Source organism: Galleria mellonella, unplaced genomic scaffold (assembly GCF_026898425.1).
Source record: "Galleria mellonella isolate WM207_F2 unplaced genomic scaffold, CSIRO_AGI_GalMel_v1 utg56, whole genome shotgun sequence".
In the NCBI taxonomy this organism is placed as follows: Eukaryota; Metazoa; Arthropoda; class Insecta; order Lepidoptera; family Pyralidae; genus Galleria; species Galleria mellonella.
This window is the reverse complement of record NW_026442117.1, coordinates 3700955-3773043: the sequence shown is the minus strand read 5'-3', so window position 1 is coordinate 3773043 and position 72089 is coordinate 3700955. Positions and strand designations below refer to the sequence as shown.

At 31.9% G+C, this 72089-nt stretch overlaps 2 protein-coding genes across 2 annotated transcripts; both read right to left on the bottom strand.

The window, feature by feature from the left end:
- Positions 1-9101: 9101 nt before the first annotated feature.
- Positions 9102-12059, bottom strand: LOC113513819 (zinc finger protein 277). The gene is made up of 2 exons (XM_026897801.3): positions 11697-12059; positions 9102-11294 (listed from the first exon to the last, which is right to left on the bottom strand). The coding sequence occupies exons 1-2, from the start codon at positions 11944-11946 to the stop codon at positions 10234-10236; spliced, it is 1311 nt and encodes a 436-aa protein (XP_026753602.2). The 5' UTR covers positions 11947-12059; the 3' UTR covers positions 9102-10233.
- Positions 12060-13208: 1149 nt separating this feature from the next.
- LOC113513315 (protein NDNF-like) lies at positions 13209-59478 on the bottom strand. The gene is made up of 13 exons (XM_031908970.2): positions 58836-59478; positions 37039-37212; positions 35628-35740; positions 34979-35067; positions 33532-33650; positions 24849-25156; positions 23284-23375; positions 20663-20821; positions 19897-20008; positions 19088-19257; positions 18158-18306; positions 17023-17130; positions 13209-15956 (listed from the first exon to the last, which is right to left on the bottom strand). Exons 1-13 carry the CDS (start codon positions 59015-59017, stop codon positions 15812-15814), a joined length of 1920 nt encoding a protein of 639 aa, XP_031764830.2. The 5' UTR covers positions 59018-59478; the 3' UTR covers positions 13209-15811.
- Positions 59479-72089: the final 12611 nt, after the last annotated feature.

The following is a 72089-nucleotide window of genomic DNA, read 5'->3' as shown; positions in this document are numbered from 1 at the left end:
TGTTACCCTTCTATCAAATTTTTCACCATAAATTTGATTGTATTGCTATAACGCATGGGGGGGGGGGGTGGTATCATGGGCGAAACAGTATACTCTGTTATATCCATAGTACTGCTCATGTCTATAGGCGACGGTTACCACCTTCCATCAGGTGGACCGTCAGCTTGTTTGCCATTCTAAGTTGTATAAAAAAATGCCAGTATCAGTCTGATTTCGGTTTGGTCAAATGTTACTACGTTTGAAACAATGTGTGTATTCACACCACTAGTGTGTATCAAACTAGAACTGTTTCTACTAAACATACCGAGAATGAACGGATTGAAACCGACACTACACTGTGGATCCGGATATCATTATTATATCAACCAAACAAACAAATGGAACAAAGTCTCATAAGTGGGAGGGGGGAGTTGTTACCAGTAGTTGCCACGCGGTTAGCAACCGCAGTTAAACATTGGTGACATTTAAAGAGAGCGCTGCTGTTCATCTCTCAACCATTAAGTTTCCTTAGTCGTCTATGACGACACTAACGAGAAGGGAAGGGGCTCGTCTATTTTATGCCGGGACCACACGGCGATCCGGATGTAGCCTTACTAAAAGAATATTTGTAAAGTCTAAAATAAATGCAACGAACCGTACCTAAATAAAATGGTTAGGGGGAAAGGGATTGTTAGTAATGGAGACTGAGAATCCCATTGCTAGCAATATACCCAACTAGGTCGACCTCCTCGCGGTTCTCCCTGGAGACTATCATGGTTAATTCCTAATGAATTCATCATGATGGGCTAACTGGCCTGTTTTCATTCTCATCTATCACCCTTCACTGGTGCTCCGCCAGCTTATCCCGTTAGCCCAGGCGGGGTTACCATACCATTTTCACCCATTAAAAAAATAAAATGGTTAGCATATCAATGAAATGTTTAATAGACAACATCGAAAAAATATTTCTGATGGATATTTTACATAATTTTGACTTGATAGTTATATTATAAACTCCAGTAAGGCTTTACTTTGCCCTAAATTCATAAAGAGAGACATTTTAATAAAAAAAAATTGGCTTTTGTTATTTGAAGATCACTAAACCACTAAATTTCGTCGCATAGAATGGGCTACCCTTTACTTTTCAATGAGTGTCGTAAGACGCGACTAAGGGAGGGCGAGGGATGGGCAGCATCGTCTCTCTTTAAACATCTCCTAACTAACTCCGGTTACTAACCCGTCTGCCAAACCTGGCAACTACTGACTAAACTTCCTTTATGGGAAAGGCTTATGTTTCGCAGGGGACAGTTAACGGCTGAAATAATAATAATAAATAATAATAAACTACTGAACTAAAAGAAACCTACAAGAGTAACTAAAAATAATTGTATTTACGTTGACTTTCTTCTTAATCTCAAGTGATATTCACTTTAAGTATTGTGCTTGAAGTAATGCGATTGTTACGTCTGCAAGACGATAATCGCTTTGAACTGCCTCCAGAAGAATGAGGTGTCAATTCCAGGGTATTGTTTTTTTTTATATTTGTTACATCATAACTCCTTGAGTCGTAAGCCGATTTGGAAAATTATTTTCTTGTACTAAAAGAAAATACTTACAAATTAGTTCGTAGTATAGAAATTTTATAAAAATCTATTCAGAAGTTTAGTTTTTAAATCAATATATGTTAACTAGTTTTACTACAGTAGAAGTCGGTACAACTGTCAGAATACGACCACAATTAAAATTAATACTTTTTGTTAAAGGTTAAAAAAAGCAATGCATAGAAACTATTTGATACAGAAAACTAATATTAATTAATTGTATAATCATAACAACTACAATTTGCACCTGTTTACATAAATTTAACGATGTAATGGGCAAATAAACAGAATACGCAACCGACAGTAAACAATGGCCCAGGAGTGTATAATTAAAGTAAGCATGAAACGACCCTGACACGTGCATTTCATTTGCCGCATCAACATAGTATAGTAATATTTAATATATATATTAAAATATTATGGAGAGGAAAGATTTGATTTTTTGTTTGTGTTAAATAAGCACAGAAACTTCGAAACCGATTTTAATTTTTTTTTTTTCATAAAAATCTACATTTATTTATTTAGGTACAGCAACAATAATACAATTCATATTACATTGACTATAATAAGCTTTATAACTAAGTAATTGTTTTAAAATTGTACACCGTTAATTGCTACGCACAGCGTTAGCTTAGACTAGTTTCAATATTATATACAATAACAATAGAAAATGAGAACAATTATATATTAAATTCAGACACTTCTTTTACCGTTTTAAGAAAGGAATTTAAACTGTGAGCAAAAATGTCCAATTCGTTACAATTATTGTACAGTCTGCACATGCGGAACAGAGGATCATTAAAAGTTCATCACCGTGTAATCGTCGTATCAGCTGTTAACTGCCCACGGGAAGGGGATAAAATGGGCCACCCCGGGGGGAAGGGATTGTTAGTAATGGAGTTTGACAGCCCCATTGCTAGCAATATGCCCTATTAGATCGACCTCTACGTGGTTCCCCCTGGAAACCATCGTGAAAAATTCTCGTTGAATTCGTCACGATGGGCCAACTGACCTGCTTCATCCTCACCTATCATTCTTCGCTGGTGCTCCGCCAGCGTATCCCGATAGCGCAGGCGGGGTTACTATTCCATTATCACCCATAAAAAAAAATGGGCCACCCCTTCCTTTCCCCTAGGTAACGCAAGAGGCAACTATGGGAACTTTATGCTCGAGGGGTGCGCAGCAGCGTCCCTTTTAAATAATCTTCAAAGCCTAACTGCTGGCAAAATTCCCCGATAAGGGGAGGCTTATGTTCAACAATGGATAGTTAAGGGTGGTATGATGATGATGATGAAGTCCCTACAATTTATTCCGCAGAAAAACGGCGACTGTAATAATAATTACATTTTGTTCCACATACAACAAAATGTAATTAAAAACACCAATATAAATCGGAGCATAACCATTTACTTTGATTTGAAAACCCAAACTGTTGAAACGATTTTAATAAAATTTATGTCAAATTATATTAATCAAAGTAAAATATTTGAATTTAGAAAGTAAAATCCCGGGATTTCCTGTCAACTCATGGGGACACGGTTTCCCTTGGAAACCATCGTGGCTAATTTCTTGTGAATTAATCCTAATATTTTGCAATTTTTGTGGGTTAAATTCCTGTAATTTACAGGAATTTTACCCTCAATTAATTTATAAATAAATCAATAAAAATATTGTTTTTAATTTCTTTTAATTTGATTTTTTATCGTAGTTTTCCGTTCCCATTATATCATGGCCTGACATGGCCTGGCAAAATGTGTGAAAATAAAGCGTTTTAAATAAGATTATTTGCACACGTGGGCACATTAAATTTATTTATAGCAATTATTTTCAATGAATCGTCGTTGAGAAATATTATACAATGTTTAACAAACAAACAAACACTTGACACGTATGTTTAAATGTGTAATAATTAATCTACATACGCTATAAAGGCTTGAACTGCAGTACATTAGCACCGCACATTTGTAACACGAAACGGTGTATCAACGTTTTCACACGAAAGGCATGTATTTTATCTACGATAAATCTGATAGAAGGGTAAATGGTTTGTAATTAAAATATTCCCTAATTGTAGGGTAAAAGTAGTCAAAAACAGATTGGATCTACAATAATTATAGAGTGGCCAATGAAACTGAATATTTCCCTAAAAAATATAGATTGATATAATTAAAGATTCTTTTCCACAATAAAAAAAAACTTCAATAGTGGCATAACCTCCGCTATTATTGAACTCAACTACGAATCAATTTTGATAAAATGTCTATGAACCAATCTGTAAGTATTAGTATACCTTTCAGATAAAACAAAGTATTTTCCATATCGGTTTTAGAACTAACGAAGTTATGAGGTAGCAATCATAAAAAAAACCGAATTGAAAACTTCCTTTTTTTTGAAGTTGGTTAAAAATGCAAATAATTCCGTATAAATAACACTTTACTTTTAGTAACTCTTCTAAATTCATATAACTTGTTCAAGTATTTAATGTCGGTTAGCTAAAAATATATCCATCGAATAGTTCCTACGACGTCTGTCTGTTTTGTCTGAGACCGTACTCAAATATTCAATTTGTACGAAAAGGGATAAACAATATAGGTTTCTTTTTATAGTAACTCAGTACATTTATTTTAGTATATATCTTATATAAGATACTTAGTTCTTTAACGTACTAGCGACCCGCCGAATTTCACACGGTTTTTTGGAAATAAAATACATTCCATATATTAATATTTATTTATTCAATAACAATTGTATTGTATTGTATAATTTTTATTGTACACGAATTAATAACAATTTACTTAAATGTACTTAATTTAATAACAATCGTACAATTGTGTGTTGAAAGAAGTTATAATCTACACTAATATTGTAAAGAGGAAAGATTTGTATTTTTGTGTTATGTATGTTTGTAATGAATAAACCCAAAAACTACTTTGCCGATTTAAAAAATTCTTTCATCATTAGAAAGCTACATTCAGCCCGAGTAACATAAGCTATATATTTATTGCTAGAAAAGATTAGGGATCCTTACTAAAACTTTAGTAACGTAAATCAAGGTGTAAAAAAATGCTATAAAATATCTTTCGTCGCGTGCGCTGCGGAAACTAATGATGACAGAACAAAAGTATGTTCTACAATATTGAAGAAAATATTAATAATTACAAAAAACTTTACAATACTACATGTCCAACTATTATCGTTATGTCACAATAACCACTTTTTAAAATGTTTTAAAAATGTCCACCCGTGCGAAGCTACGGAGATGGGCCGCTAATATTTTATAAAAAAAATAATAATGAAATGAACAACAAGTTTAATTAGAAACATTTGAATAGCTTATAATTCAATTAAATTACTTTTTAAACGTATTATTATTAAATTCGTCCAAAATATAAAAACCTCCTTTCAGCGAAATAGCTCTAAGATTAATTTTAAAGGTATTGAAACTGTCAGTGCTTTCCTTATCCGTGAGTAACTTGTCGAATAATCTAATTGACTGGTACAAAGCACAATATTTTGCATTTCAACGTCTAGGATATAACGTATTCATTGCATTTTTCTCCTTATATTAAATCTGGTCTCTCCTTCCTCTTTATTTTACATACAAATTTAGATTTCTCCATACGTCAATTCTAAACAAATGTCTAAACCAAAATTATCTCTTCTTAACCTAGTATTTTAATTAGGGGGAAAGGGGCGAACTACCATTCCCATTGCTAGCAATATACTCTGTCAAATCGACCTCCATGTGGTCCCCTCCCTGGAAACCATCATGCTAAATTCTATGTGTATTCATCACGATGGACTAACTGACCTGCCTTTTCATGCTCACTTATTATCATAATATATATGTTTTTTTTTTTAATATTTGTTAATTTGATTCACTTATAATCCTATTTACTGATATTACTCACAACTCAGGTTACATGTACATTTCTATAACTAATAACGCAACTTTTAAAATATTTGTAGTCTAGTGTTATTTAATTCATTATAATGTTAAAGTAAATGCTGTGAATACCTTTAATAAGCATGTGCATTAATATTGTATTATATTTAATTTTTATTATATGTGTTATAATGCAATATGCTGTTGGTATTTTTTTTTTAAATAAATAAATAAATTATTGTTTTAAAATTGTAAAGTACATCGTAGATGTAAGATACACTGTCCCTAGAGTCATTGTGTGGCTTGCACAGAATAACAGCGCTGTGGCAGTAAATAGGTTTCATCAGGGTCCGTAACGCGCGCGTAATATCTGCATATTGCGCCTGCAATACCAGGGTTTTTTTTACAACACATGGGGCAAATGAGCATGCGGCTCACCTGATGGTAAGTGACTACCGCCGCCCATGATCACCCACAACACCAGCGGCATTGCAGGTGTGCTGCCGGCCTTTTAAAAAGAAATATACTCTTTTCTTGAAGGTTATGTTGTCGTATCGGTTCGAAAATACTGCTGCTGGAAGTTGATTCTAAAGAATGGTTGTGCGTGGAAGAAAGTGCCTTTAAAAAACGCACGGTGGAAGACCGCTACTCATCCAAATTATTGGGATGAAACTTTAGTTTGTAGCGGGTTGTACGGTGGTGAAAATCAGCAGTAGGTATCAATCCAAACAATTCCTCAGAACACTTCCCATGATAAATTCGGTAGAAGATGCACAGAGATGCAACATCTCTGCGCAGTTTCAGTGGGTCAAGTCGGACAGTAAAGCGTTGACTATCAGGTATTGCAGGCGTTCATAGACTACGGTAACCGCTTACCATCTAAGCTGTAAGCTTGTTTGCCACCTCAGTGGTATAAAAAAAAACTGCTATAGCATAACGCTGAATGCTGGCCACGTTGGCAACTAATTGTTACAAATTAATATTTATATTTTTATCTTTTTTGTTTTGTATATGCAACTAGTTGTCAAAAAAGTTTTTCTTTCTTTCTTTTTTACCTTATAGCAGTTTATGGGGAGGCCTGTTCAGCAGTGGAAAATAAACGGATAATTGAATATTTTAATCGTATCGTATGTAGGTACGTATTATAAAAATCTTATACGCATTTATTATAATGTATTCTCAGATTTCATTATTTTATACAGTCTTTTGAGGCTGTCATTTACCGAACGTCAATCTTAAACCCTTATCCAAAAATGTTAGAAGTCGAAAATCAACGGTAACAAAAAATGTTTTTTTGTTATACATACCTACCTATTATTGTATTATTTACATACTTATACCTTATAACATTTTAAGTAGACGACATCTGTACATAGGATATATTTAAGAAAAAAACTATATGTGGGTTTTTAATAAGAGCAGTGGAAGCCTAAAGCTACATTTTTAGAACCTTCGTCTGTTTGTACACGTACACAGTCCTACTACTTGTAAATGCTAAAGTTTATGAGGGATATATGTTTGTACTCTTGTCACGCAGAAACTACTGAACCAATTTTAATGAAATTTGGTATATAAATAGATTGTATCCTAACTTAAAACATAGAATATTTTATTTATTTTTTTATTATATCAGCCATTAACTGTCTACTGTTGTACATAAGCCTCCCTCCTATTAGAGTAATTTTGCCAGTAGTTGCTTTGTTTGGCAGGCGGTTTGACAATCGCAGTTAGGTTTTAGTGATATTTTAAGAGGAACGCTGCTGCCCATCCCTCGACTAATAAATTCCCTTAGTCGCCTCTTACAACATCCACGGGAAAGTAAGGGGTGGCCCATTCTATGCCGGGGGCCACATGCCAGTTCATATAAAGATTCACATGAAAATGAATGAAGTTAGAGACGTAATAGAGGCCGCTGGCATTGTTTTCTCTGCTTATCTCGCGAGGGATTCGACGTGAAGATGGCTAGATGTACCTACAACTTCAGCTCTCAAGAAATGTAAGGCTGTTTATTTTTAGCGTAACAAAGAAGGATTGTCAATTTGTCATTTCAGCATGGTAATTACGAGAGCCCTTGGGGAACGCTGCGATCGAGCGCTCTATTACGATTTATGCCAATATTCTTAGATACGTTTTAGGGTTCCGTAGAAAAATATTATGTGGTGGGCACGTAGCTTCGTATAAATTAGGTCCTGGTTTCAGTTCCCAGTCGAGCTAATTTGAGAAACGAACTTTTCTGTTTTAGCTCAGGTTTGGGTATTATGAGTTATGCCCCAAAATGATCGTCGCCTGATTCCAAGCGATTGGTGGGTGTGGCATTTAACATTATCATCATCAATGGTTCTCGCGGTCTACAATTAAAAAGATTTCAATAAAATTTTACATATTACATACGGGATTAGGCGTGGACAATGTATAGCAATATCTATATACTGGTCCAATAGATAGATAGATAGATACTCTTTATTGTTTCCTCCAAAAGATTACAATAGTAAACTTATTATAAATATAAATAATTACTAGAAATAATCACAATGAGAAAACAATGGGCGAGCTTATCGCTAACAGCGATCTCTTCCAGGCAACCTTTAGATGGAGAGGAGTAATTATAAAAATTTGGTGGGAGGCACGATGAAAAATTTTGTTAGTTCTAAATATGGGAGATGTGCTACGTAATTCATAAAATAACGAATATGTTAATAGTCTGTTATTCAAAAAAGTATATTGAATATCAGACTTTTAACATGTTCGTAAATAGATATCCGACCGATATGGGCGATGACCTTTTTTCCGCCATAAATACCAAGTGGAACCCAATATATATTTCGTGTAGACAAGGACCTACACGAATGTTTTCTCAAACATGCTTGGAAATGTGAACATTATTTTGACAAATAAACAAATATAGGGGGAGAATATAGGGGAATAGGAGTTACTAATGGGGATTAGCAATCCATTGGTAGCAATAAATCCCATCAGGTTGACCTCTACGCCTTTCCCCCTGGAAACCGATTGATTTGATATTGAATTTGTCACAATGGGCTAACTGATCCGCTCCATCCTCACCTGTCATTCCTCACTGGTGCCCTGCCAGTGTATTCTGATGGCGCGAGCAGGGTTACCACTTCATTATCATCCATTAAATAAAAAACTATAAATCTAATATTTTATAATGAATTAATGTCTTCATGACACTCGTTTCAGTATGGAGAGAATTCTTAATACTGAGGTTTAGCAACCTCGTTGTAGCTATTGCTTATATCTTGAACTTTAAAGGACTCGTAATCGGTGAGCGTGTATGAATAGATTGATGAATGTGGAGGAAGTGAAAGAGGTTGGCTTGAATCGGTACATTTGGTGTTCCAGGGGGTGGGTTTTCTAGTAATTACCACTCTTGGCAGGCGGGTTGGCAACCGAAATTAGGCTTTGGTGATGTTTTATTAGGGACGCTAATGCCAATCCTTCAATCATAAAATCCTTTAGTCGCCTTTTATATTAGGCATTTTTAGGTCGGCAAGGGGGGGATGTCCACTTCACAATTGTCTGCTTTTAACTATGTGATAAGACATTGTCCATAATATAGTTTTTTTAAGAGGCCAAACCAAGTAAATAATATTAAATATGCTATAATAAAAAAATAAAAAATCAATATATTTTTCAATTTGTTAATAATTACATTTGACTTCTTTATTTCTGCAATAATTTCAGTAAAACATATGATTACATATACATGTAAACGAAAAATATTGTATAATAATGTAATAAAATATATTTACAATTACAATTTCTTACACTCGTAAATATTATTCTGTACCTATCTAGAATTAAATTTTGTTCCACAAACAAAAATGACTTAAATTATGGCGGAGTTTTATTTAAAAACTAAATTACTCAACCGATTTTCATAAGATTCTCATTAGACCAATTTGCAAGTACATCTTTTCAGACAATAAGAATTTTCCAAAAACAATTTACAATTGACGAATTTATGAAGTAACAAACATAAAAAAGAAATACAACCAAATTGATTGAAAGCGAAAGAGGCTTGTTTGAATCAAACCATTTGACGTTCCATTGTTTCTGCCTACCCTAATGGGAGACAGGCATAACAGATATGAATGTATGTATGAGAACCTGCTTATTTTTAAAGTCTGTTGAAAAGCAGAGGCACTGTGAGCAACCAGTGTTTCCTGCCTTGACTCTGAAGGTGTATTATAGTATGAGAACAGCCTTTCAATATTAAACTATAAGCTGTCATTATAAGCAAAAAAATCTCTTTTTTTAAATTTATAAACTACTAGTTTTTGTCTATTACTTCACATGTGTCGATTTCAGAAGTAGGAATAGCAATTTAATTGACCATTTCTAGATAGTGAATTAAGATAAAACATACACCAAATTCTAAATTAAATAATAATTCTGGCTTCTATTGCCCTCATTAAGTTTTCTTAAATATTTCCTATATACAGAAAACATCTACCTACAATTTTATTATATTAATAAGATTTATAAATAAAAGACTCAATTATTAAACCTAATTGGGTAATCAGAGACATTTATCAGCTATTGCAGAGTAATCTTTTAATCTGAGTAATTTTACCATACTATAACTAATAAAAAATATGCAATAAAATAAAAGACTTATGGAAGAGAACTTGGTACCAAATTAATCTCACTTATAAAGATGAATTTAATGACGAAAATTTCCACGAAGAATAAACAATATTCAGCATCAACATACTAAAACTGTAAATATTTACTTGCAATAATTCAATCATTTAATACAGCAAGAGCCATTTCTTTTGAGATGCTATCTGACATACTATTCCTTTTATTCACCTCTTGTTCATCACTCGACCACCAACTTTCATCATCATCTTGAATAAAACACAAAAATAGATCATCTTCGTATGTGGGAAAGTAATATTCCGGTTGGTCCCACTTCTCTCTAACTAGCGTACAATGTCTCATATCTTTCATATGTTTCTGTAGATTTTTTAAATCATCAAACTTAGTATCACAAGAGAAACATTGTTGTAAATGTATTTGACGCCTAATATAGTTTACAATTTTTATTTTATGATAAAAATCTAAACCATTTGTCACATCCGTAAATGAAAATTCATGTTGTTGCATCATATGATTTAAAACATTTTCGTATTCCATCTCTGTATGCTGACAAAGTAGACACGTAATCAGTGGGCCATTTTCTTCAGTCCATTCTGACCATTCTGGATCACTATCCTCATTAGAATCTACTTCGCAATCTCTCTTAATTTTTTGTGTAGTTCGATTTTGATTCTTATTGCTACAGAGTTTCTGGTTGGTTTTAGATTGTGCTGTATCACCTACGTAATTGACTAGAAAATATCTATCATACTCTTTATTGTCTGGATTTATTCTTTTGTGACCTTTTTTACGCATGTGCTCTTTTAATATGGTACGGTCCTTAAATAATCCCTCGCAAAATATACAATGCAGGTTTTCTAATTTTTGAGCAATTGTGTTGATTAATTCATCAATAAATATTAAATTATCTGGTTTGGCAATATGAAAATTGTGTTTTTCATATAAATGGTTTAAGTAAGCTGCCCTAGTGGTTGTAGATATGAAACGGCAAAACAAACACTCTCTAACATAATTTTTATCTTCTCGTTCAAACTGGTGTCTCTGTAGGAGCTTTTCCAATCTAGTTTGCTGTAAATTCATACGTAATTCTTTATCTTCTGGCAAAACATCACTTAATAAATAATATTCCTCATTTTTAGACTTTGTCCCATCTGGCTTATTATCTAGAAGCATTGTTGTACAAAAATATGGTAGACTTTGATCTGAAAACAAAAATCATATAGGTATAATTTTTTTCATATTCTATGTTATTTAAAATTTAAATGTAAAGATATCACTAAAAGAAAAAGAAAGGAAATAATAAGATTTGTGCACTGCAGTGTCATTTTATGACGTTTTCATAGACTTGATTATAATAAGTTACCCCCTTTCTTTAGTCTATTGTTATTACTGTTAGTAATATTGCTAAAAATAATAGTACCTAATACATAAGTTAATAATAACATACTCTAATTCTTTAAAAAAAAATTACTACATGAATTACTAAACATTGACATTCTTTTTTCTTAAAAACACAACATTCCTTTAACACGAATTATATTGAAGTCCTAGTTATTTACTGAGTAACTCTACTAATTTTCATAAGTAGTTTGTTAATAACTAACCTCTAAATCTCAGTCTCCAGTATTTAAGATATCCATTCAAATCCGCTATTTGGTTGACATCGGCTATCACAAGTCGGTGTTCCATGAATAAATGAGTAAGTAATTGCTTCTCACAAGCTGGTAAAATGAAAATTTCTTCACATAATATACAAGAACAATCAATATGTTCGTCGCTCTTGAAAATAGTTGGAAATTCACTTTTTTGATGTAATGTAAGCGGACCAAAGTATTCTTTTTCGTTTGTAGACATATTCTAAATTAATATTTAAGAATAGTTATATTTTTGAACTCTAAAAATAAATCAAGAAAATATAGTGAACAATAATCCAATACAGTGAAAAAGAGAGATATTCAAAACAGTTGTCTGTCAATGTACTGTCAAACTGACAGTTTTGTCAAATAAGGCATTGTCAGGTAGTTTTAGGTCATAGATTAAAAATAATATGTTTTTTTGCGTATTAATTTTACACGAATGTACATTAACGTATTTAACATTATTTCACAAAAAGGGGCCTCGGCTTTTTTAAAAAAGGCTCACATATTCTCTAAGACATATTTTTACGACAGTTTGCTCGCATTCTGCAATGGACACTAGAGGATTCTGGTGGACCCGGTCCACTTGTTCCCTGTCTAAATATGGTTTTATACAATATATTCTCAAAGATATAACTTTCTTGTAAAAAATATATATATTGTTAGATAATATTTTTAATGTATGGTTATTCTCATACAATTTACCTTTAGCTAAAAGCTAATATAATATTTCTTTATATGGGTAAATCTATTCTATACTTATAATAAATCTGTAGAAAGGTCAATTCTGTACATGAAATATATTTCCAAAATAACTATCAGGGGGTGATTAGTGATCGACACTGATGCCAAAAATAAAATCAGTAAAAATTTTGTCTGTCTATCTGTCTGTATATTCGTTATAGGAACAAAAACTACTCGACGGATTTTAACGACACTTGATACAATTATTCTTTTTACTCCTGGGCAGGTTATAGTACTTTTTATCACGCTATGATCAATAGGAGCAGAGCAGTGAAGGAAATGTTAAAAATGTCCACACGTGCGACGCCGGGTCGGGCCGTTAGTAAAAAATAAAATAAAAATTATGTATGGACTCATAAATATTCAGTGGCTTTTAATAGGTATGAATGGTACATTCCATGCGAATTTTTTTAATGGGTAATAAAATGGTAACTCCGATTGCATTATCGGTATACACTGGTGGAATACCAGTGAGAAATTATAGACTATTATGAAATTATAGAGTATTAAAATGCCTTAATAATATCATGAGATCTAAACCAAGGCGAATTTTAGTAGAGCGAGGGTCCGATACGTAGATAAGTGCCTACAAATTATTATTATTATTAATAGATAAGCGTTAATAGTTTTAAATAAATATTTTGGATTTTAATAGATAGAGGAATGAGGAAATAATTACCCCAAGTTGAGTATGTATAAGTATATATTTCTTATTAGATATATTTACAGCGCATTTACTTATGTTTCTAATTCTAATCTTATAACATAAATTACAAACAATTTCAATTTTCATTCTATCTCATATATAACACACTATAATTATATTATTACGTGAATTTACTGGGTACAGAGGAATAACACCTGAGTCCTCAGGAATGGCAACGCATGGGGGGTATCATGAGCGAAACAATATACTCTGTTATATCCATGGTACCGCTCATGTCTATAGGCGGCCGTTACTACTTTCCATCAGGTGGACCGTCAGCTTGTTTGCCAATCTGTTGTATAAAAAAAATCTAACAATGTAGGAAAATGGTAATGTGTTCGGGAGACATTTTTGTAATATATACCTAGTCATAGGCAATATTTTATTAACAATTAGCTCCTCTCCCTCGTCCGCTGTTGTTGAGAATTTTTACATTTTCCATTTTCATCATACACAAAAGATTGTGATGTAGCCTAACCGATGGCAGCTTTACATCCCCTTTAAATTACGAAGCGTAACAATAAGGCTAGACTTAAGTGGTTTTCCAGTCATAGTACAGTATATCAAAATATTAAAAAAATCAAGACTTTTATCGTAAAAATATGAAAAAATCAAATTATTAAACGGATTATTGGCACAAAAGTATTTTGTGTCAGCTTTTTATAAAATGATAGTGTACATTGACTGAACCAGTTAGTATTCCAAGCATTTCATCTCCTTTAAAAAAATAAGTGGTTAAAAATAAAGCTGGGATTCGATTTTGTTATCCCCGAAAGGCGCTCACGCGTTCTGCTGATTGAGTCTTCTTTGTTATTACCATATCATGATGTATAGAGAAATTGATTAGTAAATATGCTTAAATTGAACTCAATGATATTTTTAAAATAATAATTTGGAATCCTACAAGTAGTAGGTACCTATTCTAATAAATAATAATAATTATAGTATAGTAAAATCTAGAAATAGGGATCAATGACAATGTTGTACTATCGAAGGTACGCATCACTAGCTGAACAACGCAAAGGTGAATAGTTTTTTTTTTATTATTATCAAGTGACTTCAAAAGAAGGCAAGTTTCAATTCGCATAATTTAGATACAATTCATATAAAATTTTAATAATGAATCTTCTTATCACAAAAAAAAGGGTGACGGGAATCAGCTATTAACGTTGTCGACTTGCCATTGGATATAAATCTCAATCATACTGCCTCCCCTCCGCCCCTCCTATGTAAGATCGACCAATCGATTATGATAATTCTTGTTGTAATTAGCTAATAAACAAGAGGGAAAGCCCATTGACATGGGGGAAGGGATTGTTAATCAAGTTGACTTTCTGTGATCCCTCTGAAAATCATCACACTGAAGTGTATTCTAGGTATATTCATCACGATAGGCCATAGAACTGCCCTTTTAGTCTCGCTTATCATCCCCCACTGGAGCTCTGTCAGCATATACGGTTAACGCAGGGTATTATTCCATTATCATCCATTAAAAAAATAAGATTTTTTTATTTTTTTTTTTCATCATATTAATTTTGTTCTATTAAATAAATAAACTCGGATGAAATGATTAAAAACCGTCGGTTATTTTAAAAGAAGTCGTAGCAGACGGAAAATCTTATTTAATTATTAATATTTAATTATAAGAACTTAATACTATTTACAACAAAAAAAAACATAGATATGTAATAGATAGATGATTAGGAACATAGGATTAGGTACAAATGTATCTTAAAAAAAAATATTCCCACAGCTCTAATTTTTAGACGGGGAAGTCAGTGGCATTTTGTCGTAATTTATATGTATACATAATGTCTATTTTAAATATGATACAAAATCATTAAATGCAATTTATTAAAATAAATAATTAATAAGTACAATAACTAAGAGGCATGGAACCTTTATAATAATTAAGAAAATAAACGTTCAGTACAATTCATATAATTTATCATCTGTTCATCAATTTATTTACCGATTTTTTTACATAAATAATATTTAAATCTCATTGGGTCAGTTATAAAAATATAAGATACTAGGCGACGTTTCCAGTAAACAACTTTACAAAACCATAAACAACGACACCTGCACAGTAGGTACTTATCCAATTATGAAATTTTGTATATAAAATTGTACAGCACATGTCAACTGGCACAAAAATTAAAGATTGTACGAGTACCTACTATTCTTAATCTATAAATTAAAAATATTCACACATATATCTCATAAATTAGATAAGGATCATTTTTAACTGAAATAGTGTAATAGTGGCCAGTGTCTTTAATCTTAATAAAAAAAATATAAGTAATTATTGAATAAGCATAGCGAGATATTTCGTTTGCAAATTAAAACAACAATTCGGAAAGTTATTTAGAATATTCGTAGTAATTCATTTGAGGTAGGCATATCCTTATTAAAGTTTTAATTTTAAATAATATTATCATAGATTAAGAATAGTATCTGGCATTCTCTACGAACACTATACAGGAATATGGGATAATTCTACAAATAGAATTTTTACGTGGCCAGTAAGGTTATTAGAGCTTTCGAAATATCCACACTTTTTTAATTAGGTTTATGGAAAGCCCCATGTTTGTAATACATATCTGCCTCTGGTGTCGATACACAATATATATTATCGTTCCTCTTTACATGATATATTTGTGTTTACATATAAAACATTATAGGGCACTGTGCTACCTCTGCTCGCTGCGGTGACCTGTACTGCATATTTTCTGCCGGATTTCAGTCCATTTATCTTCTGCTTTATTACTTTCGATCTAAAATAAATAACATATATTTTTTTATTAAAAAACAATTTAAATATACGAAACAATAAAACGAATAAATTCATATTTATTCGTTTTTAATAAATTAAGAGTGATTATACCGAACGTTACTGAAGTGTAGCTGCGTTGAAAATATTTATTTTTAAAAACAATTGAATATATTTTAATACTTCTGATCTGCTTGACTATTTAAAAAGTGAATTTAATTGAAAATATAGGTTTAGATCGCAAAAAAGAGAAATATTTAAAAATTTCCGAAGCAAAATCTGATCGAAATTGGTGCAAAATTTTTAGCTTAATTTATTTAGGTAAAGTGTTTCAATACAAATGTTTTCTCAAAAATAGGTCAACTTTTTTATTAACATAAGTATGTGGGAGAAATTTATAAGATTAAATAAAAAAGGATAGTAAATTCTTACGAATGTATTTGAAAGAACGAGATAAACAGTACTAATGATTTATAAAGTTGCTTATTTTTACTGAATACTTTGGTTTATAAGTATAAATCTAAAATATGTTTTCGTTTTTTAAATCATGAAAAATGACCACCATTTTAATTAATACAAAGCACAACGTATAAAATATGTATATTATATTATTTTTTTATACTCAGATATAAATTATAATTATTATTTAAATCATACAAAATTATAATTTAAAAATTATTAATCAGCCAAAAATAATTAGCTGACCAACTTTTGACACGTTTTTGATACTTGATGACTTGTACTTGATTGTATATTCCCAAATTCGTGTATAATATAGTATATATCATATATGTGTAAGTATATTTGTTATTCATATATATTTATTCGTTTATATATGTAATTTTAGTATGTATGTATATCAATAATTAGTAGTACCGCATTCGAGTATTCTGACACTTCCCTATGGTTGACTGGGAGAGAATGCTTTTAGCATTAAGTCCGCCATGTACACATATTTGTACTAATGAATAAATAAATAAATAAATAAAAACGTCAAGTATCAAAAACATATATATTGGCTTAGGCGTGGCTTATTCTAGGATTAATAAATAATCTGTGATAATACTTACGATGATGCCTGTATATGGTTTATACACTGTGGTTTCACATAAGACTTCTTAAACATGCCACACGTATAGACTTCACCATTTATATATTCTCTGACGATTGTACAATATCTAAAAAAGGAATGAGAGATATCGATTTTATATCAATTTAATCAAAATTACGAATTTGAGATGTTCGATTCCATTCGATTAATTTTTACTGTGCGATTCCATCTTTTTTCATTATTTGTCTTTTGTTCAATAATTTTTAATTTAATTACGCCTTATTGGACCGTAGTAGGCATTTTGTATTATTATTTTTTACTTCACCAAGAATAACGGAAATTAACAAAAGGGAAAATATTGATCCTTGGCAGTGTATGAACAAAATACTACAGACAATAGATAAAAACTAAAAATTATTATCTGGGCTTTTTAAGACCTCTCATATCAAAGTTTGCTTCTCCCATGTAATTTCTTCCTTTTCTGTGGGTATGGTAAGAGACGGCTAAGAAAACTTAATAAGCGAAAGATGAGCAACAGCTCCCTCTTAAAACATCACCAAAGCCTAATTGCGTTTGCCAACCCGTCAAACATGGCATTTACTACTAAAACCCCTCTTATAGGAAAGGGCCAGTAGTGGACGGTTAATAAAATATCAGTTTTTACTTCATACCAGTATTTCCTATCTATAGAAAAGAACATTTTAGTTACAATTTTATTATCTCTATCCTTTTTTCCTTACTAATAGTGTAATAAGCATCGCAGGAAGTCTGTGGATGCAGATGATCCAGATCGTTCTTTATGATGGTCTGAAGCCTAAGTTCAGCAGTGGACGGTTATCGGCTGAGATGATGATGATAGTGAATATTATAAACGTGAAAGAGAGTTTATTTAGTAGTTTGATGTCTCTTAGCACCTTCACGAATTAACGAATCACTGTGGAATTTAAAAAAACACATACTATGTATGCAGGTATTTGTGATGAAAAAGGGCATAAGCTACTTTTATACAACTTAATGAATATATGCCAGTCACGCAGACTAGAGAGAAGTCACGGATAAAAGCTAGTACCTACGTACATAAATTAAATATCCAAAAATGCAATTAATTGATTTTTGACAAGAATTTTGTCAACAGTGGGTTAAAATTAATTCACCTGATAACATCAGTTGCATTGTGTGTGGCTGGCAGAAATGCTATATCTACGGATCTGCATGATCTCTTTGGCCTCAGTTCTCGCACAATGGCGCCATCTTCTGATAATTCTGGAATATTTACACCCCATCTTGTGGTAGAAGCAGCAATCTGAAAAGTTAATGATAATATAATTCGGTGGCTCTGACTACCTCATCTAGGATTATGGGAATACAGAGAATTAGAAATCGTTAGAATTTGCCAGTGTAACTGAATGTTTTATTAAAATTAAATATTAGGTAGAAAAGCTATAAAAATTTTGAGTGCCTATTTCTACTGAATAGCAAATTAGGTGACGACCCCCTAATAGAAAGTGACAGCCATCGTCTATAGACATACAAAGCACTTCACAGAATACACTGAAGTGCCTTTAGTACCAACACATGCGATGCTATTTTTGAAGTCTAATATGTTATGTCTCCGTACTTCGTTATTTGATTGTCATACTTCATTCACCATTGAGTCATATTTCAAAATCGAAATACTATCATGAAAGTACAGTTGCTAAGCGAAAGAAACTGTAGAAGTACAGAAGTACTCAAGCAAACGACGTTTCACAAAGTTTCCCTCTGGTAAAACTAAATTTTATTTTGGTATTTTCCGACAAATTTTGTAGAGCTTGTCCTTGATCTTACTACACGTAAAGGAAAATGATGGTAAGACCTAAGATAAAACTCGTTTACTCAGAAGATGACTTTTACCATCGACATGCAGAATTCAAGATTTTATTTCCATTCTTTGGTAGTTCACATCAGGAAAAGATAATATGTTTAAGAAAGTATTTAGTTTCACTAGTAAAAAAAAATATTTACTAATAATATTGATTTCGCCTATAGTAATTAATAATATTATTAATTATAATTTTGTAATTGATACCATAATATAAACATACCTCCAAACTAATGCTTCCGTCCCTGTCCCGTCTACTCGGAGTCACTTTGATGACATACCTCATCCTAGCTTCCTCTGAACTAGAGTCAAACTGTACTGAACCTTCATCACTTGTCTCCTGCATAGATGAGGTCGAAATTGGTACTGGGACAAAGATTTTCAAATGGGACTCTGGAAAATAAAACTAAGTTCTAATTCAATGGAGAACTGAAGACAATCTACATAAATAAAATGAATCGCTAAATGTGTTTCTAAACGCAAAACTAGACAATCTCCAGCCATTAATTTGGTTAGTTCTTTTTTCAAATGTAAGTTGAAATCCGATAAATGCTCTTATGAAGAGAGAAAAAAAAAACATCAGAAAAATATAAAACTATATTTTGCTTTATCCCATACTAAAAGAACGATCGCTATCAGGTTAGCTAGATTCAAATAAAGAACAATAATAGAAAATATATTTAGTTGACATTTCTATAAGTAAGAATTTACAGACGTGATGTCTATAATCTATATGTAATTGTATTTCGCCTTATAATGAAGCGAAAAGAATCGAGTTTTATAAACTACTGACAAGGGTATGCGACCTGACCCTTTAATTAGTAAGCGGTAATTATCCTTGAAAAGGAAAAAGAATTGTCAGTAATGTGGATTAGCGATCCCATAGCTAGTAATGAGGTCTTTCTGGAACCCATTGTGATTAATTCTTAGTGAACATGCCACTATGGGCATATATGGGTATATTACTTTCATTCTCATCTTCACTGGTGCCCTGCTAGCATTAAAAATATCCTTGGTCAAATTTGTTCTTACCTATATTTTTGGCTATATACAATCTCTTTCCCTTGACTAACACTTCTACGTCAATTGCTCCACCACAATTCGATAGGGTCAACCAAAGACCACCACCAGTCCCAATAGTGGTCTGAAAAATATTTGTTTCTTTTAATATTCAGTACAGTATATACTGTAATTTGTATTTGATATACAATTTAAAATTTTGTGTCGAAATAAAATTTCTTTTTATACATTTTTATCAGCATACGCATAAGAAAAACAAGACACCGTATGTCGCTGTCTCTTTTCATCAAATTCACGCGGTAGTGATAACGTATCTAATGATAAATTCGTTTACTACTTGTTTTCAGAGGTTAGACTCGCAAGATAAGTTGCAAACAAATCTATCTATCTAGATGTCATCGACTATGCTGTCTTATTTTATCTCATGCATGCGATTACGTAATTGAATATAGATTCATTTAAGGTAAGATAAGAGGTAAGAGTGATAATTAATACTGTTTATAATCAATGCTTCGCCATTAGACAGAATAAGACAGCAGTATCCGATGTCTGTTTCTTCCTAAGACGAGTGTCGAAGAAAACGTGTTTGCCAATAAATGTGTTTACTAGTTGATTTATAGAGTGTGCATAAAATACATACTTCTTTTTATACTCTATTTACGTCAAAGTTACATACATTGTTATTTGCAACGAACTAACCCTTTTTGCGTATAAAAAAATATTTGTCTGCCCTGATAAAATGCCCAACGTCTGCGCAGGACTTAATCGATTCTCTTACCTTAAAATAAAAAACAGTTTTCGTTCTAATATCAGAACGATAAGGTACGTTCTCTCTAAGCCGCTTGGCAGTGGACGTCCGCGGGCGAACGCTACTACTAGCCAACAAGGAACCTGCTCGACGATCTTTAGCGATACCGAAGACACTTACGAAATAAGTCTGTAAAATAAATAGGCACTGTTACCATCTTTATAGTATTTATAACGCACTAGACGTTTTACTTGGCTGAATTTGATAAAAAATTGGAAAAACTGATACAAACTTAGCCTTTGATCGAAATTACCAAATTAGACCAAATTCGGCCAAACTTTACCAAACTCTCTACAAACCAACTGGTCTACAAACCAAAATTTGGCCCAATTTGGTTAAATTGAACCAAACTTGATTAAACTAAACAAACTTAGCTATACTTTTTTATGCAACTTACAATGGCAAGCAAACTGACAGACCACTTAAACAGTACATGGACACAGCAGAGTATACACTGTGTCGCCCATAATACCCTTCATGCGTTACCATTCGTAAGGATTAAGGGGCTATACTTCTGCAGCCTATAATTTCATTCCAATATAACATAATAATAATAATACCCACCCTTCAAACCGAAACACAAATTTTGTCAAACATGATGAAATTATTATTATGCGATTTACTGTAATGTTAAATGACACCGATAAATCGTACGTATATACACTACTAAGAAGATTATAATCATATATCCATCACCAGGGAATTTCTTTTTAAAATTGACGTACAAATAACATCGTCCATACATACTCGTACATACTCGTACATACCATAAATGACATTTAAATTCGAAGACAATAACTAATGCAAATCAATCATCTATCTATCACTTTATATTAATTTTTTATATTTTATTATAAGAGAGAACTAGGTCACAAAGTGGTGGTGGTTTTGACATATTCAATATACGAATTGATCAAAGCTAATCAATTTTAATCAAAATTAAGTAAATATTTCCGCTGTAGACCTACATGTATTTACGTGAATATACGACATTTCGTACAAAGTTGATATTTACCTAACGCTGTTGCTAGGTGAAGCGGGTCACCTCGTATTTAATTTACAACTGTTCTAAATTTAAATTTGGAATTCGCGTTTAAAAAAATAAAATTTATTAGTGTTGAATGAATGAACGTGACGAAAAATTTATAACGTGCGCAAACTAAGGCTAACAACACATTAGAACTTTTTCAGTCGCCGATTCTGCGATAGAATGCCAATATTTCAAATTACAATTTGCTGTTATGAGTTTCACTATGAAGAATCGGTCATTCACTATAAATATCGTCACTAAACGCTAGCATTTTACATCTGGTAACTATGTCGTTTGCTCACCGATCTTCCATCGGCGGTAGATCGACGACGCTATATTACATAGTTTCTTATGAGACGCATCACACTTAAAAGGTAGTCTGCTTTATCTGCTCCCGTAGGTTAATGTTTTCATATTTATTTTACGTGTGTTTAGATGTTCCCAATATTTACACTTTATTATATTGTTATTTAAAACTTCATAAATCGTAATCATCTCTTTATGATCTATTTAATTTTTTTTATGTAACTTAGAATGGCAAACAAGTTCATGGCCCACTTGATGAAAAATGGTAACCGTCAGCCATAGACGTAAGCAGTAACTTGGATATTACAGAGTATACTGTTTCGCCCATGATACCCGCCATGCGTTGCCATTCCTGAGGACACAAGTGTTATTCCTCTGTGCCCTGTAAGTTCATCGCCATATCCCACCCTTCAAACTAAAACACAGCCATGAAAACACAACTGCTTCACGGTAGAAACACGAATGGGACAGAGGCACTCAAACAAACGACTTTTGTACAAAGTCTCTGGTATATATAACTCTGTAAGGTTTAACACTAGATGGAAATTACGCGACCGAATTTAAATATGGCCTCTACGTTCAGTCGACAATCTTACGCCGTCGATGATCGGCAAATATGCGCTTAATGTGGTAGCTCAATTTAAAATAAGAATGCAACTTTTAATAATATTTTACTTTTAGTAGATATTTTTATTTTTTAACCATTATACCATATAGAAACCAGAATGTCACGTACTGTATTATAATTTATGTTTGCGCTAAAAATGTCTATTACAAACACCACATTCTCGCAAATGTAAAGAGCAAAGAAAAAAATAATAATTTACGCGATGCTTTTGATATCTTTAATCGTATTTTGTTTGACAAGTTTTCTTATTTTCTTATTTCCAACATGTTTGATTTATGAAAAGTGTTTACTTTTAATAAAAATAAGTAGATATATTTCTCAATATGCATTACTCGTAAGTGTCGTTGAATAACTTCAAAATGTTGTTGTTTTATTTCCAAAAATAACCTTAGATTTTTTTAATGAATTAGGTATAATGAAGGAAAATAAATTTATGATTAAACTAAAAGACAAAATATAAACTTAATTACCTAAAAAAGAAACTACATTTATAAATATTTTTTTTTATGTTAATAAAAAAAAATTTTCTAAAACAAATGTAATACCAGTAATATTTATTAAAATGAAACGATGTTAATATTTTTAATGCTTTCTTATAATTAGGTAGCTATATTGGAAAAAACTTACTCTATTGGGGTCCAAGTTTTCAATTAAGTGATGAGTTCTATCACCAACGCAAGCTATTACTGGATCTTCATTGGTCACTTTTGTGCTGCGTCCTGTTGAAAAAAAAAAGAATGTATTTATAAGTAAGTATTAATTTATTTTTAATAATATTAAAAAATGCTAAGGTTTTCTCTCGAGAATAGGGTTCTTCATTGTATTGTGTATTAAGGTTTCTTAAGGTTAGCAATACACACGTGACATTCCTGTCGTTGCTGGTGTCCATAGACTAAAAGGACCACTCACGATCAGACGGGCTGTATGGTTGTATGCCACGTTTAAAACCATTATCATTATCGCTTTTGCCCAGTTAAATTATATATATATATATATGTGTGTGTGTGTGTGTGTGTGTGTGTTTTTTATCAAATATCTGGCTACTATGTCAGCTTATTTGTACAGTATATTGCATGTTTCATATGTATGTATTTTATATTATATACACTAACCTAACACTAATATTTGTCTTGTTGTTGTTTGTTATTTAATTTCATTGTTACATACAGTTTGTATAGGCTCTTATGGAAGACCAATGTCGGTAAGGACTCCCGAAACATTCCGAGTAAGAGCCTTTGTAGTGACAAGAATTTGTTTTTATTGTTAGCCATTATAAGTGTCTATGTATGCCACTAAATAAATTATTTTTCTTTCTTTCTTTCTTTAAAATAGTGAAATAATAAAAGCTACGGCTAAACATTAATATTACATTTTCATTTTTACGACCACAATGGATGACTTCCTATCCGGTACGTCATTACCATTAAAAATTAATTAAAATCGTTTCCTGAAAGAACGGACGGGAAAACGATTCGGGATTCAGAAAATATGAAATTTTACTTACAAATAAATATTTTACGTTATAATTTAATACTACTACTACCTACTCTGTAAAACAAAAAGAAAACGTCTGCTTTAATACCGTCACAATTAATACGAAACCAATAACTATAGAAACTCGAACGAATGAAAAAAAAAACAAGACCGTTTTATAATTTTCGAGGACTTGTAGTAAAAACCAAATTATTTGATTGTGACATATTTTTTTTTTATTATTTCGGCCTTTATCTATCCACTGCTGAACATAAGTCTTCCCTATAAGTAAAATTTTGCAAGTAGTTGCGACGTTTGGCAGGTGGGTTGGCAACCGCAGTTAGGCTTTTAGAGATGTTTTAAGAGGGACATTGCTACCCATCCCTCGGCCTCCCTTAGTCACCTCTTACGACACCCATGAGAAAAGAAGGGGTAACCGATTCTATGCTAGGATTACATTACCAAAGCCTAACTGCGGTTGCCAATCTGCCAAATGGGGCAACTACTTGTAAAACTGCCCTTATGGGGTAATCTTATGTCTAGCAGTGGACGGTTAACGGATGATATGATAACGATGATGAGAACTGCTACGTTGCCAACTTAAATCTATAATTTTACACTGAAAAAGTAGAAGTAATACATGATATATTTTTTTTAAAACCATAATAAATATATGGCAATAAAAGTCTCGAATGAAAAAGTGTTGTGGGCAAACTTACCATATTTCTTTCTTCTATAAACACTTTTAAAATTCCTATCGTAAATGCCAAAATGTGAATCAATCTCGCTTTCCACTTTAATTTGGTTATCAACTTCAGTTAACACAAAACGGTTGGTGTGGTTCTTCCTATCTGATGGATTCAAGCCTTCAATATCAAAGTTTACTCTATCTAATTCAGGGTTGAATCGAGTCGATTTATTATCCAATCGATTCAATTTGACGTCGAACTGAGCTGCACATAATGATGTGTAGTTTCTTACATATGATGCAACCACGCAATATGTAGTTGATTGAGGGTCTATAGGGCTGAAACAAAACAGAATTATTATTTTTTTATCACAAATGTGGCAAACAGCATACGGCCTACCTTATGGTAAGCGATAACTATTCCCTATAAATTCCTAAAGCAGGGGTATTTTGAGAAACCCTATGTCTCATGGGAAAACTACAGCTCGAAGCTTACTATTTTTGCAAAAATACAATTAAACAGAAAAAAGAAATAGGAATTAGAATAAATAAAAATATCAAAAAGACGGAAAGAATAACAGAAAAAGACATTTAAGAATCTATTCTTAAGAGAATGAAAAATGACTAATCAACAATGGCATTTTATTCATTTTCTCAGTGTTCATAGGTGTCTATAGGTGACGGGTACTGTAACTGGCAAGTGACAAGGGTTACCACTTTCTATCAGGTGGGTCAATAGCTTATTTACCATACTAAATATAATAAAATAAAAATAAAATAAAGATTCATTTACAAATAAATCAATGTGCTACACAAGTGAACTGTTGAAACCACGCTACGCAACATTCTAGTATCGAGAATGCAAGGAACGCATTCGAGTCCAGTTATCTGTAAAGAAACCACTGTATCGCGATATAATACTTTAGTATTGGCACGATTTATAAAAAAAAAAATCAAAGACACCGTCCTCATATGAATCAATTTATATTCTACTAAACACTCGCCTCTAATTACTTACGAGCACACTTACTGGCCCCCTGCTATGGCTGGTACACATTTTAACGAGTAAATTGTTTATAGGTTCCTAGAAGAATAGGTTTTCTTTTTATTAAAAAAAAAACCGTACTAAGTTTAATATTACTCGGGTTTTATTTATACGAATTTTAATTTGCGTGATGAATGTTATTTAAGCACTATTTTTTTGTATTACTTTTATACTCGAAAATAGCGCTCTTAAAAATTTGCTGTTCGAATAAATCACAAGGTAAATATTTTTTCTCAAACATGCTTGGAAATGTGAGCATTATTTTGACAATCTTCTTCGAGATAAATCAAAATTGCTGTACTGGCCAGATACACGCGGGCAGCGGCTGGCAAAAGTTGTATGAAAATCCATATCTGTCGTGTTTTGCGGCCAGATAAATTACTATGTAAACACATATCTGTCCTGTAATTTAAAAATGGAATGACCTTTTACTAGAAACATAGCTACCAAGGAGTTAACTAATAAAGGGTTTTATTTAAATTTCGAACTGGTTTGCAAATAGCTGTTTATTAAAAAAAAAACAACATTATGGCGCGTGAAAAATTATTATTGTTTGTTATTCGTCATTGAACTTAAAAAGTAAAATTGTGTTTTTGATTTCCGAGCATTGTTTGAGAAAATACTATACAAGCCTTGGCCACAACTAGGCATTGATGGATTCACGTATGTGTGCTTCGGCTACGCCTCGGCCCACATTTGCACGTTCGTCCATCAACGACTCAGTTGCTGGCCGCTGCAGTAATGTACTATAATTTACAACGCCATATCGTCTATGAACGGATTTTGCTTTGGGAATTATTAATTATTCGCTTCGAAAATGTGAGACCAATACAGAAATAAACTTGATTAATTACAAAAATATTAATAAAAATCAATTTAGGATTATCACAAAAAATATAAATTTAAAACCTCCATGTATTACAAGTCGAATTTGAAGTCCGTTGACTTCTTGAACTCTGTTATGATACCGAGTAAATAATTTTATGTTGTCATTTCATTTCTCAAGCTTGTTGCTTGCAAACCTGAGACCATTCATCCAATACAATCTTAGCTGGAACTTTTTGCCGGGAACTTTAACGGGAAAGATTATATAAAGGAATGTAGGACTGTTCGTCCGTCGTTGATCTGCGATGAATCTACATTGAATCTACAGTCGGTATGTCATTCGACCAGCATTGTTGCGTATTTATCGAATGGCCTTTACTGTTATATGACGAGGAAATCAATTTTATTAGAAAAAAAAAATGAGTACATAGAATGATGTATTTGCTACCGTTTGTGAGTTAAGTACCTTTGTAATTTATTAACCATACACCAGAGGGAGACTTTTTACAAAAGTCGATTGCTTGGGTACCTCTGTCCCATTCGTGTTTCAACCATGAAGCAGCTGTGTTTGCATGGCTGTGTTTCGGTTTGAAGGGTGGGATATGGTGTGAATTTACAGGGTACAGAGGAATAACACCTGAGTCCTCAGGAATGGCAACGCATGGGGGGTATCATGGGCGAAAGAGTATACTCTGTTATGTCCATGGTACTGCTCATGTCTATAGGCGACGGTTACCACTTTCCATCAGGTGGGTCGTCAGCTTGTTTGCCATTCTAAGTTGTATAAAAAAAAATTAAGCAATTTCAAAAGGATGTTCTCAGTTCGTGTAATATTATTTTATATTAGCTTTTACGCGAGACTGCGTCCGTATGATCGATATATGTTCACTGATTTGGAATAAAAAGTACTAACTAGTAAAAGATAAAAAACTGTGTTATTCTTCACCCTTTATATTCATATATCAAACTTAACATTAATTAGTTAAGCCATCAAACAAACAAATTCACTTTCTCATAATACTAATACGAAGTCTGTTGCATCATAGACATAGTGTAACGTACTCAAAGATTTCAATAGAACTTATGAATATATAAATAAATTAATAATTGACCTAAGCAGACTGTCTTTTGTTTTGAGTCTGCTGATTTCTAGTGGCTGTACTAATTAAAAATAGTTTTTTTTTTTAAATTTGTTAGGTATAGTAATCAGGTTTCAGTCAATAAAATGAAAAACATTTATAGAAAAACAATGGTAAGACAGGTGTACACATAGCATGGTTAAAACAGTTGGCAAACTGTGTTAAATTATTATAAAGAGATAGGATATAAATATAGTAAATAATAAGGAACAAGTTGAAAAAAAAAATTATATAAAGTTATATTTTATTAAATATTATTATATAATTGACTCAAAGTTCCAATTCCTAACTAATTTAATTTAGACAGTGTTCCTGTGACAATTAGAACAAAATTCGGATTACGTTTTAATTGAATTATATTAAAGCCTACCTGTGGTTACCAACTTGCTTGCTAAGCGTAGCAACTACTGGCAAAATCTCTCAATTGGGGGAGGCCTATGTTCAGCAACATAACAGCTGATATGATGATGATGATGATATTAAAACAGACTATATTAATGTCACGCCATCATACTACTAATTCTAAATTATTTTTCTCCAGTGTTTAATCTTATTTTAATTTTGTGACAACACAGAATTGCCTTTTGCCTTGCAAAGCAAAATGCATGCAAAGTAATATACGTATAGTTTTTTTTATACCTCGAAGGTGGCAATCAAGCATACAGCCTGTCTAATAAATAAAGTATTAGTGTAGCCTATGAACGCCTGCTATACTAGGAGTGCCACGATAGTATACATATATATATATATATATATATATATATATATATATATATATATATATATATATATATATATATATATATATGGGCTAAAATAAATAAATAATTTCTTTTCTTCTGAAAAATTAACGCATGCCGTAGTAATCAGTAGTTAAACAAACACAATATACCTAAACTATTTGCATGGGATAAAATAATTAAAGTGGATATCTTGTTGTTTGCTGTAATAAATAAATATACATGGACGATGTTGACATGCTCGTATATATACACAGAATTATGCGATCTAAAGTCCCCAAAATAATTTCCCTTCAAAATTCCTTTTCAATTATCAATCACAATTATGCTATTCGAGGTCACTTCGAAGACTTTATACAATATTCTAATAATTATTAATCGCAGTTTGCAATCAAAACACTCGCCGTGTTAATCACATTTATTAAGAGAAACGTTGGAGTGGAATTAAATTGAAATACAAATGTAACAACACTTAGAGTAATTATTTATTAAGTAATCTGTGATAAAGTTAACAATACAATTTATTTAATAACAATTTACTTTGTGTTTGTAAATAAATAAAAACTGAATAAAAACAAACTCGACTGGACAGCGTTCGAAAAACTAAAAAACTACGCCACATCTTTTCATCCTAAATATCGCAAAGATTAAAGACGAAGATTTTTTAATTTTGATAACTTATGGAACCGAACCATGGTCCTACACAGTTGCTGGTATGCAAAATTTTTAAATTACTCAGCGAAATATGGAAAGGGCTATGCTCGGCGTTTGTCACGCAAGACAGAATCCGAAATGAGTACATTCGCAAAAGAACCAAAGTAACCGATATAGCCCGAAGGATAAGGAAATCTGAAGTGGCAATGGGCTGGTCACGTAGCTCGAAGAACTGATAACGAAGAAGAAATAATCTTAGATAGTGATCTCTTACAGACAAAACAGTGTAGAACGACCCCCACTAAATGGAATGATAACCTTAAATGTATTGCAGAGAATTAGTGGATGCAAGTGGTTCAGGACCGTTCCTTATGGCAGTCTATAAGGGACGCCTATATTCAGCAGTAGACAGAGAATAGTTGAGATAATGATGACGATATAAGTACAAATTTACAAATATTAATCAAAATACAAATTAATAAATATGTGTATACAATACAATAAAAATAAAGCAATTTATTTTTCATAAAATAAAAAGAGAGAATATTAGAAACATCAGTGCACGAGTATGTTATATTAATTCATATGTTTCAATCTTTTTCTACAGACACGTCCATTTTAGGACGTGTTCTTGTGAGTCTATGGACAGCATATATAAATGATGTCTTTGGTAGCTAATAAAATACATTACATGTTATTTATTACGTTAGAGCATACCATTTTTGTATAATTGTATAATTATCGATATTCTTTTTTGTTTTAATACACTTGACATTTTGTGTTCAATTCCCTGCTTTCGCACATAAATCACAAATAAAAGATAATGTGTATTATAAAGTTGTGACAAGTCAAAAATCTTGTGATGTCTTTATTTATTTACTATTTATTGTACCACTTAAAGAATAATAAGCAAATAAGAATTATATGTATGTAGTATAAAAGGTAGTTTTACTGTTTATACAATCTCTTTCAAACAACTTTTTGTAAAATCTTTGTCTATAAAGTCTATACCCTATAGAGAATTACAATATGAAATTTGATAAAGATTACAATATAAGTGAACGAGCTTAGATAGGCAGTTGGTAAGAAGGAGGTTAGAGGTAGGGAAAGAATGTTTTTTGCTGAATTTTGTTTAAATAAAATTTTAAAAAATTATGTGGATCATAACGCTGAATATTATAGTTCACTTTCTATCTTCAATTCACATCTTCATTTTCATCTTATTCTATTTGAGATAAAAGAGAATATAAATATTTAATAGTCAATTAATATTTTCACAAAAGCTGAGCTTATGTAACTGCAGATATAATTACAATAAAAAAACATTATATAAAATAAACATTTCTTTTTGTATTTTTAACTAATTTATTTTAATAAACTTAATAATCACTGATAGCAGGTAGTTTTAATTTTTCATATTAATAAAACACATGATTTGAAACTTGAAAAAACAAACTGAAGTTGCTTCCGATCAACATAATTTAGTATATGTGCTTACCTCTACCTTAGTGCCACAAATGCTATGCATTAGCCTTACTATGCTACTATATATACTTAAACGGCCTGCATAGACGTATTTAAGGGGAGGCTAGGTCGCTCGTATTCACCCCGGAATTCTCCAATGCCCACCACAGGATGCAAACGAAACTTGACAAAGACCTGATTACTAAGATTTGGAAATTTAAGTACACCGCAGCAATAAATTTGAGCACAACAATCATTTCTATTCTTTACGTCTTAATCCAATACAGTAAAAAGGTAGATAGTAGTTCTGATAGCAGATAAATTATTATAAATGCGTGATATGAATAAAGATAAGTATTTATTAATATTCTATAGAAAAAAGTTTATTTTCTATTATAGAAAGCTACAAGAAAATCACTATACAAAAACTAGTAGATAACCTGAAATTATACACAAGTTTTGTGCTATTCTACGAGGAAAAAGCAACTGTCGTTATGATTTCACTGATCAATGTTTGCTCCAAAGAATTAATTACAAATAGATGGCGAGAACTATACGAACTCTGCTACATCTATGAAATAAATAACGCAAATTTATAATTTCAATGTCCGGAAAATGGACATATTTTGTTTGAAATATTCAGTTCGTCAATAATTCAATTTCCGAATGCTGTAATTTATTAGAAAAATAGCTGACTCAAATTCCGAGGTCATTCATCCAAAAGAGGTCAGCTAATAAAATCATTCTCAACATTGGATATTTACAGATGAATATTCATGCAAATTTCCATTCATAACCGTGTCTGTAATGTAATTAATTCTTGACAAAATCAGTTGGAATAGTTAACAGAATTTTCAATGAATTAAAAATAAAAAAAAAATAAAAACAGTACGCTGTAATAATGGTACATGAGACATAACAACCCATTTATTCCCTACAAGGGAATGTATCATAAATTCATTTATTCCGTGTTCTCTGGCGACTAGTGACACATCAAATTTATGTTGTCGAGAGATATGGATAACGGTGCCAGTAACTTGACAGGTTTTTGTTAAGACAACGCTTTACTTGATTGAAAAATCGATGAAACTAACTCAGGACCATGAATTTTCATGGCTCCAATTCTATCTGAATACAGTCATAGATTAAATAATACTAATACAATTCTACATTTTAGTTGAAATACAAGCTTAGCAAAATAAACCATAGTTTATATGGTCATCAAGCTTTGGATAGTCTGTATTTGTTATGTATACATGTATGTGTATGTAGGAGTGTATATATGTATATGTATATGTATATGTATAATATATGTATATATATATATATATATATATATATATATATATATATATATATATATGTGTATGTGTATAAGTTTTTATTTAATAATGTTATATTATTATTCATTTAGTCTTATTATTTACATATGTAGGTATATAGAGCTGTTTTTATTGTGTTATATATTAATTTTTTTTTTACTGGGTATTATTTAGTTTATCTTTAATTGTACGGTTATTACCCTTATAAATTCTACAGTTTTCCAGTATTTAATCTGAGTTATGTACAATAAAGATTTTTACAATTACAATCTACATCTCTAATGATTGTCAACATCATATCAGCCGTTAATTGCTTACTGCCTATACCATATAAGCCTTCTCTATAAGAGGAGGTTTGCCAGTAGTTGTCACGCATGCTTTTTTTTTTTATACAACCCAGAATGGCAAACAAGCTGACGGCCCACCAGATGGAAAGTGGTAACCATCGCCTATAGACATGAGCAGTACCATGGACATAACGGAGTATACTGTTTCGCCCATGATATCTCCCATGCGTTGCCATTCCTGAGGACTCAGGTGTTATTCCTCTGTACCCAGTAAATTCACGCCATATCCCACCCTTCTAACCGAAACACAGCCATGCAAACACAACTGCTTCACGGTTGAAACATGAATGGGACAGAGGTACCCAAGCAATCTACTTTTGTACAAAGTCTCAAAAGTACAAGCTTTGGTGATGGTTTAAGAGCGACGCTGCTGCCCTTCCTTCGATTATTAAGTTCCCTTAGTCATTTTTTGATGTTATGATTTGTCGCTATTTCTGATAATGGACTAGTTTAGTTATTGTCTTGAATCAAGGAGTTATTTTTAGATGTTTTTTTTCAAAATTGTGATTATTTGCGTATAAATAAAAAAAATAGTATAAGACAATTAATATACTATTAAGACTTATAATAAAAAAGATTATAAATTACTATTTAAGAAAATCATCTCCTTCGTAGTACCTAATACATATTAGTATATTTGTCTTTATATAAGGTTTGTATATGTATATTCATGTGTACGAATATGTATGTATTATTTATTTGCGTTTATTATGTGTAAAATATATTTTTTTAATTATATTGTTTTATATTGCGTTTAAATTTATCTTTAACCTTTTTTTCCCCATTTTTAGTATTATTATTTTTTTGTTACGCCTTTACCAGACTCAGTTTTAATTATTCCTCTCCATCCTAAAGTTGCCTGGAAGAGATCGCTATTAAGCGATAAGGTCGCCCATTATTGCCTCTTTATCTTGCTTTTATAATTAAGATTACGTAATTAAGTATTTATTTTATTTGTGTACATATTGTTAATCTTTATAATCTGTATCATTCTTTAAAGGAAAAAGTTTTAAATTATAAATGTCGTTTTCGGATGACGTGACTGACCGCTTAAAATGCATTGGCACTCTTTAAGATTGCTCTTATTCGTAGATCAAAGATTGTATTAGCTATTCTAAGCTCGTTGCAGATGTTTATAATTTGATTATATCAGATCATAATGAGGTTATAATGTTTACCTTGGATCCCAGTTAGCAGTAAGTCTCCGCCTGGATCTCACTCTAAGTCGAATGCGAACTGTTCTTGGTACCTCGCCTCTGACACTCACTGCTACTGTACCGCCTCTTGACGATGAGAGCTAAAAATGATATTTACACAATATTATATATTCTAATGACTAAATAGCTTTTTTTAGGTTCATTGGCTACAGAATACTTTATTATGTTTCAGATTTTTTTTCCGAAACGAAACATCACATTAAAAAATTCAAGAGTTACGTAGAGTCCGTATATTTAAAAAAAAAGAAAACTATCTATATACTGATTTATTTATTTAACTCTTTATTGCACCATAAACAAAAATATATAATGACAAGTGAATAATTCAAGTGAAATACAATAACATAAATACGTGATATAAGCTGATTCGTGTATATAAGGTGAAATTTAAACCAAAGCAACCTTTTACGGCTGTGTTTTACTCACGAAACTTAACAGTTTTCCCAAAAAAAAAATCAAAAAATGAGAAAAATTGTAAAGAATCCTATATTAACAACCAACTGGCAACTCTTTAGGAAAAACATTAAGTAATACTGGTGCCTTCGATCAAACTGTTTATAATTACTCCTCTCCATCCAAAGGTTGTCTAGAACAGATCACTTTTAGCGATAAGTTCGCCCATTGTTTTCTCATTGTTATTATTTTTTGTAATTTTTTGTTTCTATAATAAGTTTATTATTGTAATCTTTTGAAGGAGACAATAAAGAGTATCTATCTATTTACTTCATTTTAAAATTTTAATAAATTTTATTTTGTATTGCAGATTTCTATGTCACTGGTTTATCATATCCGTCTTTAACTGTCCACTGTTAAACATAAGCCTCACCCTTGGGGATTTTGCCAGTAGTTGCCACGCTTGGCAGGCGGAATGGCAATTGCAGTCAGGCTTTAGAGATGTTTTAAGAGGGACGTAGCTTCCCATCTCTCGTCCTCCCATAGTCGACTCTTCATAGTCGACCCGTGGACACCCACGGGAAAGGAAGGTCCTATTCTATGCTCGGACCATACGGCTAATCACTGATTATATCCACCATATCACTGGTTAGTTTATTATAATTACTTTGTTTGATTTCGTTTTTCTGTTCGACTACTAAAGTTTGATATCGAGAATTGATAAATATTAGTCGAGACTCTACCTTCCTATTAATCATGAATCCTCTGTTACTAAGTGTACATCTACACTCGTATTGTGACATATGGTTCACTTCTAAGACAGACATTTCCATTTAATCGATCAATGTTTGGAGCTTAATACTGAACATTAAGCGCACAAAGTGACTGCCATATGCAGATGTTAGTGAAATTAAACAAATTAATTAAACAAGAATGGTATTAAATTTGATTGTTCATATTTTAACAAATTAAAGATTTAAAGTATACATTACTATACATCAGAAATGTTATTTACCTGTAGAAAATATCTCTCTTGTTTCGAAATAAATACAGCTAATGTGTTCGACTCGCCATCCTTGTATTCTTTTAGTAAATTTAAAGGGCCTAAAATAAAATAAAAAAAATATATGTATAAATAAGTTTTCATTATTACCATATCACCATATTAACTATTGAATAATGGTCTCCCTTTAAAATATTTTGCCAGTAATAAAATAAATAAATAAACTTTATGCATTAATAAATGAAGCAATAATCATCAAGCAAGCAATATTAAATTATAGAGTACGAAGTCAACCCATGAGCCAATTCATGAGGAGTATCCCATGATGCTCTTCATGAGTTGCCGTTCTGTGTGTGTGTGTATGTACTGTGACGCATGGGTGTCACAGTATATCCTGTGACATTCATAATTCATGTTTATAAGAAACGTTTACCATTATCCATCAGGTAGACTGTCAGCTTATTAGCCATAAAAAAATGCTGGTAATATCTGAAATTAACTGAAGACAATAGCTGTATAGTCTGTGTCCTTTTCTCTTCCCTAGTAATGAGAAAAATGACGCGAATAAAAAAAAATACAAATACTGTATATGAGAAAATATAAGATAGGATGACTTTTGTCGGATTAGCTAACATGCAATAAATATTTAATTAAGATTTACCGTCAATGTTGTGCGCCATGCTGTGGTAAATAGCCCACCGGAAATCCTTTATGCAAGGACTGACTGTAATGAACACAGGCGTTTGCGCGTTTGTAGACGTGTTTAATTCGAAACTGCAACACCAAAATAGAGATATTTATTTTTTTATATACACGTATCATGGCAATGGTAATCAGACATACGTTCGCAATGGTAAAAAAATTAGGATAATCGAACCTTGGGGTTAATAAATATACATCGTCTTGTTTATACCAGTGAGGTGGCAAACGAGTATACTGCCTACCTAATAGTAAGCGATTACAGTAGCCTATGAACGCCTACAATACCAAGGAAAACGCACCCGTTGTCGATCCTGAAGAAACCTCTTTAACCGTTTTTTAAGAACCCTATGCTGTAGTCTCTTGGGAAAATCTCGACAGAGAGCTCATTCCATAACCTGAGTGTTCGTGGGAGGAAACATCTCTGAATCCGCACTGTACGCTACCATTCACATTCTAAGGTATGGGGGTAAACTCTTTGTCAATGGTGAGTTTTACAATAATAGGAAGTAGCCATGGGCATCGTATTGAACAATTCCGCTGAGCTCAGTCCATTGTACAAGCGTTAGAACACGCAAAGTAAGGCAAGATCTCTTCTAAGATTTAAAGGTATATCAATATGGCGCAATACCGAAACATAACTAATCAACAATGAAAATCAATTTACAATTAGTACTGTAATCATACAATAGGGTTCTTAGTCCGTCTGCATTCTAAAATAAAACCTTCTCTCGTCTAGAAAAACCTCTTTTATCTTTCGGAAATCGTTTAAAAATTTTTTTTATTAAGTTTTATACAATCACACCAATGACCTGATCTTTAATCTAGGATACTCTATGTTATGAGAAATTAAATAATAAACATCTGGGAACGCAACCCTGAAGACCCAGATCCGAGCCAATTAACTAGATAGGTCCTACCGGAAATCGAAGTCGGGACCTTGTTTACGCAAAGCAACATGCCCATTATTTCACCTCGAAGATTTTCACTACATTAAATGATTAATTATATTATAGAATAAAATATAAGTGTGAGAGGATTCTATGTTTTACTAATGTTATTCTAGTAAATACCAGTGACCAGGTCGACATTAATTTTGATAGTCCAAATGGTTTTGTAAAAAATTTCTTATAAATGTATAAAATAAGACATGTTGCTGGAACTGCTTATAGGTATAGTTAGTGCTTTAGTTGTTAAGCATTTAATAACAGTTGTAAGTTATATATATATTTGTTTTTCTCCCTACTAATTGTTAGTATCAACATATGCTGTGTTTGCCTATGAAAAATTGTTACACTTAGGTCTAAGCTTGTAAAAACAATTGTTGGTGAACTTAAATAAATAAACTATATGACCCGTAACTTGGTACTCACTTTCTAATTTCGCCTTCTTCTAACCTATAAATAGTCTGGTTATCAGTAGGAAGTCGCTCCGTGGGTATTTTAGAGACCGGTCTCGTCACTAGGACAGTTGGTGACGCGAGCCCAGCACCAGCTGCGTGGAAGAGCAGCAGAACTGCCATCCTTGTGGTAAGGTTGCTAAGTTTTCTGCCAAAAAAAAATAAACAATTTTTTTATACAACTTTGAATGGTAAATCATTTTAATTTCCTATTTTCTAAAGGTAATCTGCTGTATTCGACGCTTATAAACATACACAGTAACATGACTTCATAAAATAAATAAGATCTTGAGAACTTATAGTTATAGTTGTATTTTTATTATATGTATTTATATAAAATTTCACGAGGGTGCTACATCTACTCAATCAGGTGAAATAGTTACAAGTTCTGAATTTGCAACTATTTTACTGTATTGGACTCATTTCACTTTATTACCACAGTTTCGCAAGACGGTAACAAATTACGTAGAATAAATTTTTAATGTTTATTACATAATAATTACAATGTTTTATATATAAATAACAAAGTTTTATTTAAATTATTAAAACATTAAATTCAGTTAACTTATTTTCTATATACCGCCTTTTGTATTTTTATGTATATATTTTAATCTGTAAATGTAATATATATATATTACATTTACAGACATACAATATATATATATATATATATATATATATATATATATAAATTACATTTCCTATTATTATTATTATTACTGTTATTCGACATCACTAGGCTGTCTTATGGTGAAATCAATTACTTATTCGTTTATATTATTTTTAAGTTTCAATGAAAAGGCTGTATCTAGATGTCTAATGTCCATAAGATAAACTGATTAATTTAGGAATACATGGCATTGTGTATTAGTTATTTTTGGTTTATTTATTCCAATATGATTTATTACTATTATTACTGTATTTAAAAATAAAATTGGTTTATAGATTAAACTATAATAGGAAAAAGATGCATTTTATAAACCATTTAAGTTAAAAGTTTATTATAAAAATAATGATATTTTTAGTGGAATACCACACTCGGTTTTATGATAGGCCGATATATAGGTATATATATATTTATATTTCTTGTAACCAACACGAGTAATCACTGGTAGGTTCAATAAGCTCATAATACAGAATGACCGTAATTCGCTCGGTCTCACCACAAAAGTTCATTGTTTCATGACCATCGCCTATAAATCTTTACATAGTTACAGCCCAGTAAATGTTTTAAATGATTTATAATGTGATGCAGCGCGCTGCTAAAAGCCTCACGCCGCGGAATGCAATATGATATACTTTTAAATTACAGTAGGTAAGTATTTACATATTTTAATTAGAATTTTAATTTTATTTATGAGTTTTTATCCGCCACTTTGTCTAAATAACTGAGATATATTGATTGGCCAAAACGAAACCTAGCTTATATCCTTTTAAAACCCAGTGCTTTACCAATGTCGTTAAATGTGTACGTAAAAAGTGAGGATTGGTTAAGTGATTAAAGCACTAAGAGGTAACAAATATATTAACTTTTATATTTATAAAATTAGGTATAATAAAGATATAAAAAAAATACAAATCTAATTTTGGTCTTAAATAAAATGGTGCTTGTAAAATAGAACTTAGATACGAACTCTTTTTTTTTTGTAATTTAATCTCCACTTAAAATTTATTAAATCTAAAATTAGTGGTTCCTATATAATAATAATATTACATTCAATTTCAATAGTCAATCGTTAAATTTTCATTAACTTTTAATAAAAAAAAACTACTTAAGTGCAAAAATGCCAGTATGTAAGTAGAACCAAACAATTGTTAAAATTGAATCTAATCATTACTTAAAATCAACTGCAGTACAAAAGTATATAATAAAATATAATATAAAATTAAATTAATTTTAATTATATCAAATTACATTTAATGATAATATTTTATTCTTAAATCTATAAACGGAATATGTGAGATCGTAAAATGCCCATAAACATTCGCCACTGTAGAAATCTTAAGAGGCCATGGACTATAATTATTACGTACGTGATGAAACTCAAGTGAGATCTTTCTTGCATTTCAATTTATCCACAACTAACTGTTTACTTCGACTTCGTCTGCTTGCGCTCTTTACTTCTCTTTCCAATGAGAATTTATTTTATACAACTTAGAATGGCAAACAAGCTGACGGCCCATCTCATGGGAAGTGGTAACCGTCGCCAATAGAGATGAGCAGTACCATGGACATAACAGAGTATACTGTTTCGCCCACAATACCCCCCATGCGTTGCCATTCCTGAGCACTCAGGTGTTATTTCTCTGTACCCAGTAAATTCACACCATATCCCACCCTTCAAACCGAAACACAACCTTGCTTCACGGTTGAAACACGAATGGGACAGAGGTACCCAAGCAATCGACTTTTGAACAAAGTCTCCCTCTGGTAGAGAATTTTTAAAAATTCTTAATATGAAGTCGTATATATATTATAAAAGATATGACGACCGATCCGAGAAGTTCGATTCTCGGATGATCGTATTGATAAAATGGACTTTTCTAAATCCACTAGACTCTAAAGGATTAACGTATGCTAACTAATGGAGGTAACATTATTGTATTTAAGATTATTTTCCGGGTAGAGGGGTGGGGGGATAGACCCCTTATAATAGCGCAGATATATTTTCAGATATGTCTTTGCGAAGCTTTGTTCACAACTTCGGGTGGGCACCAGTCAATTCTAGAGTGAGCATGGTCCACCCAGCTCACTTTCTATATACTTCTATGAGTTATTCTAGAAGACATCATGTTTCTAATTTGTAATTCAGCATGACATGACATAATATAGCAAGATTTTACTATTATATTTATATATTTTTATATTATACATATTTTATTAGATAGATACACACTAATACTTAAATAATGAATAATAATAATAAGAAAATACGTACTTATCGTGATACACTATTTCGAAAGTGAAAAAAGTGTTGTCCTCCTCTCTCCTACTTGCTGTGCCCAACAGGGTCCATAATTGAAACCTTATGTAATAATTATGTATTATGTATTAATTAATTATTATGGAAAGCAATAAATAAATAAATAAAATAAATAAATATTATTATACATTATTATATTATATGAAAGCATAATGTGTACAATTGTATGGAAATACCTTATATTATATTAATAGAGTGTCTCTATGCTTCGAAAAAAGCGGGTTAAATTTTTCATACAATTTTGCGTGATAAATAGTTATGAGTGGTTCCTTTATAACTTCTATATTTACTTATTAACTTATAATTTCTGCGTAAATACTCATTTTATTTATTAAATAATACGTCAAGATACATTGTATGCGTAAGAGTATATAACACTAACATAAAAAACGACTATTTAAAACAGCTAATTTGGTATTTAGCGGATATAAAGTTTACCTGTTTTTGAGATTCGATGCTCTATTTATATAATCTAAGGAAAACACATACATATAGACTATTTTCTCCTTTTTAAAGTTTCTTTAAAATCCTTGCTATAATTAAATAAACAAAATATTATTTGTTTGTTGAATTATATCGCCTTAACAGCTCAAGCAGTCACTATGAAGTTTGGTATACAAATACTAGATTAGAAAAGGATGTAAGCTATTTGTTAATCCGATCATTAAACATGTTCTGGTAACGCGAACGAAGCCACGTGGAAAAACTAGTAAAATATAAGTATAAAAGAAAATATCAATTTCGTAACAATAGTTTCCTTATTCCTTTGTATTAAATAAAAAAAAACAGTACATATTTACCGTCAGTATATAAAGAAACGGTTGCCCGCGTTATAAATCTGATATGGGAAAACAAAAGGCGTTTTGTGAAATACGAACTAAATGGGCCTGTCACAAAAACGAATCATTATTTGTTGCGAACAAAATATTGGCAGTAGAGTTTTTTTTTTTTTTAATGTAAAGAAACTAATAAGTTCACTTAAGCTCTTTTAACTTAAGATTTTCAAAGTAAGTAGTAGTAAGTATGAAACTTATCGTAGAATAAGACTTAATATTTAGTTTCATGATGTCTAGTAGAAGAAATATCATCCTTATTATCTTATCTACATTAGTTCTAAGTTCACTTCTCCAACACTCAGCTGTTGGGGGGGAAAGGGATTGTTAGTAATGAAGACTGAGAATCCCATTACTAGCAATATACCCAACCAGGTCGACCTCCTCGCGGTTCCCCCTGGAAACTATCATGGTTAATTCCTGATGAATTCATCATGATGGGCTAACTGGCCTGTTTTCATTCTCATCTATCACCCTTCACTTGTGCTCCGCCAGCGTATCCCGTTAGCGTCTACATATTTCTTTCGGCATAATGAAAAACTACTACACGAAATTGTATGCAGTTTTCGCAGTTATATTTCTAAACATCTATTTTAAAATCTACTATACTTTATCTCGCCAAGTTATCTTAAAATATTATATTTAATAAGTTTTCTTACTTCTGAGATCCACAAGTACAAAGCAACGAGCAAAAAGCTAATTATTGAATAGAAATGTAAAGTTATAACTTTTTATAAATATTTTACATTTCCATTCGTTGCTGGCATTAAAAAAAATATTAAGTTTATTTGTAACTTGTTAATGCTTTAACAGCACTACTTATTCTCATAAAATTTAATGTACGCGTATTATTTGAGATGCATGAAGCTTAACCTTACCGTGTTGTTTTTTTTTTATCGGCTAACAAGCTGACGGCCCACCTGATGGAAAGTGGTAACCGTCGCCTATAGACGTGAGCAGTACCAAGAACATAACAGAGTATACTGTTTCGCCCATGATATCCCCCATGCGTTGCCATTCCTGAGGACTCAGGTGTTATTCCTCTGTACCCTGTAAATTCACGCCATATCCCACTCTTCAAATCGAAACACAGCTAGCAAACACAACTGCTTTACGGTTGAAGCACATATGGGACAGAGGTACGCAAGCAAACGACTTTTATACAAAGTCTCCCTCTGGTAAAACCAAAGTGATAAAAGTCTGATAAAAACTAAGTGGTAAATAAAGAAAGAAAACGGAATACAATTTCGGTGATAATGTAAAATAAACACCCTCCTTACACCCCAATCACTGTACATAACTAAAGTTTAGACTAGCGTTATCATAATGTACTCTTATGTTGTTAGTAAAAACATTTCTGCCCTCGTCCCAGTCCTAATCCAAAAGCGTTATCTCAAACAGAAGTGACTTCCGAGAAAATCAATGCTTTGTGAATTTCATTTCCTCTTCACTCTAAGACAGTATTATTTTGAATTATTTAAAGAAGAAGACGCAATGTAGTCGCCAGTTTTGAGCCGATTTTGATAATTCTTTGTGTAATCAATGGGGTTTTATTCCCGTGTTTGTACTCCAATTGAATTTTGTTATAATTCAATCGTGATATACATTTGAATGTGAGAATTTCCATAGTCCTGTAATTAGGAAATTTGTATTCGTTTAAAACGATATATATATATATATATATATATATATATATATATATATATATATATATATATATTGTAATAGAAAGATAAAAATAGCTGATTGTCTATTTTATAGAACGTATTAATCGTCTCCTATGAGCAGCATCATGGATATCATACAATAAGATACACTATGATACCATGGTACCCTCCATATGTTGTCATTCCTGAGAACTATGGTGTAATGCCTTCGTACCTTTAATTTCAACCATGTAAATACAGATACTTCACGACACGAGGTGATACAAGTGGGACAGAAAAACCCGTGTAGACGACTTTTGTATTAATCAAAGATTGCCATTGGTATGTTAGAATAATATCTACCTATCCTTATTTTTATGGCTAAGTATGGATTCTTGTAACAATCCGTCATTCGATCTTAAAGTTTGAACGGAGCTCAGGTGTGTGGTGATATCGTACCAAATTCTGTGTAGACGGATAAATCGTTGCGATTATAGCTTCTATTGAAAGAAGTAAAAAATAGCTCCATATGTAGGTACAGGGTTTTAGGCATAGAATAAGTTCTAGGCAAAGGCTAACTTTACAGTAGGAAAGGTGATAATGAATTCGATCAACACAGGAACACGGTACGAGGGTTACAAGTAGGCATGATTATTTTTGGTACCGCTCTAATATCTATATATTGTGTTCTTTTGAATATTGATGGCGGAAAATAGATCATTACCCATTTCGATGTCGCCCGCAGCGATCGGATATCTTTTTTTTTAATACAACTTAAAATGGCAAACAAGCTGATGACTCACCTGATGGAAAGTAGTAACCGTCACTTATAAACATGAGCAGTACCATAGACATAACAGAGTATACTGTTTCACCCATGATACCCCCCATGCGTTGCCATTCCTGAGGACTCAGGTGTTATTCCTCTGTACCCAGTAAATTCACGCCATTGCCCACCCTTCAAACCGAAACACAGCTATGCAAACACAACTGCTTTACGGTTGAAACACGAATGGAACAGAGGTATCCAAGCAATCGACTTGCGTACAAAGTCTCCCTCATGCCCTCTAGTATCTCTATTCATTTCGATCGGGTTCTTCATTACGACATTAAATATTGGTTAACAGACAATATATTCGTTATTAGACTAATATATAGTTACTGTAACTAAAATGTATAGATGTTGCTATAGATTACCCGCCCCTAGTTACAAGATCGAATCTTAGTATAAATGTATAATCTTAATATATTTCGTGCAGCAAAAAACACATCAAAGCCATAAAACTATCGTCCAGTAATCCACGACTGAGGCCTTTGTGTTGTAATGAAGGTAGTCTCAAATCTTTTAATACAGAGTGTCATATTAGTAGATGTAGAAATATATTTTGCTTTTATTATTACTTATCATATTTAGTAAACCATTCCAATATCACTTTTTTGAAATAATAATGTCTTAGATTATATAGATAGAATAGCTCTACAAATGCATTTTCAAAATGGCCACACAGCAGTCTATTGTGGAATGCTCTTGCTCAGCGGTGAACAGAAGTAGATGGAGACATATTGCGAAGACCTCAATCGCGAAGGATAGCCTCATCGACGCACCACTGTCATTGTGAAAACCACGACCACTCTGTTAAGAGTGTACGACTTAAGAGAGAGATACAAATGCATAGTCACAAACAGCCCTTCTAGAAAAAAATACAAACAAATCTATTGATAGAATCGTTATTGCTAGCGAATCCATGAGATAGAATGAGATGACGATGTGCACTGTCTTGTTCTTTCTCATTTGAGCGCTAAACGAAGCAATCTTGTTGATAGGTCCTTGTATTTTGTTTAGGGAGCTGGCTAATTTTTTTATCAATATGCGTGAAAAGGGTTACCATACTATAAATTTGGATATTTGGAAGAAATTATACTCTAAGGTTAGATAGATATATTGAAAAATGGAAACAATACAAAATTATTACCAACATATGTAAGATATTCATAATGATGCTTATTTTTTTTTGAATACATTGATTTATATCTGAGTATATATATAAAATGTTTACGTTTTTAAATAATTGAACTGCTGCTCTTTTTATATTAATATTTTATATTAATATATGTATATCGAATTCGTATATTTCTATTATATCATAAAAAATAATTTCCAATTGAAATTAAAAAATCGTCCTTATATGGAATTTTTTTAATGCAATTACTTGTAACACTGAAAAAGAAAGTGTTTTGTTTGAATTTAAATATGTGTCATAATTCTATCAGCCAAACGTCAAATTTACTGACTTAAACTTGAGCTGTTTTTTTTTTATATTCGATGTTCTATCTATATAATCTAAGAACAATGCGTTTAATAAACAAATGTGTAAAACATTACGCGAATTTTTGGAGGAATTATTTTTTTTAAATAAATCAAACAACAGACCGACAAAAACAAACGGACAGATGTCGGTCATTCCATATCATCGGTACTCCATAATCACCGTCTACGCACGCGTCGCAATCTGAACGTGTTAATCCTTGAGTTATTAATACATGCGCAGACGTCTTCAAATCCGCGAACATAAAGTAAAATACATCAAAACACAGACAGAAATACAAAACTGAAACAGACAGACGGCCTGGCAGACGGTGTATTTATAGTGGCGTTTTTTGTCTCGCATACGAAACAATGAATTATTTATTCGTTCTTTTTGAATACTTAATTCTGTATTTTTTATCAATGATACAACTTAGAATGGCAAACAAGCTGACGGCCCACCTGATGGAAAGTGGTAACTGTCGCCTATAGACATGAGCAGTACCATGGACATAACAGAGTATACTGTTTCGCCCATGATACCCCCCATGCGTTGCCATTCCTGAGGACTCAGGTGTTATTCCTCTGTACCCAGTAAATTCACGACATATCCCACCCTTTAAACCGAAACACAGCTATGCAAACACAACTGCTTCACGGTAGAAACACGAATGAGACAGAGGTACACAAGCAATCGACTTTTGTACAAAGTCTCCCTTTGGTTTTTTTATCAATAATGTTTTGGTGTGACATTATCAAGAAAATAGACATAACTTTCGCATGTCTTCTTAGATTTTTTTATTTTTTTTTCTGCTATTACACCCACAGTATAGTTTGTTTGTTTTAAACAAACTGACATGACAGCCGTTTAGTCTGGGACGTTAATTTTTTTTTATTGTTTTCCGACTGACTCAATGTTTTTATGGAAACATGTCTAGTAGTTCAAATGTTCAGTTTAATTGATTTTTTTTAAAAGAGATATTCATAAGAATGACGAAAAGATACCCTAATTGTTATAAAACCTTTTTTTTCTGATGTAATTAAAAAATAATCCAGTTGGCAACTTTAAAATGGATTTATTATTATTTCAAAAAAAAAAAAGAAGATGCCATAATTGTTTATTACATAACGGCACGTACTAATGTAAAAAAACTGCAGTATCCTTTTCTTTCCCTGTTCCTCATAAATCTTTCATTCCTTTTTTTATTTTCTTTTTTTACACTAAACGTCTCTCTTCTTTTTTCTCTATCCTGTCATCTATAGCGTAAGTGGCGAATACTATCAACAAATGACTTCCCAAGGAGGGTGAAGGAATATTAAGCAAGCGGCCGGTCGTGAAACCAAAAGCCAAAACCTTGAGTATAAATAAAATCTTATTACGCCAATCCCAAATGATTGGGATAATGAGAGAAAGATGATATAGTAATATATGTCTATATATTATTTCCAATATTTTATTTTAATATTTTAATAATATTTTCCTTCCCAGAAGGTTCTCAATTCGACATAATTTTTATGTGTGTATGTTACGTAATACACCTGTTAATGTTGAACGGATTTTCATCATTCCTAGGGTTTATCTTCATATTAGTTTTATATTAAGTTTATTATAATTAGTCTTTCTTTTCTTTTGTAAAAAAAATCTTACGTTATCTAAATACTCTTACAGATTATACCTATATATATTTGATTTATCGGATAGGAAATTATTGTCTACTTACATCTTGAGTATCTTATAAATAATAAAACTATGCTTTTTCAATTAATTAGCAAATTACGATGCAGAACAAATATTCACTTAGTTGTTTTCATCTCCGGGCTGCCCTTATTTTGAGGAAACTGGAATACTAATCTATGCAACCATCTAGAAGTATGAACACATATAAGAAATATAAAATATATAGAATATTCATTGCATTGTACAACTATTTATGGTAGACTTCTCTCCAAAATATTTATATAGATACATCACAAAAGACTTAGACACATTATAGAATAAATTTTTCGAATGAAAAGAACTAGTTGCATAGATTCATACAAACGCTGCTTGTAGTGACGCGGTTTCTTTTGTATTAGGTAAAAAAAAATTTAATTTGGAACTTAATATTTTTACTTGGAATTTTTGTTTTGGCGCGTAATTATTAGTTTTTTTTCAACTAAACATAGCGAGCGAGCTGATCTTATGAAAACTGGTACTTACTGATATTTTCGACAAAGTATGATCGAATAGGGTGTATTCCTTTTGAACAAATGCAGTAATAATAAAATAAAAGGGTGAACACTTTTCGTAAATACATTTTACTACGTCTATATTAATTGCCACTGAATTTTTTATTTTTTATTTTTATTAAAACATAAGTAGTAGGTATCTTTACTGTTTTAAGGAAACAAAGCACATAATATTTAGACTTTTTTAGTGTGTGGTGTTCGTTTTTTTTCCATAAAATCCTTACATTTACTAACTCTTATAAATCTATGGTATATAATAAATCTTAAAATTTATCTTAAGATTTATCTTTGTACGGGCTTTTATAGTAATATATAGTTTTAAAGAGAGTCGATTTTCATAGCTGTTGATCTAAAGAAAAAGCTATTATTAAGATCATTATTGAAACTAGAATATTCTATTTATATAATTCATGTTGAGCCAGAAATTTATACTTTGTCAAATAAGATATTTAAAAATATTTCATAGGCATATGGATCACCATAAGTTATTGTATTTACTGATTATGAGAGCGAGGGATAATTCTGATTAACGAAAAGACCCACATTACTACAAAGTTTTAGAACATATAGATAGAGCATAAATTGACATTTGGCTGACTCAATTTAATACATTTTTTTAACCAAATAATAACGGCTAGTTTTTTCAATGTTGCAAATATTTAAAATTAAAAATTTCCTAGATAAGGCTCTTAAATTTGAATTTGAAATTATTCTTTCTGATATAATATAAATATGTGCGTACCTATTACTTATAAATTAAAATGGTGGCCATTTTCAATGATATAACGAAAACGTATTTTACGTCTACAAATACAATTCGATATAAATTAATCAATAAGATAAGCATCTGGCAAATAAATTTCATTTAGTTTCATCATTACAAATCTCTATGCACTTTGACCTTTAAAATATATTGTTAATAATTTTGTGTCATTTTTATTTTTCGATTTACCCTTATAATATAATTTCTCCCATATATTGAGTAATAAATGTATTTACATTATGGTAACCCTATTTACACACAAACGGATGAAACGTTGACCTGTTTTTTTGGAAGCATTTATATGGGGATACTCTATCTATAATATATTATCTAAGTTTGGAACCTAATGTAAGAAGGTTCGCTACAGAGCACGGGTCTCATTTAATAATAGCAGTATATTGAATTTATAGAACGCGGAATTCTATACCTACAAGTAGATATTACTTCGCAAAAAGCAATAAAAGTGAATTATAAAAATCTGTTCAGAATAAGTGACTCAGTTATGTCTACCAGATGGAGACTTTGTAAAAAAAGTCTTTTGCTTGGGCACTTCTGTCCCATTCGTGTTTCTATCTAAAAACAGTTGTGTTTGCATGGCTGTATTTCGGTTTGAAGGGTGAGATATGGTAGTGAATTTACAGGGTACAAAGGAATAACACCTGAGTCCTCAGGAATGGCAACGCATGATGGGTATCATGGGCGAAACAGTATACTTTGTTATGTCCGTGGTACTGGTCATGTCTGTAGGCGACGGTTACCACTTTCGATCAGGGGGGCCGTCAGCTTGTTTGCCATTCTAAGTAGCATAAAAAAAATATAACATGGTTGTAAAAAAGATATTAATTAAGCACCTCTTCCGTTCAGAAGTCTATTAAAAAAAGTATTTAATGATTAATACTATAATTAGTACTATCAATAATAATAAAAAACAGAGGGAGTCTTTGTACAAAAGTTGTTTGGGTACCACTGTCCCATTTGTGTTTCTGCCGTAATGCAGTTGTGTTTGCATGGCTGTGTTTTGGTTTGAAAGGTGGGATATGATAGTGCAATTATAGGATACAGAGACATAAAATCTTACTTCCATAGAATGGCAACGGATGAGGTTTATCTTGGGCGACACATTATACTCTGTTATATCCATGTTCATATAGATGGGCAGTCAACTTGTTTTCATCGTCGTCATTCTAAGTTCCATACAAATAACTCGAAGAATACCTAATATGCGTAAATTAATTTCTTCAACTACAAAATATGTCTCCTTTACATGTACAAGTAATATATAAATAAATAGAGCTGTTTTCAAGTATTCCAAAGATTGTAACTACAAAGCAAGACTTGTGCCTCGATTTACTTCGCAAAGTAATTTATAGCGGACAATAAAATTTGACAAACAGTTTGAGTAACTAAATTATATTGTTTCTCTCAAAGGCCTATCAATTATGTTAATAAAATTACATTGTAGGTTTTGTCATAGCCTTTCATTAAATGTAATGTTTATTACGATTAAAATAGTAATTTGTATGTTTAAATTTACCTACACAAGAACTACGCTTACGTCAAGTCAAATCTTTTTCTATATGTATGTATGTATTATTAGTAAAAAGTAAAGTACAGATAAAAAAAACTAAAACTGTAATAATATTATTATTATTTTGAATTTTATCCCTTTATTATATTATTATAGATAAATAATATAAAATTTTAAATATCATTTATCCAATTCAATAAATAAATTAAAAAAAAATAAGTAAGTGCAAAAGAAATGTTTTTTTTTTCTATATTTAGATATTAAATTAATTTGGTAACTTTTATTTGACGACATAAATAAATCAAACGTAACTACCATTAGCAAAAGAAGTACCTGATTAAATTAAATGAATTTTAGTAAAAAAACAGATTCTTTTTAATTATTTAAATAAATAATAAATAAAAGAAATGGGAAAAATAAAAACTGAATATTTTATTGAAAAAGAAAACTAAATAGATATATTGAATTTTATTTTTGCGTAGTACAAGATAGTACCGGCTTTAATCAAAATGGATGGCAAAGTCTATTAGACGTCATAAGAACAGTAAAGATTAAAATTCGACATTGGAGAATAAACAGCCCTGATCTTGACAATCATCTGTCGAAGTTTTGTCTAGGGGTATCTCAGTAAAGGGTGTTTTTTTTCGCTATCAGGGTGAAAAAGCACCTTCTAAATTTTGCTCAGGGATCCTGTGTAATCTCGGAATAAATCGATCCTAGCAAAGACTGGCTCTGGTGGAATGGGTGAGTATTGGATGATACCACTGTATCATAGACCGTTTTGTCTCTTTTTGTCAAAAGAAAATTATTAACTTTACTCTGTAATACTTTAACCTTATTTAAGAAACAAATAAGATGTCCCATTATTATTATTATTACAATAATTTATTGAATTATTTTCTAATTACGCTAGCACAGTCACTAGGTGAGGTGAGCAGTGAGTAACGCGCTCTAAAATGCATCACCAACTTTTTTTTTATTTAGTTTGCTTTATTAGAGCAAAACGAAAATTGATTTACGAGATGACTGCGTAAACGGTCATTAAATTTAATTTTAGCGTGTTCCAGTGCGAGCCGAACGAATCATGGATAATTTACGTCAGTTCATACGCGGTTTACGCCTTTGTCATCGGATGATAGTTTAGACAAAAGGACCTAAACAGAACATGTGGATCAGAGAGGGTTCGCTGTTCTGCGTAATACTAAAATATACTTACTAATCATAGTAACAGAGGAATGGTATATAAAACTATTATTATTTTACGATTATATTACAAAACTCTGACATTAATATTAATCTTGTGTAGATTAGTATTCGTGTATAGCGCTTAAAATCTAAATATCTCAAAAAAGAGACTACAGACTACAGAGAGTACAGTTCTTCAAAAACAGTGGCACCCTTAGTGTTGCAAGCGTTCATAGGCTACAATAATCGTTTGCCATCAGACAGGATGTATGCATGTCTGCCACCATCGTGGCATGACGTCTTCGTTCCTTGTCACCAATAAAAATTAAAATTATAACATTGAATTTTTAACCATTTTTGGATATAACACTTATAAATATGTAAATAACTTCCTCACACCTAAAGAATGCTTAAACGCAATAAAAATACATAATCACACTAAAAGGGATTTATTTAATGAATTAAAATGGAATGGTAAGCGTGTCTACGCTATTTGTTGACGCTGGCAAGGGTACCGGTGATTGAGATTAGGTTGTTTTTTTATACAACTTAGAATGGCAAACAAGCTGACGGCCCAACTGATGGAAAGTGGTAACCGTCGCCTATAGACATGAGCAATACCATGGACATAACAGAGTGTACTGTTTCGCCCATAATACTCCCCTTGCGTTGCCATTCCTAAGGACTTAGGTGTTATTCCTCTGTACCCAGTAAATTCACGCCATATCCCACCCTTCAAACCGAAACACAGCCATGCAAACACAACTGCTTCACGGTAGAAACACGAATGGGACAAAGGTACCCAAGCAATCGACTTTTGTACAAAGTCTCCCTCTGATGAAGATGGTGGAGATAAATAAAATAAGAAGGTGAAGATCAAGTCAAGTCAGTTAGGTCCACGTAACGAGTTCGCTAAGAATTAATCATGATGATTTCCTAGTGAGACCGTGTAAAAGTCGACCTGATAGAGTTACTGCTATTAATAAGAAGCTAGCCTAAGTTTTTAACAAACAACCCTCAGTGTCTTCTACCACTTATTCCACAAGAAGTACTCAAAAGAACTACATTCCACCTTCTCATTTTTAATATTCCACCACAAAAATGGCTCCGCAATTATATCGTTACTCGTCAAACCACCCATGTTCGTGTAAGAACACCTAAGGGTGCAAACTTTTACGTGAACCGTACTGGACAAACCTTTTCCATGACATGTTCCTTTATTCTATAATCTTGAATCCCTCAAACGTAACGTAAAAAAGCACTAAGCGAGCCAGCACAGTAGGACCTTACTGTTGAGAGTAGAACATTCAGCTTTCAATTGATCGTAATGAAACAGCTCGACTGATCTTTATGAATTTTATATGTTCATTTGGTAAGTATGAAAATAAGTCGTAAAGTATACTCCATGCCGCTAGGTGATTAGGGTGTCAGCTAATAATGTATAAAATAAAATTGCTGATACCAACATTGCCATCAACACCATTGACGTCAATGTAACGCGAAACCAATTCCTGTGTTGGGAATCCGATAGAAAAACAATTCTGATTAGAGCTAGTTATGCAGAAAATAAGCACATTACCTGGAATGTCTATAATGGATGGCTGTTTATTACGTAAATAGTTTCGATAGAATTGGACTATCAGCGATAACATACCTATTTTTTTATATAAATAATAATAATACTTTTATTTTAAACTTTTGATCCATTAATATTTGTTAGTAACAATGTTCTTGAACTGACCGCGTGAATCCGACATAGAAAAGCCATAAGAGGCGACTAAAAGAACGCGAGGGATGAGCAACAGTGTCCGTCTTAAGACATCTCTAAAGCCTAACTGCAGTTGCCAATCCGCCTATCAAGCGTGGCTACTCCTAGCAAAATCTCCCAAGGGGGAGGCTTACGCTTAGCAGTGGACAGTTAACAGTTGATATGTTGGTGATAAAAATCATATGCCTAGGTGATTGAAAAATCTGTCACGCCTGTGTCGAATTGAATAAAAAGTTTAAACATAATTATCATTATTTTAAATTTAAAATTTTTATAAAACATAATGAAAAAAGTAATAATTACTTCTTTGATGAGCAAATTCAGGGCTGTAAAAATGAAATTTCAAATTTTACAATTAATTGTTTAATAAGGCAACACTTACCTATGTTTTCTTTTGTAAAAGATATTTTTGTACAGAAATATTTTGCGACTATTTATTATATTTATAGATAGCCATCAATACTCTCGCAATTCAGTACTTGTACTAACTTATGAAATTTTCTACACATAGTTTTATAAGTGGTAGTGAAAAAAGCTAAGAACGCATTGGCCGTGTGTCAGTATAGTTCCGTAGCTGGTTAAATTACGAATAAGTTTTAGAATAAGATATCTTATTAATCCCTGTTTGTAGTTCAATCTTCATCCCAAGGGTTCATTGGAAAAGAACGCTTTCTATTGGTCAATAAATTTATTTAAATAAATAACTAAAAAAAACTAATTCTACTAATATTGTAAATGCGACAGTTTGTAAATGGATGGATGGATATTTGTTACTTTTTCACGTAAAAACTACTGAATCGACTTAAATGAAATTTGGTGCACGGGTAAGTTATGTACTAACTTACTACATAGAATATTTAATGCACTTATCGATTAATTCGTGTGAAACTACAGGATACAGCTAGTTAATAAATAAGTCTGCATTAACACTAAGTGCTATATAATCCCAAACTAAGCAAAACTTGTTCTATGAGTATACATAATAACACACCACACACATAACAACTGATATTTTATAGACTTACTTCTGTATATACATATACATATATATATATATATATATATATATATATATATATATATATATATATATATATATATATATATAAATATTATGTATATTGTTTCACAATTACAAATGCTTAACAACTACAAAAGTAATTAATTGAAAACTAATTGATTTTAAACTGAATTGTGGAATTTAGGTCATTCGACTTTTTTCGTTCACTTCTTCCTTCCAGGTGTAAATTCATTCATTTGTGATAAAATCAATTATATCTACAAATAGACACCATTTACCTATCATCCATACATAATTCGAAATCATTCTAATATCACAAATTATAGTCAGTACTAGTAAGGGTTTTCCATGCAAATACAGAACTCTAAATAAGAAATCCCGCAAAAGTGTGTTAAGTACTTGACTGTACAACTCTCTAGTTGCACGACTTATTATTTCATGTATTTATAGAGGCTTTATGAGATTATTTGTTTATACACCTAATAGGAGTTCCATATAATATCTACAAACATTAATTATATACCTATTTGTAATTTTTCCACTATAATCTACGACGGTTTCATGGAATCCAGAATTTTTGTTTATACTTTTTCTTTGACATAAAAATAAGTACATTATTTGAGTTTGAAATAACGTGAATTCACTTTTTTGTTTTTTTTATAGTGACACTGAATAATGAAATATCTAAACATTCAATACATAAATGAATGAATGAGTATATTTTATTTGCGTTATACAATATAGGAAATAAGCATGACAATTTACAAACACAACGATACAATTGTATAAGTACAGTAAGGCGATCTTATTGCTGAGAGCAATATTTTTAAGACATTTAAAATATTTGAATTTAGAATGCAGAATTGTTTATTTATGAATATTTTCTTCTTCATAATAAAAAATTTTTTGTTTCGCAAATTTAAATTATAAGGACTATTTAAAATTTATAATTAATGATCGTGGATATTTTCTTTTAATACTTTTATAATATTGTTATTAAGAAGTTTCTATTTTGACATAATATGTAACTGCAAGTATAATACATAATTCAATTTGATATTGTAACTACCTTATTTCGAAATCGTAGCAGTATTTTATTTAAGTTTATTATTCCAATGACGTAATTTTGTATATAACTTAAATTTGCATGCCAAAACTGGCTGAATGTTGCAACCACATTTATTGTAAATAAATATTATCATTATTATTACAAATAAAAACGGTAATTCTGTTTGTTTTCGTCAAAAAATTAATATGGGATAATACTGAAGCTATTTCCCAATAATCACCTATAAAAGTGATTGTGAAAATCGTTTCAAACGAAGTTTTGGCGAAGTATTCGCGTGCTACAGTTACAACAAAAAGAAAATTCAAATGAATTGGGACTAATTAAACTCCTTTAGACCTCGCTTACAAATTAAAATTTTAACTTGAAACCTTAGATTATATCAAAAACTTTCTTATACAGTCTCAATGAAGGAAACAAACTTTATTTTTAGTCTTAGTTCACGTAAACTACCATATATTTAAGTTATAATCCATTGTTTTGGTATTGGCTTCAGTTTGTTTGTTGAAGTAAGCAGGTTCATGTTCGCACGTTAAATACATAATTACTATTTGTATATAAAATAACAGAGATGTTTTGAACTTAACTTTACTAGCAATTGTTTGTGGTTTCCTCCGTGTTATTGAATGTTTAGTTTCCTTCCTACTAATATTACGAGTATAAATGTGAAAGTTAGTAACGATGTTTCGATGTTTGCTACTCAAGCAAACTTACACAGCTGAATGGATTTGAATTTTGTATACTATAAGGTTCCTATAATAAATAAATATATAGGATACTTTTTAGTTTTTATTCTACTTCAGAGAATAAATAGTTTAAAGTTTCACAAAAGAAACAAACTTCAATTGTGGCAAGACCTTTTGATTTAAGAACTAAACTCCTGAATGAGATATGGTGACCAAAATATAGGCTATTTTTCTTGTTGTCAGAGGTTTCTACCAGCCATTATTTGGTTCCAGTCTCCAATTGCCATTTTGTTCATCCAAAATGCGAATGTTAATACTAGACTCCGAACATCGATCTAATAATCTGAAGTTGCCTAGTTTAGAGGTGAAAAACGTATCGCAAAATATGCGTGAACAAAATAGCAGTCGGAGATTGATGTCTAATAACTTTTTGTAGGTTGTAGAATTTTTGGTAGTTATAGTGATGGCCTATTTTCGAGTGTTGGCGTTCACACACATACTAATGGTAGCGGAATTAAACAAAAGGTGGCCCATCTTCGAGTGTTAGTGGTCACACAGATACTAATGGTAACAGAATTGAACAAAATAATTCTAATTAAATAACCAGTGGACTTACGCACGATTGTTATCTTACAGAACTAGGTGTCCCTAGTTCAGTAAAATAAATAAATAAAGATGAAGTGAAAATACACTTATTTTCTGTTAATAAGTATTAATGCAAATATTTTTTTCATCTAAGTATAAAAGTGATACTTCAATAAAAAAATTAAGCATAGATTATCAACTCATTGTGCCAAGTTTAGAAAAACAGATTATACAGACTTTTCTCCGTATTTATAAAGTTCTTCCAGCTTTAAAACTTATTAAGTTTTATTTTTATTGGATAAGCCAAAGAAAGTATTGAGAGAGGCGAAGTTTGAGAAGTTTTGTATTAATCCTTCGCGGATTACACAACGTCAGTATTACAAGTACCGGTGTTTACAAGTAGGTTTTTTTTTTGTCACTGCAAGGTATTATGTGACATTATTATGACAGAAATTGTGGGGTTTCCGTGTCTTTTAACATCGAATTACGTGGGGGCATAGGTACTTATCTTATTGATTAATTTAAGTGACAATAGGCTCGCACTTGAAAACTCCGACCGGATGATTGTGATGTGGGTTCGAATTTTGTCGGATCAAGTTCCTAATTTGATTTGAATTGTCGACATTTATGGTGCAATGATACTTATGCGATATGACAATTTTATAAAGAGCATACTAGAAGAAAAAGTACAGGGCAAAAGAGGAAGGGGTAGATCGTGAAATATCTACATGGGACAGATAAAGGAAACATTAGGTCGTATAGGGAGGCCAAAGATATGGCCTGGAAAAGAGATAACTGAAAGAAAATGCATGAATTAGTAACACCGATACAAGAAAACTCTTAATTTTTTTTTTATACAACTTAGAATGGCAAACAAGCTGACGGCTCATCAGATGGAAAGTGGTAACCGTCGCCTATAGACATGAGTAGTACTATAAACATAACAGAGTATACTGTCTCGCCCATGATACTCCCCATGCGTTGCCATTCCTGAAGCCATTCTTAAATAAACCAAAGAAGTGGAGCAATGATATTTACTTATTACATATCCGCCTTCAATAATGATGTAAAATGATAAAGTAGCAGTGTAGGATGAAATTTTTAGAATTTTTTTTTGTAATGGGTGATAATGGAATATTAAGCCCATATTTGCTAATTGTATATGCTGATATAGTACCAGTGATAGATGATAAGTGAGAATAAAAAGATAGATCGATTATCCTACCGTAATGAATTCACTTGGAATCAAGCACGATGTTTATGCTGTTATTATAATGGTTTCCAGGAGGAACTGATACACTAAGTACATTGCCAACAATGGAAACTAGAGCAATATTTGTTTTTTTTTAATAAAATTTGGCAACAAGCTGACGGCCTATCTACAATAGAAAATAATAATCGTTGCCTATAGACATGAACAGCACCGTGGACATCACAGAATGACGATGAAGTGATGGTTTTATGGTACTTACCTCATATGTATTGCCATTCCTGAGGATTACGGTTTTTTTCGTCAAATCAAGACACATCCATGCCAGTACAACTAAAATATCACTAATAGTTCGTTCCCTTTTTTCCCTTAACACATGGGCCATACAATTGTTGTGGTTATATAGCACTTTATTATAAATAAAATTAGTATAATATATATTTATATTATACGAATATATAGCGGACTTAATGCTAAAAGTATTCTCTCCCAGTCAACCATAGAGAAGTGTCAGAATACTCGAATGCGGTACTAGTAATTATTGATATACATACATATTAAAATTACATATATAAACGTATATGTAATTAAAATATATTTTAAATTTTCAACGTAAATCGATTTATTGCATACCAAAACTATATCTTGCTGTGTGGCCCCAGTATAGAATTGGCGACCCTTTTCTTCCTGCGGGTATCGTAAGAAAATAAGAGAACTAAATGGTCGCGAGAGAAGGAGTAGCGTCTATCTTAAAATATTACCAAAGTCTAACTATGGTTGCCAATCAGCCTGCCAAGCGTAGCAACTAGCGTTCAGCGAAACTAAATAGTTTTACCAAAGGAACATTGAAAAGTGATAAATAAATTTTAGCCTCCCATATTAACACGGAGCGTTCACTTATTAAGTTAGTATGGAAGACATTTTTTTGTTTGTTATGATTTTTTGATTTACGCCTAATCTAATATTATTCTATAGCATGGATACATTATTACTTTTAAGTACATAATATGATATACATATATAATATGTAAATTATATTCCATTAATACAAATATTTAAAAAATTAAAAGGTACTTATATGATATATGTTTAAAAAATTAAAAGACTGAAAAACTGCGTCATCAGGAATAAAACAAAAGCCACAGATGTAAATTTGAAAATAAAAAGACTCAAATGGAGATGGGCAGGGCACATGATCAGAGGAGATGACAAATGGAGTAAGGAAGATGGTATCCCAGGGAAGGCAAAAAGAAAAGAGGTAGACCCTGCATAAGATGGGATGAAGACATCAGGGAAGTGGCAGGAAAAATGTGGGACAGAGTGGCTCAGGATAGGCGAGAGTAGAAACGGTTGGAGGAGGTTTTTGCCAAATGGCAAACAGATCTTAAAAAATAAGCAAGAAGTAATTATTAAAATAAGTTATTTTGTTTTAAATTTTTTTAAATTTTATGTTTGTTTTTTAATGGCAGTACTAAGTTGATCTGAATAAAGGTTGTATTATTATATATGATAAATGTGATTTTTTTATACGACTAAGGTGGTAAACAAGCATACGGCCCACCTGACGGTGTTATAAATATCCATGTGGCTACACGAATTTGGATAATGTTCAGTACAATGATAGACCGTAATCTTAATTCATGTAAACAAAAGGAGAAATATCGAAGAAGTTATTACACAATATTTTATATTAATATAAAAGTATCACTTATTTTTATAGAAATAAATTTTTACTATTTCTATGTCATAACTTGAGAGCTATAGATTAAATTCATCTTAATAAATTATTATAAATAAAATGTAATGAAGTTCTATAATCTTTAACTGGGTAAATGAGAACTCATCCTTATTTTAAACATTAAATTCATATTTTAAAATCACGATATTTGAATTTAGAATTGTCATTTATTTTTTAAACATTCCACGAAATAAAAAAAAAAGTTTGTAAATAAAAAGCCTTACCCCATCGCCGTGTTTTCTATAATGCAGTTGAGACAACAATAGCCACCACAAAACCAGCTCGACAGACGTCCACCGGGAAATAGTCCACAAAAATAATACAATCCAACGTTTATAAGGACATATTTGAAATTCAATGCGATTGTGAAAAATGGATTCGAATTTGAAACCGAAATCAGGGGCATGTGTTTATATCTAAATTATGCAGTCCGACAAGTGGAAGGTTGCATTTTTATTTATGATTTCTATTAGCACTCTTTTATTCTATACGATCTGCTATTCCTTACGTCAAATATTGCACTGAATGAAACATCCTAAACGGTACCGCACTATTCTTGTATACTAAATTGTATACAATTACTATACAATAGCTCTTATTCCCTGTTAATTATTAATCGCTTCTCACCAAATTCCAATAATCACAATTGATATTCGATAGTAACGGACTCGTTTCAGATTTTAATTAATAAAATTTGAAAACGAGTGGAATGTTAGGGCGAGGTCACACCGCGCGCCCGGAAATCGTACCGATTAATCGTAATCGAAAGAATCGAGCTTCCAATATGTGCAATGTTCGTGTCGCACGCGCCGCGAGCCGACTGCTCGGATCATGCGTGTGCAGTGGGAAGCTAGCGATGCATCGGCGCCGCTATCAAATAAACAAAAAGTGCACAAGGGTGTGCCCGAGCTTCGATACGATTCGAGCTTCGCAAACGCACGAAATGTTAATACGATCGGCGATTTCGTGAAAGTGATAATGCAATTTGAACGTGCTTTAATCGGATTATTCGGATGCGGAAATGTGTTTTTTATTGTGCACAGTTTATTCTCACGTTTTATGGACGATTGCACTTTAATTAAATTATTTAACAATTCTCAACCTACTAAATAATAATAATCAACTAAATATGATGCCATTGTCAACGCAAATTAATTTCATGTTAAACGATATTTAAATAAATTCTGAATAGATTTTAAATGATTTTACTCTGTACAATAAATCTATAATAATTATATTATGACAGATTTTTTTTAAGAATTAAACTTATTACATAATAAATTTGTACTGGCGCATTAACTTCGTGTATTTGGTAATTTTATTTTAATAAATAAAATAGATTTGCATTTAATAACAACACAAAAAATATAATGTTTACAACCCTAAATATATACTATTATCAGTTTTAAATCATCCTGTTTAAGTGCCATTTAATTAATCGAAGCTCTAGTATAAAAAAAGTTATGCGCACGCGCAGAATCCAAGAAGCGGATTCGCTTTTAAATATAACCAGTGACAATGGACAGTCCGTCACCCGTTCTAAATCAAGGATACTATATTTGACTTACACGAGACATCGACACTTTAGTCGTTTATAAAGGCTAATTTACACTGTGATACTAGAAGTGAAAAACTAGTTTTAAGCCGTTATTTTCAATAACAGTTTCACTAGTTATCGAGTAATTATTTAAAAATTTTTAAATAGAGATTTTCTATTTACTCGCATTTCTCTTTATCTTATATATTACGCTTATTTTCTCTAATTATGGATACATTTTTATTTCTTGCTATGGTTTCTTGATAGGGTTTATTCCTGTATTGTTTCCTCATTAAATTTATCGTATTAGAAATAACTGTTCAAATATTCTAAATCGAATATATCAATGAGACGAATCTAAATTTTAAAATAAGTATGACAAGACAATTTAGACAATTTTATTTTGTAACTAGCTATTTACCCGCTAATTCATTCTAGTGTATTTTTCACTTCTAGTTTGTGAATCAATATAAAACGTACACTAATTTTTAAGTAAATTTTTTTCTTCTGAAAAAAATTTCTGAAACCATAATTAATTTCATGCAGTAGTTTTTGTGTGATATTAAAACAAACATATAAACAGACAAAATATAAAAAAAAATTTAGACCTCAGTTAGTTTTAAGTCTTTAAGACCTTAAGTCTACCTAAAAAAAAATATTTTTTTAATATCTCTTATGTACCGACATCATCTAATTGCAATTTTATTATACGAATAATTTTTTTTAATGGATAATAATGGAATGGTAAGCCCTCCAACTCTAACGGTTTACGCTGGCGAGGTACCACGAGGGATGATAGGTGAGAATGAAATGGCAGGTCAGTTAGCCCATCATGTTGAATACACCTAGAATTCAGCACGATATGGTGGGGCCACATGGAGGTCGACCTGATAGGGTATATTACTAGCAATGGGGCTATTAGACCTCATTACTAACAATCCCTTTCTCCCTCTTAATTCGGTTTATTTCCAAAATTAGTTTTACTCATGTAAGTAAATTCGTAATCTAAATTATGCTTTATAGCGAATGCCTTCTATTAGAAGTAGCCACGTTTATAGCCGCCTGTAAATCTTCGATTTAATATATAGATGATCATTCAGCGCCTGCGCAGTTTCTTGCCTACTAATAATTATTATTTTACTGCCCGTTTGCTTACTAATTTTACTTATCGTGTTACATTTAATGTTAACTCAGCTTGTAAAGGAAATAAGGTTTAAATGGATATATTAGTTAAATTTATTCTAATTTGTAGATTTCATTGTATTTGGCATTTAATTTTACGCGTGTCTTTGTTTTGGTGAATTTCTTATAATAATTATTACTTATCTATGTTACATAGTAGAATGCTTTTACAAATATATTAACATGATTTTAAGCAATATTTCTACCAATGAAATTAAACATTTTTCTCATGAAATTTTTATCCCGTTTATATTCATATATAAACGGGATAAAAATGTAAAAAATACAATTTTCTATTACTCTGCTCTGACTAATTAATCGTTTGATTTGTCGTAATGGAAAAGAAAGATTATCAAGTAACAAGGTCATTCAGAAAAGCGCAGTATAAAGCGAATTTTTTTTTAATCATTTTAATTTAGGAGTTTTATCCTATACCAGTAAGGATATGACAGCAGTAATACTAACCTTGGATTAAAACAGTTGCAGTAAATCTCGGGATGGATGTAGCTTAAAACTGAAGTTGACAAGAAAATAGTAAATGAGAGAGACTTATATTCAATACTGGATGATTGTTTTTTTTAATGGGTGAAAATGGAATAGTAACCCCCTGCGCTATCACTATATGCTGGTGGGGTACCAGTGATAGATGATAAGTGAGGATGAAGGCAGTTCAGTTGACCCGTCGTAAAGAACTCGACAAGAATTTTCTGGTCGATAATTTTCTGGAGAAACCGCATGGAGGTCGACTTAACAATGGGGCTGCTGGACCTTATTGTATTCAATCACTTTTCCCCCAAGGTGGAATGGTGTACCCACCCATACTAACTATACACAAAGGCAGGGTAATAGGAAAGGAAAAATCTATGAGAACGAAGTCAGGTCAGTTGGCCCACGGTATGAAGATCGACCTGATATAATTCCTTCCTCTCAGTAGACCATGATTATCATTATTATCATGAGCATATCAACTGTTCACTGTCCACTGAGATAGGCCTCATCTTTAGCGGTTTTTTTATACAACTTAGAATGGCCAACAAGTTGAAGGTCCACCTGATGGAAAGTGGTAACCGTCGCCTATAGACATGAGCAGTACCATTGACATAACAGAGCATACTGTTTCGCCCATGATACCCCCCATGCGTTGCCATTCCTGAGGACTCGGGTGTTATTCCTCTGTACCCTGTAAATTCACGCCATATCCCACCCTTCAAACCGAAACACAGCCGTGCAAACACAACTGCTTCACGGTTGAAACACGAATGGGACAGAGGTACCCAAGCAATCGACTTTTGTACAAAGTCTCCCTCTTTTGCCTGTAGTTGTCACACTTAGTAGTCGAACTGTTAGGCTACAGTGACATTTTAAGGGGGGCACTGCTGCCTATGTGGAAGAGGTGCCTTGGCACCCTCTCCTTTCCCGTGGGCCACTGCCCATTACATGTCGGCACTATATGGTTTGACCGTGAGTAGTACATTGAATTAGAATGTTTTAAATATCATTAAAGTCGTTTGAATCAACTTTGGTAACAGAGAAACTAATGTAATACAAGTAGATCAAAAAAATTAAAAATATTGACTTTTAAGGAATACAACTGTAAAACTGCATCCAATTTGATACAGTAATTTTTGTGTGATGCTAGAATAATAATATAGATTGAAAGATTTAGGAATATACTGCAAACATAGAAAAAAAAACATTTTTTTTTTATTTATTGTTTTGGCTTTTATTTCTCTTATTAAGAACTTATAATACTTTTCTTTAAAATATCTCTTACTACCAATCCACTCCGACTTTGCACAAGTAAATAGAAAGATTAATCAGTACTTTAATTTGCTTTAATAGACACCTTTTTGATTCTTTAGATTATATTAATTTTTAACCAGAGGGAGACTTTGTACAAAAGTCGATTGCTTAGGTACCTCTGTCCCATTCGTGTTTCTATCGTAAAGCAGTTGTGTTTGCATGGCTGTGTTTCGGTTTGAAGGGTGGGATATGGCGTAAATTTACTGGGTACAGAGGAATAACACCCGAGTCCTCAGGAATGGCAACGCATGGGGAATATCATGGGCGAAACAGTATGTTATATCCATTGTACTGTTCATGTCTATAGGCGACGGTTATCACTTTTTCATCAGGTGGGCCGTCAGCTTGTTTGCCATTCTAAGTAGTATAAAAAATAATAATGTAATTTTCCTAGTTATCTCTAATTTATTTGAAAATAATATAACGCTTATATTATTTGCTGATAATGTAGCTATTTATAGATGAAAGATTTTTAAAATCGGTTAAGTAGTTTTTGAGTTTATCCATTACAAACAAACATACATACAATATAATAAACAAACATATATATTATAGATAGGTACTGACTGAATTGTTTTACATTACTTATTAGTCGTCAGATTGATTTACAAAGGACAGACGCTTGTCTTCCTTTTTGTCTTGTTTTTCTTGTTTTTGTATATTTTTTGTGCACATTCCTCACATATCCTTAAGAAGAACTGACTACATGTATTATTTCTTTTTTGCAATACACCGCTTTACGTGTTCAAACATGTGTTTTTATGGGTTTTCTTTTTAACTTTTTAAAAAAGTAGAATAATTTTATTTTTTCTACATATATATATACCAAAAATAGTTTGGAGAAGGTTACAGGCTTTTTATTACGATCAGTGAATATATCCTGATCACGCGAACGAAGTCGCGGTTAAAAGCTTGTTACAATAAGGTGGGATTTTAAGAAATTGTAGGCAGGTATTTTTTTTTAATATTCCAAATATATATATATATACCAAAAATAATTTACAATACTGTAAAAAGAAAATTCAAGAACGTTCACATTTTAAAAATGGATATTTGCTATTTTCAACCGACTTCAAAAAGAAAGAGATTCTTAATTGGATTGTATTTTTTTATGTTTCTTACCTCATAGCTTTAGTCATAACGTCAGTTATAAACCAATTTGGAAAACTCTTTTCCTATCTGAAAGGATATACCTACGCATTGTATTCATAGAAAATTTATCAAAATTGATTCCGTAGTTGAGTATAATAATAAGGCCAAAGTGGTCCCTGTGACTGAAAACGGTCAGGACTCAACCATCAGTTTAGTTTTTAAATAAAAATAACATGTTTTGTCACTATTGAAATGGTTTCTTTTTATTGTGAAAAACAATCTTTAATTATTTCAATCTATGTTTTATAAAAAAATATTTAGTTTCATTGGCCACTCTATAATTATTGTAGATCCAATCTGTTTTTGACTACTTTTATCATAAAATTATGGTCTAATTTTATTATTTTATTATGGTTTAATTTTATCAAAATAGGGGGTGATTTTAAAATCAAAATGACTGGTTTTGCTACAATTGGAGTCGTATCTTATGTGGAATACAATACAATACAATCTTAAATTTTTTAAATATAGTTTGGATGAATTGACATCGAATTAAGTTTTACTTAGCATTTTTTTCTACCAAACAAACTAAAAATTCTTACTTAGCATTAGTCTGCGTAACTGATAAACTTTTGTCTAGCACTTTGTCTGTAATAAATTGATAACTCTTATATGTGATTAGTGTCGTCGTGTGGTCCCGGCGTAGAATTAGCCACCTCTTCCTGTCTCGTGGGTGTCTAAGGCGACTAAGGGAGGGCGAGGGATGGGCAACAGCGTTCTTCTTAAAACACCTCCAGAACCTTAATACGGTTGTCAATTCGCCTGCCAAACGTGGCACCTATTGGCAGAACCCCCCAAAGGGGAAGCTTATATTCAGCAGTGAACAGTTAAAGGCTGATGATGATGAAGATATGTGATACATACAGCCATCCACCGGCCAGGTGGGCGGGGTGTTAAATAAAAGTATTTGAAATAATGTATTTAATATGGACTAGGTTTGAATCCTACCGGATCGATAATTAATTAGTTATTCAAGACTTTAATGCAAGTAATGTAGTTATACAAAAATGAATATAAATTTTATCAAAAATTATTGTTTGTTATAATTATTTTATAGTAGTAATGAACACTTTATTTGATATTTGTAAAATTAACTGATTACAAGGTATCCTGTTAACATCTTGAGTAATAAGCTTAAATAATAAGGCTGGATGGACGGATGTTTGTTACACTTTTGCGCAAAAACTACTAAACCGATTTGAATGAAATTTGGTACACGAATAGATTATATCCTAACTTAGCACATAGGATCTTATATTCACATATAGAGTCATCTAAGCCGTTCCTCGTCGACTCATCAGGATTTTTCGTGGTTCTCCCTGGCTTTCATAGATCCTATGTTTTACCTTAACGATATCCCGCGGTTTAAGATATCTGTAGTCCCCTACCTCTGGATAAACTGTTTTCAATAGACTCATACGTATACTTGCCAACGAATCGGAGTTGCGCATCAAGCGTTCCATGGGTTCCGATTTCTTACCGCACCGTCTGCATAGTGTGTCCGAGGATCTCATCTTGTTTTTTTTTTTATTATTACAACACAGGGGGCAAACGAGTATGCGGCTCGCCTGATGGTAAGTGACTACCAACTGTAAAGTAACTGAAATAAAAAAGAAATACTCGTATATATATTACGATTACAATTCAAAAGATGCTGAACTTTTTACAGTATTTTGCTTTATTTCGTGGAGCAGCAAAAATATCCGAGGTCCGAATCGAAATGTTGAAAGCAATGAACTTTGGTTTTTCATTTACCTACTAATGAAAGGAACCAAGTTCTGGATTGCGAAAAGTATCTACCATTGCTTCGAGTCCGTAACTTTAGGTGCTGCTCTAAAAGTTGGTCTAAAATTGACTTGTATATTTGATATATAAGTTGATAAAGTAGTTAAGTTTTTTAGTAGTTAAGTAGATTATTTGTGGACTTTTTTTGCGTGTCATCATCATACCAGCCTTTAACTGTCCACTGCTAAATATAAGCCTCCCCCTTGGGAGGTTTTGCTAGGCTTTAGAGATGTTTTAAGTGGAACGCTGCTGACAATCTCTTACCTTCCCTTAGTCGCCTCTTACGACACCCACGGAAAACAAAGGGTGGCTTATTCTATGCCGCGACCACACAGACGTACACACGGATGTGGTACGAAGGTGCAATTTCTTGTAATTGTTTATATCTAGAATAAGTTTCCTGTTGTAATCTTTTAGAGGAAATAATAAAGAGTACCTATCTATCTATCTATTCAGAATAAATATTATGAGACAGTAACAATCAATAAAAAAATAAGTAACAATCTATCCACTATCACAGTTTAGATGGATAGATACTCTTTATTGTTTCCTCCAAAAGATTGCAGTATCAAACTTATTATAGATACAAACAGTTACAACAAATTTAAAATATTTTAACACATTATATCTATAGGCTGTGGTTACCACTTTCCATCAGGTGGACCGTCAGCCTTTGCCATTCTAAGTTGCACAAAAAAAAATAATTTTTATATTGCTATTCATATCTATAGGCAGCTATTACCATTTTCCATCAGGTGGGTTATCGACTTCTTTTTATAACACAGGGGGCAAACGAGTATACGAGTCACTCTCCCGCACCCGCAACACCGCAAGATGTTCAGGTGTGCTGCCGACTTTTTAAAAAGAAATATGCTCTTTTCTTAAAAGTTACGATGTCCTATCGGTTCGGAAATACTACCGCTAAAAGTTGATTCCAAAGCGTGGTAGTGCGTGAAAGAAGCTACCTTGTAAAAACGCACTGTGAAAGACCGCTACTTATTTGCTTTCCCAAATTACCAAACTGTATAAAAATAAAGAAAATATTGTAGATAAATAAAAACATTAAATACACAGCGCGACAGAGAATCATATTGATTTTCTCAATAAATGCAATATTCGCGGCTAACATAAAAATAAAGCCTCCATACAAAAAAAGGCTTACCCTTTGACGTGTTGAATAAAAACAACATAATTTAAACGCCAACTCAAAATTCATTTACTTCAACCGTAGTCACTTAGGTTCGCGCCTTCACAGAAACGATTAATTTATTATTTTAAAGCATCCCTTTCCGCGCATCCAATTTAAAATTTGACGTCTTAAACAGTCCTTAAATTATCTACGTACGAAATTATTTCATTAGTTCCAGCACCCGTGGGGCTATCTTGTCCGATAATCGGGACCAAATTTCGGTACCAAAAGATGTAATCAACACGTCAGTGTAGCCACGCCCTAACCTCTTCGCGTTAATAGGCAGATCTTGATATCGGCTCATTCTGCAAATCGTCCATTTTATTCGAGCATTTTGAGAAGCAATCTTCATTAGAATTTAAACTTTATTTCTTTCCATTTAGAGAATGAATCGTGGTTTTGGGTGAAGTAATCAAGTTGGGAAGGCTTTATAAGTCAGTATTTATGATGTTGCATACGTTTTGTTTGTTTGTACATTGCGGCTTAGAGCAGGAATGCGTAATACCCTCTGTGTGGTTTCCTATTAATTTCTCCATTACCGCATGCCGCATGGCTTTATTGTTTTATATTTATTGCTACATAAGAAGCTTAAGAGATTTCAGATTAAAGAACGATGACTGATTTTAAAAATCAATTATTGAACACTAGTTGTGTTACATGGCTTTGCTGGTCTATGCTATTCTAAGATAATATCACCAAAGATGTACAAAGGTCGTTCGCTTAAATATCCTTAACCTACTCAAGATTCTATTACAAAGTAAATATTCCTGCACGGCGGTCTTTTGGTTTGAAGAGCCTTATATGACTTATTCGCCGTGTGTATCCTTCCATGGAATGGGTTTTCCATTCCCGCCATTCCTTTCTCGTGGGTGTCGTAAGAGACGCCTAAGGGACGACGAGGGATGGGCAGCAGTGTTCCTCTTAAAACATCTCTAAAAGCCTAACTGCGGTTGCCAACCCGCCTGACAAATACCAAGCGTGGCAATTACTAGCAAAACTTGTTTTATGGGGAAGGCTTATTCTCAGCAGTGGACAGTTAACGATTGAACTAAAAAACATTAAATAAATACGACTTATATGGTCATATCATAATATGACGGTGAAATAACAGATCACGAATATATAATATTACGTCTTTGACCTCATTATTTATGAAGCAAGGCATGAGGGGTGCTGTGCCACATATATTTTAGGATTTGCACGATATAATTTATATTTATAGGTGACCGTTATCATTTTCTACGTGAACTATAACACATACTCCATAAAAAATATGGTCTAAATGATTGAAAAACATATATCCAAACATCTGAATATGAACTTATACTATTATGATATTAGAAACGACGGTGAAGTCATCAAACTATTTAATTACAGCACATGTTAGTAATTACTCATAACTCCAAAATTACTTATTATAAATCGGCTAGATGGTTCTCATAATGACTGTGCGGAATGAAGGTTGGATCATAATAGCACTTCTAATAGCGTCCTTCTAAAATAACAGTATTGTTCATAGTATATCAACTCCCTCATACCTCACCTTAAAGACTGTCAGTTGAAGTGGCAGTAAGTCAATTATATTGAACGAATTAGCGATGGTAGCTGGAGAAAGAAGCTTTTGGAGTGGAAGTCGAGTACAGGACGACGGAGCGTAGGGCATCTTCCTTTATAATCAACGACATTAAAAAAATAGCCTGAAATGAATGGTTACAAAAAGCAAAAATTAATTCATGGTGGAAGGCGTTGGGAAAGTACTTATTGGATATATACAGGCTGAAATGATGATGTTAAGTCCTTAGTGATAGGCAGAGATGATAAAAGTGATAAAAATCTCTATCAGACTGGTAATTTGACTGAATGGATTTTTTTTTATACAACTTAGAATGGCAAACAAGCTGACGGCCCACCTGATGGAAAGTGGTAGCCGTCGCCTATAGACATGAGCAGTAGCATGCCTTCCTTATTTTTTCATTCCTGTTCCAATTTGTTCGCTATTTAACACTACTCGTATTATTATATCATATTATGTCTATGGTACTATTTATGATAGCATATTTTTCATTTTAAGTTGCAACAAATAAATAGCAACTGCGAAGTTGAATCTCAAATACATCTAGCACAATCCTAGTAATAAATTAAAATATATATATTGTTGGAAATATCAGAACGACAGATAAGTTATTAGAAAATGCTGAGGATAACAACAATACGATACAGATTCTGTTCAAAAGTGGTGATGTGGACGCCACATAACATTCGCAGGCGCCGGTAAATTTGCAGCTTTTGTCCAAAGCCGCCACTTACTGACCAGCTAATTTAAATTGACCAATGAACTCTAACAATTTAGTCTCTATTGTATTGCAATAAGCATTTCAGTTGTGCCAATGTAAATTGGTTGGTTTGTAATGATTGGCTGTAAACTTGGAATAACTACATGTGTTCAAATTAGGTTTTTAACATTTGTGTGAGTAAATCTTTAGGTTCCTTGTGAGGTGATCAATTTTTATGCACTTATTACTTCGCATTTTATCACTTCCTCGATTTGGTTACTAACTCTGCTCACGACTTCCCGTGAGTTCACTGCCTTAATCATTATCATTAGATAAATCAGGCTTTTTAAATGGATGAAAATGGAATAGCAACCACACCTGAGCTGATACGCCTGAGTTAAACATATAGTCAGATCAGTAAAACCACATTGGATTCCATAGTAATTGGAAAATGGAAGTTGACGTGAAATGGTAAACAACTATCAACAATCCCTCCTCTTGAATCAGGCATTACGAGTATGTATGTCTCTTGTATCTAATATTGCTACCTTATCATTAATATTGCAGCAACGAATGGATGAATAAAAAACCACTTTTATATGACTAATTAATGTCATAAACGGCGAATTTAGATTTTGGAAGAAGAAATTCCTTATTTTTCCATTTGATTAATGGATAGATGGTTGAGAGAATTTGAAAAAGTTTGTAGTACAATTTCGAATTTTACATTCAAAAACAAATTCTTTTTGTAAAATTTATTATCAAATAGTATATTGTAAAAAATTTAAGATTACAAACGGGCCAACGGCAATACAAAGTTGATGTCGAATTTGCGTCTTGAGGGACATCAGTTATTACGTTGCAGTTACATTTTTCATTTTCGGGCCCCAATTCTCTTTGGTGAAACTTTGACGGACTAATCATTTTTGTCGTCTCTTCAAACATGTCGGAACATTTCTGAAAATGCCTTTTCTTATTATGTTTCCTTGTTATTAAAGTACCTACTCGCCTACATAATTTTGGAGAAATTGAGACATTTTCTCTATTCAGTTGTAATCTTTGAGTTATAAGTAACGTATTCGATTCAGTAGATACATCGTAAATTATACGGTGACCGAGTTACGTATATTATAAAAATATTAATGGGACAGCATAATATGAATTTATGTCCTCACCACTTATTATTTTTCCTTTCTAATTCTGATACTTACAGAAATTCCTCTAAGAAATATGTCCACCCATGTAATACTTGTATCTATAATTGTATTTTATTATTTTACCAGCTCTTATCCGCGACTTCATTAGTTTGACTGAGTTATACTGATTAATCAAGATAAATTGTATTCAAATTTCATATGTAAATTTCATAAAATGAAATGGAAAATTTCAAATGGAAAAAAAGTCACTTTTACGTTATGTTATAACATTATAATTTTTAAACAAAGGAATAAAAACAATAAAATAGAAAAGTTCTTACAAAGTTGCCTGTTTATTTAAAATAAATTACTACAATGTAATTTTTGTAAAAAATAAAGTATAAATAAAATAATTTTTCATATTTACTATTATGAAACGAATATATATATTTTTAGCCTCTTTAAAATTTTAATATATTATTTTTAATTGTTACATTTTTCCTACTTTGATTATATCAACGACTTACAAAAACCCAGACATAGGGATAATATATAAATAATAAAATGTTTCTTATATTAATTTAAAAGAAATCAATGTAAATTTTTAGCTTCTTTCTACAGTAATTTATTTATAAATTATTGTTTTTTGACTTGCAGTATTTATTTTTAGTAGATATTTTGTTTCGGTTAGATATTTTGATTTTACTGAAATTTAATATACCATTTAATTTAACGGCAATATAATATCCAATACTTAGTATTATATTTTGTTTTTTGCTTTTTTATGCAACTGAGAATGGCAAACAAGCTGACGGCCCACCTGATGGACAGTGAAAACCGTCGCCTATAGACAACGATACTAACTACTAATATGTACCTATTATTTGGCTATAATATTGATATCGCCATCTCTGAGTGTGCACTCTCAGAACCGGCCTTCGGGAATTTGCTACAGTGGCACAATCATTAATTACATGATCACAAATCACAGAAGAAGTGTCTGACCAAATATCCCCAATGGGTATGGCGCCATATTGGATTCTACTTAATGTCACGTTTAATTACGACAATATGTAAGCGGATTTAATTATTCTTCTGACACACAGGTAAAGGAAATTATAATTTGGCTGTATTGCACTGTAAGAAACATTTTGTCCCTTTCTGTATTTAGGTCATGTTAATACAGGTCAGCACAGTCTGTGTATTAAGAAAAATGCTTTCAATTTTTCAATATTTTTTTTTACAGGGGAAGAATCCTGCGATTGATCATGATTTTACCTGATGGAAAATGATGATGTGGTTTAAGTTGGAGCTCGCTTTTTTTATTTTAAATAAAATAAATACCGTTCTTTGAACAATTTTTTTTTTGCATAAAACTTGGAATTTTTCAAGTCTATGGTGAATAAGTATCTTCTAGATAA

What these genes read in the sequence shown, in the direction of transcription:
- LOC113513315 (XM_031908970.2), bottom strand. Translation starts at nt 59,017, where the DNA reads ATGCCCCTGATTTCGGTTTCAAATTCGAATCCATTTTTCACAATCGCA. An exon ending in AAGAGAGATATTTTCTACAG is followed by an intron (nt 33,651 to 34,978) that starts GTAAATAACATT and finishes TATCATTTTTAG; the next exon opens with CTCTCATCGTCAAGAGGCGG. An exon ending in GTATATAGCCAAAAATATAG is followed by an intron (nt 19,258 to 19,896) that starts GTAAGAACAAAT and finishes TTTATTTTCCAG; the next exon opens with AGTCCCATTTGAAAATCTTT.
- LOC113513819 (XM_026897801.3), bottom strand. Translation starts at nt 11,946, where the DNA reads ATGTCTACAAACGAAAAAGAATACTTTGGTCCGCTTACATTACATCAA. An exon ending in CTGGAGACTGAGATTTAGAG is followed by an intron (nt 11,295 to 11,696) that starts GTTAGTTATTAA and finishes TTTTGTTTTCAG; the next exon opens with ATCAAAGTCTACCATATTTT.